This window comes from Natator depressus, chromosome 14, assembly GCF_965152275.1.
Source record: "Natator depressus isolate rNatDep1 chromosome 14, rNatDep2.hap1, whole genome shotgun sequence".
Taxonomy (NCBI): domain Eukaryota; kingdom Metazoa; phylum Chordata; order Testudines; family Cheloniidae; genus Natator; species Natator depressus.
In genome coordinates, this window is record NC_134247.1 from 36,707,936 (window position 1) to 36,779,816 (window position 71,881).

Sequence of the window (71,881 nt, forward strand, 5' to 3'; positions counted from 1 at the left end):
ATACCCAGTCTCGATTTAAAAATTTCCACTGATGGGAAATCCACCATGACCCTTGGTAAATTGTTCCAATGGTTAATTACCCTCACTGATAAAAACTGTGCCTTATTTCCAGTATTAATTGTCTAGCTTCAACTTCCAGCCATTGGATCTTGTTCTACCTTTCTCTGCTAGGTTGAAGAGTCCTCCATTATCACATTTCTGTTCCCCACATGGTTGCTTACAGACCGTGATTAGTCCACCCCTTAACCTGCTCCTTGTTCAGCTGAACAGATAGACTCAAGGAGTTCAATCACTAATAGGCAGGTTTTCGAGTCCTTTAATCATCCTCATGGCTCTTTGCTGAACCCTCTCCAGTTTTTCAACTTCCTTCATGAATTGTGGGCACCAGAACTGGACACAGAATTCCAGCAGTGATCACACCAGTGCCAAATACAGAGGTAAAATAGCCTCTTTACTCTGGATTACCCTGTTTATATATCCATTAACCCTTTGAGCCACAGGCTGTTTTTTTATCCACTTCAAAGTCCTTTAGTTCAGGGTTCCTGCCCTGGGGTTCAGACGCCCTTCTCAACTGGGGGTTGAGAAGGGCGTCTGAACCTGACTACACTGGTTCATGCAGTATAGTAGCTAAAAGCTTGTCTCTCTCACTAACAGAAGTTGGTTCAATAAAAGATATTTCCTCACCCATCTTGTCTCTCTAGTAAACTGGTTCATGCATTTCCCCCAAGGGACTTTTCCTAGGATTGTCCTTTTGAGCACCACACCATTGAGTTCTGTCTACATCTACCACGGGTAGGTTCCTGCAGAATATAACCCTTACCTACCTTTGAGGAAGCCTCCCAAAGTGGCTGTAAGTATCAGCAGGACTTGAACCTGTAGAGTTACCAGGTAACTAATAGCTCCAAGCAGCCACCTGCCAGCAGCTGCACCTAATTTATTCGCTGTGGCCCACAATCTGCAGTGGTTGTGTGCCACAGTTCGGACCTGGGTGGCCCTCCTGGAACATCAAGGAGCTGCAGTGCTTCCTTGGGTTCGCTAATTTTTATTGGCACTTCATGCCTGGGTTTTTGGACCAGATAGCCTCATTGACAGTGCTCCGCAAACAACCTCCTTCATCTGCTTTCCGGAGGCTCAACGGGTGTTCAACCAACTCAAGATGGCCTTCACCAGTGCTCCAGTCCTGATCCATCCTGACCAAACATGGGCCTTTGTCGGTGAGACCGATGCATGTAATGTTACAATTGGGACCATACTTCCCCAAGATCTGGCCCCCAACAGCACCTGCTCCCTTGTGCCTATTATTCTCAGAAACTCACACCAGCACAACAAAATTATGATATTTTAGATATGGAGCTTCTCGCAATCAAAGGCACTTTCGGGGAATGGTGCCACCACCCTGAAGGCGCCTGACACCTGATACAGGTATACACAGATCATAAAAATATGGAGTATCTCCATAGGGCAAAGGCACTGAACCAAAGACAGCTTCAAGAGGCCTCATTGTTCACACACTTTTATTTTACCATCACCCAGGAGCCCAGAACAAGGCAACCAATGCCCTGTCCCAAAAAGGGGACTACCTCCCTGACCATTACCACACTCAAACAGAGCTGGCATGCATCCTCAAGCCCCATAATTTACTAGGTGTCCTATTCCCCAAGGCCTTCTCTCCCTTATCCATTCAGTTAGGAAGGAGGAGCCCCTCAGCACCCTAACACCTTCAGAAACCCCATCTAGGCCCTGGGCGGCCATTATGTTGGATTTCATAGTCAAGCTTCCTTTATCTGCTAAGCACACAATCATCCTTACCGAGGAAACTGGCTGGGCAGCACTGCCAGCAGGGGTGATGTAAGGCCTGGGGGGACTTTCACCCTGGTCTATAGGGCTACCAGGCAACCAGCGTTGCTACCTGTCATTTGATTACTCCCCACAGCACGCAATCTGCAGTGGTAGAACACCATGGCACGTTCCGCCTCAAGTGATCTGACTGACAGTGGTTTTAGCAATCCCTGATTGGCTCCTTGACCCTATATAAGCCCATGGGGTGTGGCAGGAAGTGTTTAAGGTCTGAAGAGGGGCTGTCTCAGTGGTGATTGTGGGCTGTCAAGGCTGAATCCCAACTCTGTCACTCCAAGTGCAGAAGCGGGGCCCACAAGGATTTTGAAAATTAATACTGGCCACTCCAGGCTTGTATTGAACTCCCAAGGTGACAGCTTTTCTCTGATCTTGGCTTGGTAAATGCTGCCTCCACCCAAACGCAAAAAAAACCCCAACCCCTTGGAACCCAGGCAGGAGCACTTGGGAATTCCTCCCTGTGGGGTACCCTCAAGCCCTTTCAGCCCCTCTCTGGGGAAGAGCTGAGAAAGAAAACAAAGGAAATTAGCTGTGGCTACCAGCTAATCAAACAACAGGCACAAACCTCTTAGGACACCAAAAGTCCAATCCTGTTCTTAAAAAGGGTAAATTTTATTAAAAACAAAAAGAAAGAAAATACATTTGGAACTTGGGTTTTGGCTAGATTTTAAAAGAGCAATTCCAAAAATCAAGTACCCAAAATAGCTTTCTTGAGGGTTCAGCTTAAAGGTTACAAGCAAACAAAAGCATCTGGGGTTAGCACAGAGAAGTTCACAAGCCAATAAGAACGTAAAGAAATAACCCTAATCGCGTCTAGCTAAACATTCTGATCTACTTACACAGTTGGAGTTCAGGTAAGTAGTTCTAGGCATAATCTGGTCATTTGCATTCATACCTGGCTTAAGCTGCTTATAGCATGGCTGCTCTGTCCCTCCAGCCCAGAGAACAACAGACAAAGGGAAAGTTTCTTTCCGAATTTTAAAAAGCTCTTCCTTCCTATTGGCTCTTTTGGTCAGGTGCCCACTTTTTTTTTCTTTACCTAGGGGACTTTTTTAACCCTTTACAGGTAAAGCAAGTAAAGAACAGCTACCAAGAGAGATTTTACAGCAAACTGGCTGGCTGGGTGTCCATCAAATGAAGCTACTCCCTCCCACCCCTCCACCTTTATTTATCACATGGGCTGACAGAGGAGCTGCTGGCTGGCTGGCAGTGTGAGATGAAAGAGATAAATGAACTGAAACCAGGCTAGATCGTGAGGATAGGGGAAGCACTGAAGAAGAGTGGATGCAAACAAGGAAAAAGAAAAACGTAGAGTCTCTGGAACCAGAAGAAGAATAGGAGGGCAGGAAAAGGAAATGGGGGGAAATGACCTAATAGTAAAATCCCTAGATAAGGACACAAAGATAGGGGTCTCCACTCTGCCTGTTGCACAGTCTCCACTCTGCCTGTCGCGCAGTTAAAAACTCCGTGATGGGACCATGGTTATGGCCACTTCCCTCCCTGGTCCTTCCACTTAGATGGACCACACTGACCTGAGCTCCAGCTGGATTCTCCGTTGTGTCCTTAGGGGCATAAGAAACGATATGCAGCAAGAAACATGATGATGTCACCCATTGCGTTTTGTTTGTATGAGACTGTCTGAATTTGATTACAAGACTTAAGTATCTAGCATAGAGAAACAATGAACAGCGGATATACACAGGGATTTACTTTGATCGTTAGTGGATTTTGTGCCTTACACAATGTCAGCTCTGTGCAGTTTCAGACGCTGTACACGCTCCTCACAGAGGGTGAATGTTAAGACAAGACTATGGAGAAAAATACCATCATTCTGCGTGTGTCAGTGCTGAACATGAGAGCGTGACAGAGCTGTCCGCAATCTCACTTTCCTCTATGTTCTGTTACATGGAGACAGCACAGGACTGCAAACACTGTCTCAGTGACTCCATACAGATCATCTCCATTTTTTTCACATTAGTGGTGAGATTTTCAATGGGGGATTTCAAATGAATTTCAGTGGAGGCTGATAGCCTGAGGTTTTCAAAGCTGCATGGGTGATTTAGGCTAAGTTATAATCTAGGATTCTCTGCCTGTTTTTGTGAAAGCCACATATTTACTGACTGCTTTGCTCAAGGCTTCCTTGACATCTCTGTTTCTCAGGCTGTAGATGAGTGGGTTAACCAGGGGAGTCAGGACTGTGTAGCAAAGAGAGAGCACTTTGTTAAGGATGTTTAATGTGTCGCGATTCGGTAGCACGTAGACAATCATTAAGGTTCCATAGTAAATCGTCACCACGATGAGGTGAGAGGAGCAGGTGGAAAAGGCCTTTTGCCTCCCAGTGGTAGAAGTGATTCTCAGGATGGTTGTGAGGATACACACATAGGATGTCAGTGTTAGTAGGAATGGAGGCAGGGTGAATACACAGGCCAGTACAAAATCCAGCAATACGATCAGGTATGTGTCACTGCAGGAAAGTTTTATCAATGGGATGAAATCACAATAGAAATGGTCAATTTCATTCGGGCCACAGAATGTTAAATGAGACATGAATAATACAAAGATTGCAGTAGCCAAACAACCATTTAACCATGACCCAACAGTCAACTGGAGGCAAAACCTGGTATTCATAAGAGTTGAATAGTGCAGGGGTTTACATATCGCTAAATACCGATCATAAGACATCGCTGCTAGGAGATAGCATTCTGTAGCCACCAGAGCACAAAAGAAATACAGTTGTGTGATGCAGCCACTGAATGAGATGGTTCTGTCCCCAGTCAGCAGACTGGCCAGCATCCGGGGCAGGATGGTTGAGGTGTAGCAGGTCTCCAAGCAGGACAAGTTCCCCAGGAAGAAGTACATGGGGGTGTGAAGGTGCTGATCAGTCACAACTAGTGCAATGATGAGCATGTTCCCAGTTACGGTTGCGATGTAGATCACTAGGAACATGAGGAAGAGAAGAATTTTCAGATCAGGGAGATCCCCGAATCCCAGGAAGATGAATTCTGTGACAACTGTTTGATTTTTCCAGTCTCTGTCTGCCATGGGTTGAGTCAAGGAACAAGAAAACAAACTGTGCAATTGAATTGGAAGAACATAGAGTTAAAAGTTAATCAAGTTTCGTGAATTAATTGCATAAATATTCAGAAACGCACCTTCCACTCTTGGTTACAGGCTGAAAGTTTTAGACAAAATGTTGACTTCAGAGCTAAGTGCCAGGAGTTTCAGTCCAAGGACAGATCATTGGTATCAGTGTAGACCTCCTTCTGCCATATCAGAGCAATGACTAATATAACAGGCCATTTCTCTGGTAGCCGAGTACTGATAAGACAGATCAGACCACTTCTTTATCTACTGTCATATCCCATCTAGTAACATACTAGAGCTTAACAATGATCCTTAAATGCTGTATTTCGCTTCTGGCAATGACCAGAGTCAAAATCAATAAATACATCAACCAATACTTTGGAGTGAGATTTCCAGTGCAGTCTAGTACCCTTAGGCACAATCTTCTGTTAGAATTAATGGAAATTAGTCTAACCATATATTCTGGTCTATTCAGCATTTCAGTGCCCTGTCAGAGAAGGAATAATTTTCAGCCCCTCACAAGAGATCAGGTTATGCCATAAATTCTGAAGTGGCGTAAATTCTCCCTTAGTTCCTCTGGGTGTGATGGTGATGTTGTCAGAGACCGGCAATGCCTTTTCTGTTGCCTGATGTTGACTGGTGCAGTAATAAAATACAGCTCTTTGGAGGGTGGATCTTAGGAAGGGGCAAAACCAGGTTCATGTTCAACCCTAAGTGGGGAGTGACCCTCTGCACTCCATAATGATTGTGGGATGAAAATACAGGAACAAGAAAGGCACTGGGGGTGGGGGTGGGTGTCGGGGGGGGAAAGATGCTGTCTCTGAACTCGGAGTCTAGAAACAATCTGGCACATGTGATCCAGGCTAGTAAGATTCTAGCACCACTTGCCACCCAATTGGGCACACTGAGCCAGATCCCCAGCTGGTGTAAGTCAAGGTAGCTCCTTTTGTGTCAGTGGGGCAGATCCCCAACTGAGGACTTGTCACAAGACATGGATCTCAAGCTCCATCTCTGTGAAATGCTGCTGTGAATGCTGACTGGCACTGCTGTGGGAAGGTGAACCTAAAACTACATATATTAATCTGAAGAAGAGCTCTGTGTAGTTCAAAAGCTTCTCTCATTCACCAACAGAAGCTGGTCCAGTAAAAGATATTACCTCACCCACCTTGTCCCTCTAATATTCACAAAGCACATTCATGCCTCTATTTGGTGGTGGTATAGAAATGCAGTCAGGAAGATGGTGCTCACCTGTAACCACAGCACAGCCCAAGCTTGAAGCGATGAGCTCTTATTTCTTAGGGCTTGGCCACTTGGACTCGGGATCCTCAGCTGAGGTCCTTGTCTCTCCTCTTTCTGCAGAAACTGGATTTTCTCACTGAAGAGACCTGCAGGTACCTGAAGGACTGAGCACGTACAGTTGATCTATGTTTGGAAAATGAGCTTCCCCTTCGATCTACAAAGTGTAAATGCTCCCTCCTATTTGTATTCGGTCTTCACACTTTTTAATATGGTCCCACTTCAACCTTTCTCCCACATGGTTCGTTTTGTGTCTCCAAAGCTTTGTGGCTAACAATACCCAATGGGACTTGTACAGTGTGACTTGTACAATTGCATTTTTTTTTAATTCTAATGATCCTATATGGAAAATATTTTTATGATGAACAAACACGAGCTTATATTTTTGGAAGATGCCTTTCCAAGATGATGGACTGTTATAATGTACTCCCACCACACCTTTATTAATATTAAATATATGCTGCTATCTAGTGGGTACTTCTGAAAATAGCTGCTCATATCTCACCCTTACAACATGCTGCCACCTAGTGGCCATTTTACAGTATAACTTGTCCATTATTGTGTTGGCTACTCAAATCTATTGGTCATTAGTCAATATTTCTGCAACCCCCCTCCCCCCACCCCCATTTCCTCTACTCTGCTGCAATCTAGTGTTCATTTCCCAGTATGACGGCCTGTTATTCTGCTCTCTTCTAGTGGATTCTTCTTGCTATAGCTGCCTCTTTCCAGTTCTTGACTCTTGTCACATGCTGGCCATTATTTTGTGCAGGCAGTCCTCGACTTTATGACGTTTGAGTTAAGACAAAGGGCACTTATGACATTTATAAATTGAAATATAAAATCGACTTTACAATGCTGGTTTCGACTTTACAACTCTCGGTTCCAAGTTAGGAGGTTTTGACTTAAGATGTGATTTTCAGGAACCAATTGTGTCTTAAGTCCAAGGACTGCCTGTATAACAGCCCCTTTCTCATTCCTCAACATCTGCTACTGTCATTACAAACCTAGAGGCCCATTCCTCACCACTTATATGCCATTATACAGCTTCACCTCCCTTTCCACTTCCCTCTGATGGTCATTTGGCAACAAAACTTCTCCTTTCTTGCCCTTCTGTTTTGACTGCTATCCATTGGCCATTGGTCAGCATGGCTGCACATTTTCATTCCCCTGCCCTCTAGTGAACCTAAAGGGCATAATCACATCTTTCCTCATTTCTTACCTACTGCTAGGTGTGCGCTGTTCCAAATTAGAGCCACAGAGAACCAAATCGTAGAACAGTTTGAATGGAACATTAGTGGCTACAGCAGCACACCCAACAGTGGAAGCTCTCAAAGGTTTCGCAGGGGGTTCCCATCAGTCCAGTGCATTTCTGTTGCTGTGGTGTCTGTTTCCAATGGAAATGCATAGATTGAACCAACCATAACAGAATCTCACTGGTTCTCCAGGCTGAGATTCTCAGAGGCGTCTAAGGGAGTTAAACAATGAGGAGTCCGATGGCACCTTAAAGACTCAGTGTTTTTGTGGATACAGGCTAACACGGCTACTCCCTGATAAGGGAGTTAAGCATTCAACTGCCATTTCACAGGGATGTGGGTGCCTAACTCCATTCGGTTCCTTGGAAAATCCTTTCCGCAGTGCTGAAATTCTACCGTGCTCACCGGTGCCCAGCTCCCCTGCCTCTGGCCAAGCCCTGACGTGCTCCCACTGACTGAGCCAGCATTGCCATTTTGGCATGACAGGAGTTCTGTCCATTGGTAGGTGGTAGCCGCTTCCTCTCACCATAGGTTGCCTCATTCCCTGAGCAGAGGACCCTGCATGGAGCAGAGCTGTCTGTGGTATCTGAGGCTGGCTGGACATGGTGCCCGGAGAACTAGCCCTCTCGGGACGGGCACTTGTTGCAGTCAGTTTTGGGAACACTCATTGTAACAGGTCCCCTCCCTTTGAACTGCTCTGTGCAGTTGGTGGAGGCAGAGCAGCTGCTGCCCTGAGGGCCACAGGCCAAGTCCCTCCTTGCTGGCCGTTTGACAGACCCAACCCCAGAAATGTCCTGCGTTCTACGTGTGCCTTAGCAAACCCACAGCTGGGTCTGGACAGTCCCAGTGGCCCTGGTTTGTGAGTCTATTTCTTTGTCTGCCCAACCCCCCTGCCTCCAAGGGTCCTGTGAGCCCGAAGCTGGTGCTTTGCTGGAGCTGGTCACAGCTGGGCTTAGCCTAGATAAGAGCGATGAAGCTGTTCCTGGTGAAGTGTCAAGAGGTCATTGCTGGGGCCTGGCTGTTTGCATCCGGCATGTGTTAGTGCAATGGTGGTAGCTGGTTTGCAGGGGGATATGGTGAGGATGGCAATAAGCACAATTTCAGGGGTGGAATATTTCCCAGGCTTAAGTCCCCATCTATGCTGCACCAGGAGTTACTATTTTCATTGTCCAAACATTAATTCTGATCAAAAATGGCTTTTTTATTAAAATAAAAATTGATCAAAAATTGTCTCCACTCCACCTCTTAGAAACTCTTTGATGGGAACATGGTTATGGCAACTTCCCTCCCTGGTCCTTTCACTTAGATGGACAACACTGGCCTGAGCTCTTCCTGGATTCTCCACTGTGTCTTTAGGGGCATAAGAAATGATCTGTCGGGACCAACATGTCATCCATTGTGTTTTATTTGTATTAGACTGTCTAAATTTGATGACAAGACTTTATTATCTAACACAGAAACAATGAGCAGGGGTCAAGGGAAATGCCCCAGAGGTCGGTCCTGGGGCCGGTTTTGTTCAACCTCTTTATTAATGATGTGGATAGCGGGATGAATTGCACCCTCAGCAAGTTCACAGATGACACTAAGCTGTGGGGAGAGGTAGGTATGCTGGCGGGTAGGGACAGGGTCCAGTGTAACCTAGACAAATTGGAGGATTGGGCCAAAAGAAATCTGATGAGGTTCAACAAGGACAAGTGCAGAGTCCTGCACTCAGAAAGGAAGAATCCCATGCACTGCTACAGGCTGGGGACCAACTGGTTAAGTGGCAGTTCTGCAGAAAAGGACCTGAGGATTATAGTGGATGAGAAGCTGGATATGAGTCAGTACTGTGCCCTTGTTGCCAAGAAGGTCAACGGCATATTGGGCTGTATTAGTAGGATCACTGCCAGCAGATCAAGGGAAGTGATTATTCTCCTCTATTTGGCACTGGTGAGGCCACACCTGGAGTATTGCATCCAGCTTGGTTCCTCCCACTATAGAAGGGATGTGGACAAATTGGAGAGAGTCCAACCAAGGGCAACAAAAATGATTAGGGGGCTGGGGCACATGACTTAGGAGGAGAGGCTGAGGGGACTGGGGTTATTTAGTCTGCAGAAGAGAAGAGTGAGGGAGGATTTGATAGCAGCCTTCAACTACCTGAAGGGGAGGTTCCAAAGAGGATGGAGCTTGGCTGTTCTCAGTGGTGGCAGATGACAGAAAAAGAAGCAGTGGTCTCAAGTTGCAGTGGGGGAGATCTAGGTTGGATACTAGGAAATACTATTTCAGGAGGAGAGTGGTGAAGCACTGGAATAGGTTACCTAGGGAGGTGGTGGAATCGCCTTCCTTAGAAGTTTTTAAGGTCAGGCTTGACCAAGCCCTGGCTGGGATGATTGACTTGGTGTTGGTCCTGCTTTGAGCAGGGGGTTGGACTAGATGACCTGACATCTCTTCCACCCCCAATATTCTATGATTCTTTGATATACATAGGGATTTACTCTGATAGTGGATTTTGTGCCTTACCAATGTCAGCTCTGTGCATTTTCAAATGCCTTCTGCCTCCTGGTGGTGGAAGGGATTCTCAGGATGGTGGCAATGATACATGCATAGGATGTCAGGGTTAGTAGGAATGGAGGCAGGGTGAATACAAAGGATAGTATGAAATGGAACAATACTAACCAGTGTGTGTCACTTCATGAGAGTTCCATAAACGGGATGGCATCACAATAGAAATGGTCCATTTCATTCGGGCCACAGAATGTTAACTGTGATAGGAATAAGACAAAATTGGTAGTAGCCAAACAACCATTTAACCAGGACCCAGCAGCCAACTGGAGGCAAGACTTGGTATGCATAAGAGTTGAATAGTGCAGGGTTTACATATTGCTAAATACCAATCATAAGACATCACTGCTAGGAGACAGCATTCTGTAGCCACCAGAGAATGAGAGAAATACAGTTGAGTGATAACGCCACTGACTGAGATGGTTTTGTCCCCAGTCAGGGGACTGGCCAGCAACCTGGGCAGGATGGTCAAGGTGTAGCAGATCTCGAAGCAGGACAAGTTCCCCAGGAAGAAGTACATGGGGCTGTGAAGGTGCCAATCACTCACAATGAGCACCACAATGAGGGTGGTCCTGGCCAAGGTTGCCATGTAGATCACTAGGAACATGAGGAAGAGTAGAATTTGCAGGTCAGGAAGATCCCCGAATCCCAGAAGGATAAATTCTGTGACAGCCATTTGGTTTCTCCAGTTTCTGTCTGCCATGGGATGTGTCTTGGAATAATAAAATAAACTGTTCAATTGAATTGGAAGAACATAGAGTTAAAAGTTAATCAAGTCTCCTAAATTAATTGCATATATATTCAGAAACTCCCCTTCCTCTTCTGGTTAAAGGCTGATTTTAAGGCTAAATGTAGAATTCAGAGCAAGTGCCAGGAGTCTCACTTCGAGAACAGGATATTGGTACCCATGTAGAACTCCCTCTGCCATGATCAGAGCAATAACTACTTTAACCATAGCCCATTCCTCTGGTAGCTGAGTACTGACATGACAGATCAGACCATTTCTTTATCTACTATCATACCCCATCTAGTGACATACTGGAGCTTAACAGGGGTCGGTCCTGGGGCCGGTTTTGTTCAATATCTTCATAAATGATCTGGAGGATGGTGTGGATTGCACTCTCAGCAAATTTGCGGATGATACTAAACTGGGAGGAGTGGTAGATATGCTGAAGGGCAGAGATAGGATACAGAGGGACCTAGACAAATTGGAGGATTGGGCCAAAAGAAACCTGATGAGGTTCAATAAGGATAAGTGCAGGATAGGACGGAAGAACCCAATGCACAGCTACAGACTAGGGACCGAATGGCTAGGCAGCAGTTCTGCGGAAAAGGACCTAGGGGTTACAGTGGACGAGAAGCTGGATATGAGTCAGCAGTGTGCCCTTGTTGCCAAGAAGGCCAATGGCATTTTGGGATGTATAAGTAGGGGCATAGCGAGCAGATCGAGGGACGTGATCGTTCCCCTCTATTCGACATTGGTGAGGCCTCATCTGGAGTACTGTGTCCAGTTTTGGGCCCCACACTACAAGAAGGATGTGGATAAATTGGAGAGAGTCCAGCGAAGGGCAACAAAAATGATTAGGGGTCTGGAACACATGACTTATGAGGAGAGGCTGAGGGAACTGGGATTGTTTAGTCTGCGGAAGAGAAGAATGAGGGGGGTTTGATAGCTGCTTTCAACTACCTGAGAGGTGATTCCAGAGAGGATGGTTCTAGACTATTCTCAGTGGTAGAAGAGGACAGGACAAGGAGTAATGGTCTCAAGTTGCAGTGGGGGAGGTTTAGGTTGGATATTAGGAAAAACTGTTTCACTAGGAGGGTGGTGAAACACTAGAATGCGTTACCTAGGGAGGTGGTAGAATCTCCTTCCTTGGAAGTTTTTAAGGTCAGGCTTGACAAAGGCTTGGCTGGGATGATTTGATTGGGGATTGGTCCTGCTTTGAGCAGGGGGTTGGACTAGATGACCTCCTGAGGTCCCTTCCAACCCTGATATTCTATGATTCTATGATTCTATGATGCTTAAATGCTGTATTTCACTTCTGGCAATACCCACCTGGGGAAGTGAAGAAACAGATTGACAGAGTGAGACGGGTACCCAGAAGTCACCAACTACAAGACAGACCCAACAAGGGAAATAACAGAACACCAGTGGCCATCACGTACAGCCCCCAGGTAAAACCTCTCCAGCTCATCATCAATGATCTACAACGTCTCCTGGAAAACGATCCCTCACTCTCACAGAACTTGGGAGACAGGCCAGTCCTCGCTTACAGAATGCCCTCCAACCTGAAGCAAATACTCACCAGCAACTACACACCACACCACAGAAACACTAACCCAGGAACCAGTCCCTGTAACAAACCCTGTTGCCTACTCTGTCCCCATATCTACTCTAGCAACACCATCATAAGATCCAACCACATCAGCCACACCATCAGGGGCTCATTTACCTGAATATCTATTAATGTAATTTATGCCATCATGTGCCAGAAATGCCCCTCTGCCATGTACATTGGCCAAACCAGTCAGTCTCTACGTAAAAGAATAAATGGACACAAATCAGACATCAGGAATGGTAACATACAAAAGCCAGTAGGAGAACACCTCAATCTCGCTAGACATTCAATAACAGATTTAAAAGTAGCCATCCTGCAACAAAAAAACTCCAAAAACAGACTTCAAAGAGAAACTGCAGAGATACAATTCATTTCCAAATTTAACACCATTAATTTGGGCTTAAACAAGGACTGGGAGTGGCTGGCTCACTACAAAAGCAAATTTCCTCTCTGGGTATTGACACCTCCTCATCAATTATTGGGAGTGGACCACATCCACTCTGATTGAATTGGCCTTGTCATCACTGGTTCTCCACTTGTAAGATAACTCCCTTCTCTTCACGTGCCAGTATATTTATGCTTGGATCTGTAATTTTCACTCCATGCATCTGAAGAAGTGGTTTTTTACCCACAAAAGCTTATGCCCAAATAAATCTGTTAGCTTTTAAGGGGCCACCGGACTCCTCATTGTTTTTGTGGATACAGACTAACACGGCTACCCCTCTGACATTTAACAGTATAATTTTCCCATTATTGTGTTGGCTACTGAAATCTATTGGTCACTAGTCAATATTTCTGACATCCCCTCCCATTCCCACTACTCTGCTGCCATCTAGTGGTCATTTCCCAGCATGATAGACTGTTACTCTGCTCTCCTCTAATGGATTATTCTATAGCTGCCTCTTTCCAGTTCTTGACTCTTGTCACCTGCTGGCCATCATTTACAGAACTGCCCACTTCTCACTCCGCAACACCTGCTACTATCCACAGTTCATTACATGCATAGAGGCCCTTATCTCTTCAGGACCCTTTCCTCACCACTTATACAGTGTTATATAGCTTCACTTCCCTTTCCTCTTCCCTCGGGTAGTCATTTGGCATCATCATTTCTCCTTTCTTGCCCTTCCACTTTGGCTGCTATCCGTTGGCCATTGGTCATCAGGGCTGCAACTTTCCCATTCCTCTGACCTCTAGTCACCCTAGAGAACATTTCTTACCTATTGCTAGCTGTGCGCTGTTCCAAATTATAGCAACTGAGAACCAAATCGTACAACAGCATGTTTGCAACATTAGTGGCTACAGCAGCACCTTCAACAACAGCAGCGGCTCTCAGAGGTTTAGCAGGGGTACCGCATCAGTCCAGTGCATTTCTGTTTCCAAGGGAAATGCATAGATTGAACCTACCATAACAGAATCCCAGCGGCTTTCCATGCTGAGATTCTCAGGGGTGTCTAAGGGTCTTAAGTGCCCAACTCCCATTTCACAGGGATTTGGGTGTGTAACTCCATTAGGGCCCTTGGAAAATCCTTTGCGCAGTGGTGAAGTCCGTCTGTTCTCACCAGTCCCCTGACTCTGGCCAAGCCCTGACGTGCTCCCACTGGCTGAGCCAGCACTGCCATTGTGACCTCACAGGAGTTCTGCCCGTTGGTAGGTGGTAGCTGCTTCCTCTCGCCATAGCTTGACACATGCCCTGAGGAGAGGGCCCTGCATGCAGCAGAGCTGTCTAAGGCAATTAGGACTGACTGGACACCGTGCCCTGAGAACTAGGCCCCTCGGGACGGGCACTCGTTGCAGTCAGTTTTGGGGACACTCAGTGTAACACGTCCCCTCCCTTTGAACTGCTCTGTACCATTGGCAGCAGCAAAGCAGCTTCTGTCCTGCAGGGCCACAGGCCAAGTCCCTCCTCGGTGCCCGGTTGACAGACCCGCCCCCAGGAACGGCCTCAGTTCTACGGGTGCCCTGGCAAACCCCCAGCTGGGTCTGGGCAGTCCCAGTGCCCCTGGCTTGTGAGTCTACCTCTTTGTTTTCCTCACCTCCCTGCCTTCAAGGGCCCGGTGAGCCTGGTGCTGGTGCTTTGCCGGAGCTGGTCCCAGCTGAGCTTAGCCCAGATAAGAGCGATGAAGCTGTTCCTGGTGAAGTGTCCAGAGGTCACTGCTGGGGCCTGGCTGTTTGCATCTGGCCTGTGGGAGCGCAGTGAGGGGGTGGGTTAGCGGAGGGCTACGATGGCAATAAGCACCATTTCAGGGGTGGCCAGTTTCCCAGGCTTACGGGAATATTTTTATTGTCCAACCATTAATTTTCATCAAAAATGGCTTTTTTACAGAAATAAAAAAATGGTTAAAATTGTCTCCACTCTGCTTGGTGCCCAGTTCAAAACTCCATGATGGGAATGTGTTTATGGTCACTTCCCTCCCTGGTCCTTCCAGTTAGATGGACAATACTGGATCCTCCATTTTGTCTTTAGAGGCATAAAAAAAGATCTGCAGAAACAAACGTGATGTCACCCATTGTGCTTTGTTTGTATTTGACTGTCTGAATTTGATTACAAGACTTTATTATCTAACATAGACAAAGGCACTGACTCCGTGGGTGTTCCGGGGCTGAAGCACCCACTGGGAAAAATTAGTGGGTGCTCTGCACCCACTGGCAGCCAAGCTCCCCTCACCCTCCGCCCCACCTCCTCCTCCCCTGAGCACACAGCGTCCCCGCTCCTCCCCCTCCCTCCCAGCGCTTCCCTCCCAGCCACCGCCAAACAGCTGTTTGGCAGCATTAGCATACTCCAGGAGGGAGGGGGAACATGGCACGCTCAAGGGAGGAGGCGGGGAAGAGGTGGGGCCTGGGCAGGGATTTCAGGAAGGAGTTGGAACAGGGGCAGGGAGGGGGCAGAGTTGGGAAGGGACTTTGGGGAAGGGGTTAGAATGGGGGCGGGGAAGGGGTGGGGCCTCATGGAAGGGGTGGAGTGGGGGTGGGCCCAGGGTCGGGCGGGGGGGCGAGCACCCACGGTAAAGAGGGGAAGTCGGCGCCTATGAACATAGAGAAACAGTGAACAGGGGAAATACTCAGGGATTTACTTGCATAATTAACGGGTTTTGTGCCTTACACAATGTCAGCTCTGTGCATTTTCAGATGCTGTACGAGTTCATCCCAAAGGGTGAACATTTAGCCAAGGCCATGGAGAAAAATACCATTATACTGTGTGTCTCAGTGCTGAACATGAGAGAGTGACAGAGCTGTGCACATCCGCCCTTTCCTATATGTTGTGTAACATGGAGGCAGCACGGGACTGCAAACACTGTTTCAGTAACTCCATACAGATCATCTCCATTTTTTTTTAAATATTAGTGCTGAGATTTCCAATGGGAGTTTTCAACGTCATATGAATTGGGGCTCATAGTCTGAGATTTTCAAGCTGCCTGGGTGACTTAGGCAAAGTCACAGCACGTTTTTGTGAAAGCCACATATTTACTGACTGCTTTGCTCAAGGCTTCCTTGACCTCTCTGTTTCTCAGGCTGTAGATGAGGGGATTTACCAGGGGAGTCATGACTGTGTAGGAAAGAAAGAGCACTTTGTTTAGGAGGCTGTTTCGGTAGACAATCCTTAGAGTTCCATGGCAAATTGTCACCACGATGAGATGGGAGGAGCAGGTGGAAAAGGCCTTTTGTCTCCTAGTGGTGGCAGGGATTCTCAGGATGCTGGCAATGATGCACACGTAGGATGTCAGGGTTAGTCGGAATGGAGGCAGGGTGAATACACAGGATAGTATGAAATGGAACAATACTAACCAGTGTGTGTCACTGCAGGAGAGTTCCATAAATGGGATGACATCACAATAGAAATGGTCAATTTCACTTGGGCCACAGAACGTTAACTGTGATAGGAATAAGACAAAGATGGTAGTAGCCAAAAAAACATTTAACCAGGACCCAGCAGCCAACTGGAGGCAAAACCTGGTATTCATAAGAGTTGAATACTGCAGGGGTTTACATATTGCTAAATACCGATCATAAGACATCGCTGCTAGGAGACAGCATTCTGTAGCCGCCAGAGCACAAAAGAAATACAATTGAGTGATGCAGCCACTGAATGAGATGGTTCTGTCCCCAGTCAGGAGACTGGCCAGCATCCCGGGCAGGATGGTTGAGGTGTAGCAGGTCTCCAAGCAGGACAAGTTCCCCAGGAAGAAGTACATGGGGGTGTGAAGGTGCTGATCGGTCACAACTAGTGCAGTGATGAGCATGTTCCCAGTCACGGTTGCGATGTAGATCACTAGGAAGATGAGGAAGAGAAGAATTTTCAGTTCAGGGAGATCCCCGAATCCTAGGAGGATGAATACTGTGACAGCTGTTTAATTTCTCCCGTCTCTGTCTGACATGGATTTAGTCTCAGAACAATAAAACAAACTGTGCAATTGAATTGGAAGAACATAGTTAAAAGTTCATGATTTAATTCCATAAATATTCAGAAACTACCCTTCCTCTCCTGGTTGCAGGCTGACATTTTAAGGCTAAATGTAGATTTCAGAGCTAAGTGCCAGGAGTCTCATTCTGAGGACAGAACATTGGTGTCCAGGTAGACCTCTCTCAACCATGTCAGAACAATGACTAATATAACAGGCCATTTCTCTTTGGTAGCCAAGTACCGATAAGACAGATCAGACCATTTCTTTATCTACTGTCATATTCCTTCTAGTCACATACAGGAGATTAACAATGATGCTTAAATGCTGTATTTCACTTCTGGCAATGGCCAGAATCATGCTATGACTTAGGAGTCAAAAGTAATAAATACGTCAACTAAAATGTTGGGCTGAGATTTCCAACCCACTCTAGTGTCCTAAGGCACCAATCTCCAGTTAAAATTAATGGGAATTAATCTAAACATATATCCTGATATATTCAGCATTTTAGTGCCTTGTAGGAGAAGGAATCGTTTTCAGCCCCTCACGAGAGATCAGTTTATGCCATAAATTCTGAAGTGGAGTAAATTCTTCCTTACTTCCTGTGGTGGTGATGGTGATGTGGTCAGGGACTGGCAACCCCTTTTCTCTTTCCCGATGTTGACTGTTGCAGTAATAAAATACAGCTCTTTGTGGGGGTGGATCTTAGGAAGGGACAGAACCGGGCTGATGTGCAACCCTAACTGGGGAGTGACCCTCTGCACTTCAAAACGTTCGTGGGATGATAATTCACTTGGGGATGGGGGTGGAAGATGTTGTCCCTGAACTTGGAGTCTAGGAACAATCTAGCATGTGTGATCCAGGCTAGTAAGACTCCTTCACCACTCCCCACCCCATTGGGGGACACACTGAGCCCGATTCCCAGCTGATATAAATCAAGGCAGCTCCATTTGTGTTAGTGGGGCAGTTCCCCAATTGAGGACCTGTCACAGGACATGGATCTCAGCCTCTATCTCTGTGAAATGGTGCTATGAACGCTGACTGGCACTGCTGTGGGAAGGTGAGGCTAAAACTGCTAATATTCACCTGAGGAAGAGCTCTGTGTAGCTCAAAAGCTTCTCTTGTTCACCAACAGAAGCTGGTCCAATAAAAGATATTACCTCACCCACCTTGTCCCTCTAATATTCACAAAACACATTCATGCCTCTGTTTAGCAGTGGTATAGAAATGCAGCCAAGAAGACGGTGCTCACCTGAAACCACAGCACAGCCCAAGCTTGAAGCGATGAGCTCTTATTTCTCAGGGCTTGGCCGCCAGGATTCAGGTTAGTCAGCTGAGGTTCTTGTCTCTCCTCTTTCTGCAGAAACTGGGTTTTCTCAGTGAAGAGACCTGCAGTTACCTGAAGGGATGAGCAGGTGCATTTGATCTACCTTTGAACAATGAGCATTCCCGTGGATTTACAAAGTGTAAATGCTCTCTCATATTTGTTTTCGGTCTTCACGGTTTTTAGTATGGTCCCACTTCAACCTTTCTCCCACTTGGTTGATTTTTTGTCTCCAAAGCTTTGTAGCTAACAATTCCCAATGGGACTTGTACAGTGTGACTTGTATAATTGTATCTTTTATTAAGTCTAATGATTCCATGTGGAAAATATTTTAGATCATGAACAAACACCAGCTTCCATTCTTGGGAGGTGCCTGTCCAAGATGTTGGCCTGTTATAATGTACTTGCCCCTCCCGGTTATTAATATTCAAGATATGCTGCCACCTAATGGCCCTTTTTCTAGTATTATTGTATTGGCTACTAAAATCTATTGGTCACAAGTCAGTATTTCTAACACCTCCTCTCAGTTCCTCTCCTCTGCTGCCATCTAGTGTTGATTTCCCAGCATGACAGCCTGTTTCTTTGCTGTCCTCTAGTGGATTCTTCTTGCTATCCTAGCTGCCTCTTTCAGTCCTTGACTCGTGTCGCCTGCTGGCCATTATTTAGTATAACAACCCATTTCTCACTCCACAACATCTGCTTCTATCCACAGGTCATTACATATTGCAGAGGTCCTTTTCTCTTCAGGGCCCATTCCTCACCATTTATATACCGTTATTCAACTTCACCTCTCCTTCTATTTCTCTCAGGTGGTCATTTGGCAACATAACATCTCCTTTCTTGCCCTTCCACTTTGGCTGCTATCCACTGGGCAACACCACTACATCTTGTCCATTCCTCTGCCCTCTAGTGACCCTAGAGAGCAGAATCACACCTTTCCTCATTTCTTACCTACTGCTAGGTGTGCGCTATTCCAAAGTATAACCACTGAGAACCAAATCGTAGAACAGCCTGATTGCAACATTAGTGGCTGTGGTAGAAAGAGCCTGAGACATAAGGCCTAAGGTCTGAGCAGAAGTCAGGCCCTGCTGCTATAAAGCAAAGGCAGGCTGTGAGCAGAAGTCAGGCTGTTAGAAAACATGCCTGCTGGCAGGTTCACTCTCCGATATATGAACTTTCCCAATATTGCAAAAACAGAAGCACTCCAGTCACGTAAACACATTCCAGAGGGATAGTACCAGAACACCCCGATACCAAGAATGGTACAAGCACGCTCCCCAAAGATAAGAGAAACATGCTGACCCCTTAAAGATAAGGTCAGGATGACAGTAAGATGGATAGAGTTGTTTTGATAAGGTATTGGGTGGTAACAAGCTACGTCAGGGGGCAGTCACTAACTATGTCAGAGGGACAATACGAAACTTGTTTGCATCCGTGTATAAAAGAAGAGTCACAGAGGGGGTGTCTTTGCCAGCCTAGGAGGGAACGGAAAGGCCCACCGTTCACTCAGCCATGTCCATTGCCACGGGCATACATATTCTAGTGAAACTATAGACATTGATCCAGGCAACTAGGATCGTGCTTCGTCGGCAATAAACCTGGCCGAGTGCCTTCGCTGCTGAACTGGAGTCTGGTGGTTTTATTGGGCAGTTTGACCAAAGTCTGCTGTCCTGGCTACCTGGGCAGAGCCAGTGAAGCACACGGTGAGAACGCAAACGTGCAGCCAAAACATCTAACGACAGCACCTGCAACAACAGCAGCAGCTCACAAAGGTTCAGCAGGGGTTTCCTATCCATCTAGGGCATTTCTGTTGATCTGGGGTCTGTTTCCAATGGAAATGCATAGATGGAACCTACCATGACAGATTCCCAGTGGCTCTTCAGGCTGAGATTCTCACAGGTGTCTAAGGGAGTTAAGTATCAAACTCCCATTTCAAAGGGATTTGGGTACCTAACTCTGTTAGGTCCCTTGGAAAGTTATTTCTGCAGTGTTGAAGTCCTACTCTGCTCAACGGTGCCCGTCTCCCCTGTTTCTGGCCAAGCCCTGACGTGCTCCCACTGACTGAGCCAGCACTGCCATTTTGGTATCACAGGAGATCTGCCCATTGGTAGGTGGTAGCCGCTTCCTCTTGCCATAGGTTGCCTCACGCCCTGAGGGGAGCACCCTGTAAACCCCCATATTCATCAATGGTATATAATTGTGATACTTCATGTAAAGCATGTCATGTAAGGTATCATGGGAAAGGTTATGATCAGTTGAAAATCATCATTCTACTGAATTATGCGTAGCATGAGTGCATATGAAATTATAAGATTGTGCTGTATGATTATCATTGAAATATGCATACTGTACATTTGGGTGTAGCCCAGAAAGCAACTCACAGAGAGTGACAAAGGAAATGATTAGCGACCAGGCGGACATTGAAGATCATCGCAACCTATTGTCCGGCAAGGCAGGGACGAACCCGATGACTCACCTGGCAGAAGACCACACCAGGGAATTACTCAACCCTGTGACTCAGCAATGCCCTCCCACCCCCACCAGACATGCTTGCACTTGTCTTCCAGAGCACATGGCTAAGATATTAAATGGAACACAGGGGCACCAAAGTTTGTCCTTTCTCCTCCCCACACCTAGACTGAAGGCAATGGGAACGCTGGAGCTGGGGAGACTGATCCCAGGCTCAGAAGGAAGCCTGTGTAAGAAAAACTGTACCCAACCTTCAATATGCAGTAGGGTGAAAAAAACTGCTTAAACTAGATATTGTCCAGGTTTAGAGTCTTGACTGCGTGCTTATCTTTTATTTTCTTTTGGTAACTTATCACTTTTAACCTCTTCAAATCTATCTTTGGTAGTCAATAAACTTACTTTTATGTTTATTCTTACCAATAAGTTTGTCTGAAGTGTTTGGTAAATCTGCTCAGGTAACAAGGGCTGTGCATGTCCACTTTCCCTTGAAGTAAGTGGCGAATCAATTAATACATTTGCAATGTTCAAGAGAGGATCTTGAACAGTGCAGGACAGTATATTCCTGAGGCACAAGGCTGGGAGCTGGGGGGAGCTGGTTGGTGCCTTTCTCTGTGAGATTTCATGAGTGACTCTGGGAGCACTCAGACAAGCTTCACATGCTGCTGGACTGAGTGATAGCACCTGGAGGGGTTTGCTGCATGTCACCAGCACAGCATTGTGAGAGATACCCTAGGCTAGTGAGTTCAGGGAGCACAGCGGTCCCACAATTCCAGGTCATACCCCCCACCTGGTTAAATATTAAACACATAGGGGAAACGGAGGCACACACAATATTCACACAAAACATTATGAAAAATTCCCACTTTGTCACATCTCTTCCCCCTTCGAGACTGAACTGAGTGGGGTCACTTCAGCCAGTGACCTGGGGAAATTCAGGCACCCCTTTCCATGAGAAAGCATCTGCCGTAAGATTTGCACTCTCATTAACATGAGTCACTTCCATATCATAATCCTGGAGGATCAGACTCCATCTCAAAAACTTGGCATTAGCCCCTTTCATTTGATTCAGCCATGCCAGGGGAGAGTGGTCAGTATACACAGTAAAGCGACCCCCAACTATATATGGCTGCAACATTTTAAGAGCCCACACCATGGCCAGGCTTTCCTTCTCTATGGTGGCCTAGTTCTGCTCCTGGGGAAGCCATTTCTTGCTCAGGTATACAATCGGGTGTCTCTCCCCCTTTAGCACCAGCTTGCATCAGCACGGCACAGCCCTGTGTCTGAGGCATCTGGGAAGACCAGGAAGGAATTACCAAAACCGGGCCCTGGCACAGAGCCTCCTTCAGTGCAGGGACAGTGCTCTGTCCAGACCATCTTGTCCGGCTTGCCATTCCTATATCGTTCAGTGATGGGGGGCTGCCAAGGAGATAAAGTGGGGTGCAAACCTCCAGTAGTGCCTCACCATCCCAGTAAAGGCCTGGGCCTGTTTCTTGATCTGGGGAATGGGCCAATCCCTGATAGCCTCCACCTTGGCAGGCTCTGGCCTTATGCGGCCGCTCCCCACCTTGTAGCCCAGGTACCACACCTCAGCCATCCCCACTTTACACTTTCCTACCTTTACAGTCAGTCCTGCCTCCTTGAGGCAACCCTGCACCCTCTTCACCTGGGACACATGTTCCTCCGAGAACTGGCTAAAGACACAGATGTCATCAATGAACGACAGGGCAAAGTTCTCCATCCCCTCAATAATTGATCCACCAGGTGCTGGAAGGTGGGAGCCTTGAGGCTGAAAGGACCAGGAACTCAAAGAGCCCTACTGGGGTGGTGAGGCAGATTTCAGCCTGGTGTTTGTGTCCAAAGGCACCTGCCAATAGCCCTTGATGAGATCCACAGTAGTGAGGTAACATCCCCCTCCAACTTGTCTAGGATCTCATTGGGCCTAGGCGTGGGGTAGGCATCTGACACGGTGATGGCATTAAGATTCTCACAGTTCACATAGAATCTGAATGATCCATTCCTTCTTGGGCACCAGCACCATGGGTGAGGCCCATGGGCTGGTGGACGGATGGATCACCCCTGAGGCCAGCATGTCGCTGACTTCTCTCTCCCAGTTCCTGGACTGTTTTCCCAGTGACTCTGAATGGGGAACACCGGATGGGAAGGTTCTCTTCTGTCCCCACCCGGTGGACAGCCAGGTTAGCGAACCCAGGCTTGCTGGGGAACAGCAGCTGGTGAGAACGAAGCACCACTCTGATCTGTGCCTGCTGGCCAGGGGTTAGCTGGTCAGAGAGAGGAATTGACTCCCGTGGGAGCCCAGCTCCTGTCTCAGGGAAGAGATCCACCAGGGAATCTTCCCCCTTCTCCTCCCCCTGCCCATACATGGCCAGAACCAACCTCTCCCTATCAAAGTACGGATCCATCATGTTGCCATGGTACTCTCGGTGGCTGTGAGCCCCGTTGGGCAGCCCCACCACGCAGCTCACCTCATTCAGCTGCTTGATGACCTCAGAGGGCCCATCCCAGGAAGCCTGGAGCTTATTCTTCTGCACTGAGATGTGAACCATCCCCTGGTCCCCGGTGCCATAGGAGGAGGCACGCACTGAGCAGTCGCACCCGACCTCCTCTTTCCCTAGGGCCCGGGCTAGGTTCTCCCTGGCCAACCCATGAGTTCAGTGACCCTTTCCCAAAAAGACAGCACATTCTCCACCATCAAGTCCCATCAAGAGAGGTCTTCCCTTCCCATTCGTCCCTCAAGTCCCAGGGTCCCCTCACGCGCCTCCCATACAGCAACTCGAAAGGGGAGAACCCTGTGGGTTTCTGAGGCATTTCTCTGTATGTGAACAGCAGGTGGGGTAAATACTTGTCCCAGTCCTGCAGATGGTGGTCCATAAAAATCCTCAGCATCTTCTTCAGGGTCCCATTAAACCTCCCCACCAGCCTGTTGGACTGAGGGTGATATACAGTGTGCCTGACCCCACATTTCTCCCACAAGCACCCGAGCAGGGCTGACATGAAATTGGATCCCTGGTCTGTAAGGACCTCTCTGGGGAACCCCACCCTGCTGAAAATGGTCAGCAGCACATCTGCCACGGTGTCCACCTCGCTGGAGGACAGTTGCACAGCTCTGAGTAGCGGGTAGCAAAATCTACCACCACCAGTGTGTATTTCTTCCCTGACTGGGTCGCCTTTCTGAGGGGCCCCACTATGTCCACAGCCACCTTGTGAAAAGGTTGCTCTATGATGGACAAGGGCTGCAAGGCTGCTTTACACTTAAACTGGGGCAACAATTTGGAATCTAGGGGCATGTCTACACTACGAAATTAGGTCAATTTTATAGAAGTTGATCTTTAGTAATTTTATCCAGCCCATCGTGCATGTCCCCACTAAGCGCATGAGGTCGGTGGAGTGTGCCCTCAATACTGTGGCTAGCATCGACTCACAGAGTGGTGCACTGTGTGTAGCTCTCCCACAGTCCCTGCTGCCCTTTGGAATTCTGGGTTAAGCTCCCAGTGCCTGAGGGGGCAAAAACATTGTGGTGGGTGGTTTTAGGTACATGTCGTCAATCTCCCCTCCCTTCTTGAAAGCAATGGTAAACAATCATAGTGCACCTTTTTTCCTGGGTTATCCATCAAGACGCCATAGCACGGCAAGCATGGAGCCCGCTCAGACGCACATTGCTTTTGTGAGCATTGAAAACACATCGTGTATTATCCTGCAGTTTGTGCAGAACCTAGCTAGGAGCCTCCAGCAAGAGGAAGATTGTGAGGAGGACATGGACAAAGGCGTTCCTGAAAGCACGGGATGTGGCAATTGGGATGTCATGGCAGCATTGGGGCATGTTGATATAGTGGAACATCAATTCTGCACCCAGCAAACAAGCAGAGACTTGTGGGACTGCATAGTGTTGCAGGTGTGGGATGATTCCCAGTGGCTGCGAAACTTTTGCATGTGTAAGGCCGCTTTCATGGAACTTTGTGAGTTGCTTTCCCCCACCCTGAAGTGCAGGAATACTAAGATGAGACCTACCCTGACAGTTGAGAAGCTAGTGGCGATAGCCCTGTGGAAGCTTGCAATGCCTGACTGCTACCGGTCAGCTGGGAATCAATTCAGAGTGGGCAAATCTACCATGAGGGGCTGCTGTGATCCAAGTAGCCAGGTCATTCAATACCCTTCTGCTAAGAAGGGTAGTGACTCTGGGAAATGTGCAGGGCATAGTGGATGGCTTTGCTGCAATGGGGTTCCCTAACTGTGGTGGGGCGATAGACGGAATGCATATCCCTATCTTGGCACCGGACCACCTTGCCAAAGAGTACATAAACTGCAAGGGGTACTTCTCAATGGTGTTGCAAGCACTGGTGGATCACAAGGGCCATTTCACAGACATGAAGTCGGATGGTCGGGAAAGGTGCCCGATGCTCACATCTTCCGGAACTCCGGTCTGCTCGGAAAGCTTCAAGAAAGGACTTTCTTCCCAGACCAGAAAATTACTGTTGGAGATGTTGAAATGCCAATAGTTATCCTTGGGGACCCAGCCGACCCCTTGCTCCCATGGCTCATGAAGGTGTACATGCAGCCTGGACAGCAGTAAGGAGCAGTTCAACTATAGGCTGAGCAAGTGCAGAATGGTGGTAGAATATGCCTTTGGGCATTTAAAAGGGTGCTAGCACAGTTTGCTGAGTAGGTTAGACCTCAGCGAAAGCAATATTCCCATTGTTATTGCTTCTTGCTGTGTGCTCCATAATATCTGTGAGAGTAAGGGGGAGACGTTTATGGCAGTGTGGGAGGTTGAGGCAGATCACCTGGCAGCCAATTTTGAACAGCCAGACACCAGGGCAATTAGAAGAGCACACTGAGGCGCGCTGCACATCAGAGAGGCTTTGAAAAACAGTTTCATGACTGACCAGACTACGGTGTGACAGTTGTGTGTGTTTGTCCTTGATGGAAACCCACCCCATTTGGTAAATGTACTTCCCTGTAAACCAATCCCCCTCCCACCTTCGACCACAGCTGGCACAGGAAATAAAGACCCTATTGTTCTGAATCCATTCATTCTTCATTTCTTTAAAAAAAAAAGGAGATCACTGACAACGCTGACTAGTAAAAGGAAACCCGGGCGTACAAAGAGTTTGATAATGGGGTGGAGTGGGGGAGGAGGGAAGGACAAGGCCACATTGCTTATTATAGACACACTACAAATCAAAGCTGTTTGAATGACAGCTTTCTGTTGCTTGGGCCATCCCCTGGAGTCGAGTGGCAGGGTGCCCAGAGCCTCCCCCCACCCACCTTCTTGGGCCTCTGGGTGAGGAGGATATGAAATTTGGTGAGGAGGGCAGGCAGTTACACAATGTATGCAGCGGGGTCTGTACTCTAGTTGCCTTTCCTGCAGTTCCACCAGATGCCTCATCATGTCCGTTTGCTCCCCCATTAGCCTCAGTATCTCCTCCTGCGTGTTCCGATCATGCTCGCTATATGCTTTCCTGGCCTCTGCCACTGAATGTCTCCATGCATTCAGCTGTGCCCTATCAGTGCAGAAAGACTGCATGAGATCTGAAAACATGTAATTGCGAGTGCGTTTTTTTTGCCTTCTAATCTGCGATAACCTCAGGGACGGAGTTGATGCAGGGAGCATAGAAGCATTTGCAGCTGCAGGGGGTGGGAGAAAGGGAGAGTAGACTTTTAAAAAGATACATTTCTGAGAACAAAAGGGAAACTCTTTCACAGTGAATCAAGCAATTCACAGCAGAGAGCACATGTTTTTTAGGTACAAGGTCACATTTTGCTTTTTATATTGAGCGCCTGCCGGTATGGTGACACATCACGTATGGCTGGGCAACAGCACTCGTTTTGCAGGCAGCCATGGTAAGCCAAAGGGTACGTGGGGTTGGCTTCTTCCTCTTTCATAACATGTGGGAATGGTTTGAAACTGCAGCGCCCTCCTTTCCCATAGCAACCAATGCTGGTTGGGGTTGCCATTTAGAAGGAGGGGCTGCATTTTTGGGGTGGATGTGCAGCAGCACCCCCCCCCCCACCCCCCAGCGAGGCTATACTCCCTGATGATCCCTTTTAGCCAAGCGCAAACAGCCCAGCATGACCAGGGTCTAATGTGTTGGGGCTCACCACACAGAGGGGATTATTGGTCCCTTACAAAACTTCCCCTATTTCAACCATGAATGATATCACTCTCCTGAGGCTGACAAAGAAAGATAAAGACCAAATGTTGCATGAATGCAACCAAAACCGAGGACCATTTGCTGCCATATTTTGTGCTGCAATGATTCCAGACCACTTGCTACTGGCTTGGCATGGTAAAGTGTCCTACCGTGGAGGATGAAATAAGGCAGCCCTCCCCAGAAACCTTCTTCAAAGGCTTTCAGAGTTCCTCCAGGAGAGCTTCATGGAGATGTCCCTGGAGGATTCCCGCTCCATCCTCAGACACGTTAACAGACTTTTCCATTAGCTGTACTGGCCGCAAATGCATCCCAATTGTTCAAGGCAAATCAAACATGAAACACAATTACTTTTAACCCCTGTAGTGTCGTTACAAATGCGCACTCACCAGAGGTGCCTCCTCTGCCTTCAGGGTCCGGGAACAACAGGCCCTGGGAGTGTATTGGCTCCAGGCTGAGGAAAAGGTCCTAGCTGCCAGGAAGAACGCATTTTCCGCTTTGCATTCTCCTCCTCTTCCGCCTCTTCCTCATCCACAAAATCCTCCTCCGTGTTGGGGTACTGATAGGGTCCCCCCCTAGAATGGCACGCAGCTGATCATAGAAGTGGCATGTCTGGGGCTCTGACCCAGAGCGACCGTTTGCCTCCTTTGTCTTGCTTTTGGGAGGCTTGCCTGAGCTCCTTAATTTTCACAAAACACTGACGTGCATTCCTGGTATAGCCTCTCTCCACCATGCCCTGGGTGATTTTGGCATATATATCAGCATTTCTTCTGCTGGATCGGAGTTCTGCCTGCACAGATTCTTCTCCCCATACGGCAGTCAGATCCAGTGTCTCAAGTTCACTCCATGCTGGAGTTTGTTTGCAATTCTGGGACTGCATGGTCACCTGTTCTGTTGAGCTTGCCAAGCTGACCAAACAGGAAATGAAATTCAAAAGTTCCCGGTGCTTTTCCTGTGTACCTGGCTAGTGCAGCGGAGTTGAAAGTGCTGCCCAGAGTGGTCACATTGGAGCACTCTGGGATACCTCCTGGAGGCCAATACCATCAAAGTGCACAGTGCTGCATCTACACTACCCCAAATTTGACTCAGGAAGGTCGATTTTAGTGCTACTCCCCTCGTTGGGAAGGAGTACAGCAGTTGATTTTAAGAGCCCTTTAGGTCAGTGGAACGGGGTTGGTTGTGTAGACACCTTCATTATAAAATCGACCTAATGCAGCTAAATTCGACCTAACCTCATAGTTAACCTCGTAGCCTTGGTTCCCTGCAGAATGGGCACCTCGGGGCCTTTCCCCACTTACCCATCAGTGGGTCCTCTTGCCCCTCCACTTCTCCATCTCCAGCTCATGCTTTTGTTGCTTCTCCTGCTGTTCGGCCTCACGCTTTTGCTGCTTCTCCTGGTCCTCTACCTCCTGTGCTCTCAGCTACAACTCCAACCGCTTCAAATCTACTGATGGGGAACCAGGTCGTGAAGACCCCCTGCTGGATGTGAAACCAGGTCTGATAAATGACCTGGTTTGCTCTGGCTGCTGTCTTTGCTGCTCCCAGACTCTGTAGGGCCTGGAACCTGCTATTTAGACTGGTCGTCCTTCTCTAGCCGTGCAATCAGCCGTGCCTTGTTGAGCTTCCCAATGCTTAAGCCTCTCTCCCTACCCAGGTTTGCAATGTTCTTCTTAGAGAGATGCTTATAGGCCATTTCCTCGCTCTTTCCTTTACCTTCCCTTGTTTTACCGCTGCCAGTCACTTATTGCAAGGCCCTTCTGGTGCCTTCAGCAGCCAACCATCTACTGGGTGCATTCGCCAACCATACTCTGCTACCACCTGTCATGGATCCACAGGTCTGGTGCTCTTGAATGGCTCTGGAACAGTACCTGGGAGGGCCCCTGTAGTGTGTCAGCTCAGTTAGGGTCACACTCTCATTAGGGTATACCTCTTGGCTTCACCACCTCCGGGGACCCAACTTAGGAACCCCTGCTTCTCACTGTGAGCTCCCCTCAGGGAGTCCACCTGAATTGGATCCCTGGGGAAGACTTGCACACCGAAAAGGAGCAATGCACCCCCATCTTCCTGACTCTGGAGTGACTCTCAGCCAGACTTGTAAAAGCAGAAGGGTTTATGAGATGTCTGGAGCACAGCGTAGAAAGTCCCTCGTTGTCGTATAGAATGGAAAGTTACAGCATAGCCCATCTGGGTCAGTCCCAGAGCCCAGTGCTCTCTGACCCCTCTGTAGTCCCAGTCCAGAAGCTTCTCCCTGCCTCCAACAGCCCACATTTAAGAACCCCACCTGGCCCCTCCCCAGTCCGTTGTCCTCCAGCTGGTCACACCCAGCTGGCTTCCTGTGGAGGATAGGCCATCCATGGTCATTTGTTGCTAGGCACCAAATGTCTGGGCAATTGGAGTGGCCATTGTCTTCTGGGAGTCTCCCTGGGCATGGGGACCCAGGCAGCTAGGTGTCGGTCACACCTGTGTCCCTGAGACTCTGCAAAGAATAAACAGACCCTTCCCCCACCTAATTAAATATGCACCACATAGGGGAAACTGAGGCACACACAATATTCATATGAAACTGTCTGAATTTGATTACAAGACTTTATTACCTAACACAGAGAATCAAAGAACAGGGGATATACACAGGGATTTACTTTGATGGTTAGTGGATTTTGTTCCTTACAAAATGTCAGCTCTGTGCATTTTCAGACACTGTGCACCCTTCTCACGTGGGGTGAACTGCCAGCACCATGACGAAAAAGACCATCATACTGCGTGTGTATCAGTGCTGAACATTGGAGAGTGACAGAGCTGTCCACAATGGCACTTTCCTGCAAGCTGTGTTACATGGGCACAGCAGGGGACCACGAAAACTGTCTCAATATCTCTCTACAGATCATCTCCAATTCCTTTTCACTTTACTGCTGAGATTTTTCAATGGGACTTTTCAACTTAATTGTGCTTAAATCACCCAGGCAGCTTTGAAAACCTCAGGCTAAGTTATCTCGGAGTCTCCGCATGTTTTTGTGAAAGTCACATTTGCTGACTGCTTTGCACAAGGCTTCCTTGACCTCTCTGTTTCCCAGGCTGTAGATGAGGGGGTTGACCAGGGGAGTCAGGACCAGGTAGCAAAGAGAGAGCACTTTGTTCAGGTCTCCCAGGGTATCACATTTCGGTAGCATGTACACAATCATTATTGTTCCATCGAAAATTGTCACGATGATGAGGTGAGAGGAGCAGGAAAACGCCTTCTGCCTCCTGGTGGTGGAAGGGATTCTCAGGATGGTGGCGACGATACACGCGTAGGACGTCAGGGTTAGTAGGAATGGAGGCAGGGTGAATACGCAGGCAAGTGTGATATAAAACCAAGTCAGGAAAAGTCAGGCTGTGAGCAGGAGTCAGGCCTCGTCACAAAACATGCCTACTTGCAAGTTCACAGAGCCTGGCAAGAACAGGGCTGGCACTGCAAAAACAGAAAGATTCCTCAGAAGTGCTAAGCACAGGACACTCATGTAAACTCATTCCAGAAGGGTGGTACCAGAACACCCTGACACCAAGTATGGTGTAAATACACTCCCCGACGATAACAGGGACACACTGATGCCTCCTAAAGATAAGGTCAGGATAACAGGGTGAGGGATAGAGATAGTTTGATCGAACCAATAAGTACAAGGTAAAGTGGTAAGTAGCCACGTTAGAGGGGCAATAGGTAACTTGTTTGTATCACTGTATAAAAGAGGGGTCAGAGAGAGGGCGTATTGGTCCGGCTGAAGGGGGAGCGGAAGAGCCCACTGCTCACTGAGCCGAGACTATTGTAATGGGTGTACATGGGTTAGCATACCTGTAGCACGTACAGAACGCTAGGACTATGCTTCATTGACAATAAACCTGGCCGAGTGTCGTCGCCACTGAATCGAGCCTGTGGTCTTCTTGGGCAGTTCGACTGGAGGCTGCTGGACCAGCTCTCTGCACAGAGCTGGTGCAGCACACAGAGAGAACACAGACACAGCCAGGGGTGGCTCTACAGATTTTGCCACCCCAAGCAGTCGCCGCCGAATTGCTGCCGCGCCCAGAAGAGTGGCAGAGCTGCTGCCGAATTGCCGCCGAGGGACACGGACTGCCGCCTCATTCTGAATGCCGCCCCAAGCACCTGCTTGGAAAGCTGGTGCCTGGAGCCAGCCCTGCACACAGTCAACAAGTGACAACAGCCTTCAATGGAAGAATTGCGTGAGTAACAATGGCTAACATGACTCCGGCTTACCTGATTGGGTGCTGAAGCCATGCAGTTTAACAAACACACAGGAAACTGAATATAAAGTAAATTTAATCCATAATTTGCAAATGAAAGATTTGGAAAGAAAGATGCATCTCTCACACACTCACATCCCCAGTAGAAATATTTCTCCGAAGGAACTTTGATGTTATCAGTAATTACTAATGTTTGTTTATTTAACAATATTCTCAACCATCTGATGAGCAGGAGCAGAATTCAGGGTCTTGCAGATTAGTTTCCCATTGGAGGAGAATTCAGTGATGTGGAGTCTGGGTAATTGCTGAGGGTAACTTGTTTGTTTTTACACTATATACACCAGTCCTGGAGCAGAGGTGGCCACAGATAAAACGCAGGGACTCCCCTCTTTTAGGGATCTCAGCCCATACTCCAGGAGCAGGACTAGCATGCAAGGACCTTCCCCCACAGGATACTTTTATCCCAGGACACTAAGGGTGAAAGCTGGGTCACCACCAGCAAGTGGGAGCTGGGCAAGACAGGTTACTTCTCACTATGATCACTCTGACGAGTGTTGCATGCTTGTCTCTAATGCTTTTGCATCATGAACTAACTGTTCAGATATTTTTGATGCAACAGCCCTCTGGACTGTATCATAATAGCTATTGCAATAGCTTCTCTATAGTTCCAGTGTCGTTCCTGGGATGTGCCCGATGGGTTGCCTGACCATTCTGTGTGTTGGATTCTCATTTCTGAGAGGTTCCTGCCTCTCAAATAAATTGTTTACCATGGGAAAGAAAATGTCCAGCCGTCTCAGTCCTGAGGCCACTGGTGTTATACATAGTTCCCAGTTTTGGGGAAAACCCTGTTTTAAAGTAAACTTCTTCGGTTTTCCGATCTCTTTGATTTGGCCAATGTTCATCCCAAGTGGCACTGAGGAGTTCTCAAAACTGTACTTGCAAAAGTGTCAGAGAGATTGTAGAGATGACAGTTTTGAAAAAAGTTTTCCATAAATGTGTCCTTTGATAGTCTGCTCTTTTGGAGTCCCTGCCTGGTTACAGAATGGAACCTGGACATTTGGAGGCTGCCTAACTAGTCTCCACTATCCCTGGTCCAACTGACTCAAGAGATAGGGAGCGGGACAATGTATTCAAATTCACATCCTAATTGAAATATCAGAGGTGGTGAAAAGCAGCACTAAGTACAGATTTCAGAGAGGTAGCCGTGTTAGTCTGTGTCAGCAAAAAGAACAGGAGTACTTGTAGCACCTTAGAGACTAACAAATTTATTTGAGCATAAGATTTTGTGGGCTAAAACCCACTTCATCGGATGCATACAGTGGAAAATACAGTAGGAAGATAGATAGATAGGTAGATAGATAGATAGATAGATATACACAGAGAACATGACAAAGTGGGTGTTGCCATGCACACTATAACAAGTGATCAGTTAAGGTGAGCTATTAACAGCAGGAGAAAAAAAACTTTTTGTAGTGATAATCAAGATGGCCCATTTCCCACAGTTGACAAGGAGGTGTGAGGAACAGTGGGTGTGTGTGTGTGGAAATAAACATGGGGAAATAGTTTTACTTTGTGTAATGACCCATCCACTCCCAGTCTTTATTCGAGCCTAATTTAATGGTGTCCAGTTGGCAAATTAATTCCAATTCAACAGTCTCTCGTTGAAGTCTATTTTTGAAGTCTTTTTTGTTGCAATATTGTGACTTTTAGGTCTGTAATCGAGTGACCAGGGAGATTGAAGTGTTCTCCGACTGGTTTTTGAATGTTATAATTCTTGACATCTGATTTGTGTCCATTTATTCTTTTACGTAGAGACTATCCGGTTTGGCCAATGTACATGGCAGAGGGGCATTGCTGGCACATAATGGCATATATCACATTGGCAGATGTGCAGGTGAACGAGCCTCTGATAGTGTGGCTGATGTGATTAGGTCATATGACGGTGTCCCCTGAATAGATATGTGGGCACAGTTGGCAACGGGCTTTGTTGCAAGGATAGGTTCCTGGGTTAGTGGTTTGCTTTTGTGGTGTGTGGTTGCTGGTGAGTATTTGATTTAGGTTGGGGGGCTGTCTGTAAGCAAGTATTAGTGATTTCAATTCTGTTGGCTTGCAACAAGACTCTCAGTTGAGTCTTACTCAACTCTATTATTACACAGTACAGAAAAGAAGGGTCAACTAGTGTTTAGTACCCTTCAGCAAAGCCCACACCACAAACTACCTGTCCACACTCTCTCTCAATTCCACTGGACTTTGGCACCCACGTCCCCTGCTTAGCGAATGAAGTTTAGTTGAGGGTGAGTCCCTCTATCCGGAGATGCCAAGCACAGTTCTGTTGCCCTTGATCCCCACAACAAGGATACACAATCCTTTATTACCCCTGCCCCAATAACAAAGTGACTTGTTATCCAACACCACCAAAAGTCATTATCTGGGTAAGAGGCAAAGAGTCCTGTGGCATGTCTTGGAGCATAAGCTTTCGTGGGTGAATACCCACTTCGTCGGATGCATGCTGGGCAAAGCATTCCCATCATGCCTAGGCAGAGTGGGCGTGTCTATGCAAACAAGGTCAGTTCATGAAATCTTCTTCCCCAGCTCATCGCGAGAGGTCAGGGAAGAGTTCATGCAGACCTTGCTTACACTTATAAAAGGGGGGAAAATCCCACTGGGGAAAATTCTTCACATAATGGTGAAACACTATATCATTGGCTCCCAAACTGGGGGGCATGCCCCCCTGGGGGGGGCATGAAGAAATTCCAAGGGGGGCACGAGGCGGCCCGGCCCTTGAGCTCCCGGCTGGGGAGGTGAGCCCCTGCCCCCTCCCCTCCTGCCCACACTCCCCTACAGTTACGCCGCCGTGCGGGCAGCGCAGCTTGCACCCGCCCACCTCCCAGGCTTTCCAATAAGCCAGTTCTGCCACTCTGAGCAGCCTGATAAGGGGGCTGGGAGCAGGGGGAGGGAGGTTGGATAAGGGGCAGGAGGTCCCGGGGGGGCAGTCAGGGGACAGGGAGCAGTTGGATGGGGCGGAGGTTCTGGGGGGGACAGGGACGGTCAGGAGACAGGGAGCGGGGGGGTTGGATAGGGGGTGGGGTCCCGGGAGGGAGGTTAGGGGAGGGGGATCCTGGGAGGGAGTGGTCAGGGGACAAGGAACAGGGCGGGTTGGATGATGGTAAAGGAGAGGTGGGGGGCATGAGGGTGTCTCAAAAATTAAAAAGGGGGTGTGATGCCAAAAAGTTTGGGAACCACTGCACTAGGTGATGGCCTGTTAAAACCTACTGCCCCTATAATAATAAAAAGAACAGGAGGACTTGTGGCACCTTAGAGACTAACAAATTTATTAGAGCATAAGCTTTCGTGAGCTACAGTCCACTTCATCGGATGCATCCGATGAAGCTCAAGGAAGCTTATGCTCTCATAAATTTGTTAGTCTCTAAGGTGCCACAAGTACTCCTGTTCTTTTTAAGGATACAGACTAACACGGCTGCTGCTCTGAAACCTATAATAATAAATAATATGAAGCCTTTATCTGCTGCCATCTACTGGACATTTCAGAAAATAGCAGGCCAATTCTCCTGTTTAGAATATGCTGCCCTCTAGTGGACACCTTGCAGCATCAATGACCTTTCCTTTTCACATTGAGGACTTTATCCTGTTCTGAAATATATTGGCCAATATTCCTGAGCTTTCCTCATTTCTTTCAATCTGATGCCCCTAGGGTCGATTACACAGCATGACAGTCTATTGCTCAGTTCTTACCCTCTGCTCTCTTCTGGAGTTAATCACAGTGGATGCTGTATCTACCTCATTCCAACCTTGATGCTCTTGTGTCCCCGTTGGTCATTATTCAGTATAACAGCCCATTTCTTGTCCCTTAACACCTGCTACCATTTCACAATCCTTGGTCCACCATGGTACACTTTTCCCATCTTTAGGAAGTGTTGGTAAGCTAGAACTAGCTAGGCTGGCTGTCTCTGATTCCCTTATTAACACGACTTCAGAATTCCTCAATATCTTCATTTGTACATTGCTCACTCACATTCCTCACTTTGGTTTCTAAAGATATTTCCAGTTCCTTACATAGCATAGAGATCCATTGATCCACAAAATTCTTTCTTCACCATTTACAGTGATGCTATCTAATCTGTATTATACAGCTTTACCTCTGTCCACGTCCATTTGCTGGTCATTTGGCAACATAACTTCTCTTTTCTTGACTTCCACTTTGGCTGCTATCCACTGGGCAGCACCGCTGCACCTTTCCCATTCCTCTACCCTCTAGTGACCCTAGAGAGCATAATCACATCTTGCCTCATTTCTTACCTACTGCTAGGTGTGTGCTGTTCCAAATTAGAGCTGCTGGGAACAAAACCGTACAATAGCATGATTGCAAAATTAGTGGCTACAGAAGCACATACAACAATAGCAGTGGCTTTCAAAGGTTTATCAGGGGTTTCCCATCCATCCAGTGCATTTCTGTTGCTGTGGGGTCTGTTTCCAATGGAAATGCATAACTGAACCTGTGTGGAGCAGAGCTGTCTAAGGCACCTGGGGCTGGCTGGACACGGTGCCCTGAGAACTAGCCCTCTCGGGACGGGCACTCGTTGCAGTCAGTTTTGGGGACACTCAGTGTAACACGTCCCCTCCCTTTGAACTGCTCTGTACCATTGGCAGCAGCAAAGCAGCTTCTGTCCTGCAGGGCCACAGGCCAAGTCCCTCCTCGGTGCCCGGTTGACAGACCCGACCCCAGGAACGGCCTCAGTTCTACGGGTGCCCTGGCAAACCCCCAGCTGGGTCTGGGCAGTCCCAGTGCCCCTGGCTTGTGAGTCTACCTCTTTGTTTGCCCAGCCTCCCTGCCTCCAAGGGCCCGGTGAGCCTGGTGCACGTGCTTTGTTGAAGCTGGTCCCAGCCGGGCATAGCCCAGATAAGAGCTATGAAGCTGTTCCTGGTGAAGTGTCCAGAGGTCACTGCTGGGGCCTGGCTGTTTGCATCCAGCCTGTGGGAGTGCAGTGAAGGTGGGTTTGCAGAGGGGTATGATGGCAATAATCACAATTAATATAAACATAAAAATGATTTTGATCAAAAATGGGTTTTTTATGGAAATAAAAAATTCATTAAAATTGTCTCCATTCTCCCTCATGCCCAGTTAAACTCCATGAAAAAAAACATGGTTATGGCCACCTCCCTCCCTGGTCCTTCTACTTAGATGGACAACACTGACCCGAGTTCAGGCTGGATTTTCTATTGTGTCCTTAGGGACTTAAGAACTGCAGCAAAAAACAGGATGCCACACATTGTTTTTTATTTCCATTTGACTGTCTGAATTAGATTACAAAACTTTATTATCTAACATTGAGAAACAATGAACAGGGAACAGACACAGGGATTTACTTGGATCGTTAGTGGATTTTGTGCCTTATACAATGTCAGCTCTGTGCATTTTCAAATGCCGTACACACTCCTCACATAGGGTGAATGTTTAACCAAGACCGTGGACAAAAATACCATCATCCTGCATAAAAAGAACAGGAGTACTTGTGGCACCTTAGAGACTAACAAATTTATTTGAGCATAAGCTTTCATGGGCTACAGCCCACTTCATCAGATGCATGCAGTGGAAAATTCAGTAGGACGATTTCATATACACAGAGAACATGAAACCATGGGTGTTACCATACACAATATAACATGAGTGATCAGTTAAGATGAGCTATTACAAGCAGGAGAGGGAGAGGGGGAAAAAAAGCTTTTGTAGTGATAATCAAGATGGGCCATTTCCAGCAGTTGACAAAAACGTGTGAGGAACAGTAGGGGGGGGAAATAAACATGGGGAAATAGTTTTACTTTCTGTAATGACACATCCACTCCCAGTCTTTATTCAAGCCTAATTTAATGGTGTCCAGTTTCTAAATTAATTCCAATTCAGCAGTCTCTCGTTGGAATCTGTTTTTGAAATTTTGTTGTTCTAATATTGTGACTTTTAGGTCTGTAATCGAGTGGCCAGAGAGATTGAAGTGTTCTCTGATTAGTTTTTGAATGTTATCATTCTTGACATCGGATTTGTGTCCATTTATTCTCTTACGTAGAGACTGTCCGGTTTGGCCAATGTACATGGCAGAGGGGCATTGCTGGCACATGATGGCATATGTCACATTGGTAGATGTGCAGGTGAACGAGCTCTCTGATAGTGTGGCTGATGTGATTAGCCCCTGTGATTGTGCCCTCTGAATAGAGATGTCCACATATGAATCTGACTGCCTGTGAGATTATCTTCCATTCTAATCGTACAGAGTTCTTCTTTTATCTATATTTTGTTCTTCTAATAAAGCTCTTTTTTAAAAGAATCTGATTTTAGGACCCTAAAAACCCAAGCCTGGTCTGTGCTCATCTAGGTTATTCTCAGGCCTCCCCAGGAAGCGGGGTGTGAGGGCTTGGGGGGATATTTTGGGGGAATAGGAACTCCAAGTGGTCCTTTCCCTGAATCTTTGTTAAATCACTTGGTGGGGGCAATGTACCCTCCAAGGGTAAAGAATTTGTGCCTTGGGGAAGTTTTACCCTAAGATGGTAGAAATAAGCTTAGGGGGTCTTTCATGCGGGTCCCGACATCTGTACCCTAGAGTTCAAAGCGAGGCGGGAACCCTGACACATGGAAACAGCACGGAACTGTAAACACTGGCTCAGTAACTCCATACAGATCATCTCCATTTTTTTCACAATAGTGATGAGATTTTTAATGGGGGTTTTCAACTCATTTTCACTGGGGGTGATAGCCTGAGGTTTTCACAGCTGCCTGGGTGATTTAGGCAAAGTTGTTATCTAGGATTCTCTGCATGTTTTTTTGAAAGCCACATATTTACTGACTGCTTTGCTCAAGGCTTCCTTGACCTCTCTGTTTCTCAGGCTGTAGACGAGTGGGTTAACCAGGGGAGTCAGGACTGTGTAGCAAAGAGAGAGCACTTTGTTTAGGACGCTTAGTGTCTCATGTTTCGGTAGAATGTAGACAATCATTAGGGTTCCATAGAAAATTGTCACCACGATGAGGTGAGAGGAGCAGGTGGTAAATGCCTTCTGCCTCCCTGTGGTGGAAGGGATTCTCAGGATGGTGGCAATGATACACACATAGGACGTCAGGGTTAGTAGAAATGCAGGTAGAGTGAATACACAGGATAGTACAAAATCCAGCAATATGATCAGGTGTGAGTCCCCGCAGGAGAGTTTTATCAATGGGATGAGATCACAGTAGAAATGGTCAATTTCATTCGGGCCACAGAATATTAACTGTGACATGAATAATACAAAGATGTCAGTAACCAAACAACCATTTAACCATGACCCAGCAGCCAACTGGAGGCAAAACCTGGTATTCATAAGAGTTGAATACTGCAGGGGTTTACATATCGCTAAATACCGATCATAAGACATCACTGCTAAGAGACAGCATTCCGTAGCCGCCAGAGCACAAAAGAAATACAGTTGTGTGATGCAGCCACTGACTGAGATGCTTTTGTCCCCAGTCAGGAGACTGGCCAGCATCTGGGGCAGGATGGTCGAGGTGTAGCAGGTCTCCAGGCAGGACAAGTTCCCCAGGAAGAAGTACATGGGGGTGTGAAGGTGCTGATCAGCCACAACTAGTGCAGTGATGAGCATGTTCCCGAACATAGTTGCCATGTAGATCACTAAGAACATGAGGAAGAGAAGAATTTTCAGTTCAGGGAGATCCCCGAATCCCAGGAGGATAAATTCTGTGACAGCCGTTTGGTTTCTCTGGTTTCTGTCTGCCATGGGTTGAGTCTAGGAATAATAAAGCAAACTGTGCAATTGAATTGGAAGAACATAGAGCTGAAAGCTAATCAATTGTTAATTAATTCAGTAAATATTCAGAAACTCCCCTCCCTCTCCTGGTTACCAGCTGAAGTTTTAAGGCTAAGTGTTGACTTTAGTCAAAGTGCAAGGAATCACAGTTCAAGAACAGATCTTTTGTATCCGTGTAGACAACCCTATGCCATATCAGAGCAATGACTAATATAACAGGCCATTTCTCTTCGGTAGCCGAGTAATGATATGCAGATCAGACTCTTTATCTACTGTCGTATCCCATCTAGTGACATACTGAAGCTGAACAATGACGCTTAAATGCAGCATTTCACTTCTGGCAACTGCCAGAATCATGCCATGACTTAGGAGTCAGAAATCAATAAATACATCAACTAAAATGTTGAACTGAGATATCCGCTGCAGTCTATTTTCCTTAGGCATTGATCTTCTGTTAGAATAAATGCAAATTATTCTAACAATGATTCCTGGTATATTCCGCATTTCAGTGCCCTGTAGGAGAAGGAATAACTTCTCCGCCCTCCTCACAGGACATGGATCTCAGCTTCTATCTCTGTGAAATAGTGCTATGAATGCTGATTGGCACTGCTGTGGGAAAGAGAGGCTAAAACTGCTAATATTCACCTGAAGAAGAGCTCTGTGTAGCTCAAAAGCTTCTCTCCTCCACCAACAAGATTTAGTGCAATATCAGATATTAACTCACCACCTTGTCCCTCTAATATTCACAAAGCACATTCATGCCCCTGCTTGCTGGTGGTATAGAAATGCAGTCAGGAAGATGGTGCTCACCTGTAACCACAGGACATCCCAAGCTTGAAGCGATGAGCTCTTATTTCTCAGGGCTTGGCCACCAGGACGTAGGTTCCTCAGCTGAGGTTCTTGTCTCTCCTCTTTCTGCAGAAACTGGATTTTCTCAGTGAAGAGACCTGCAGTTACCTGAAGGGATGAGCAAGTGCATTTGATCTACCTTTGGAAAATGAGCTTCCCCTTGGATTTACAAAGTGTAAATGCTGCCTCATATTTGTATTCAGCATTCATGCTTTTTAATATGGTCCCACCTCAACCTTTCTCCCACTTGGTTCATTTTGTGTCTCCAATGCTTTGTAGCTAACAATGTCCAATGGGACTTGATCAGCGTGACTTGTAGAATTGCAACTTTTTTAAGTCTAATGATCCTATGTGGAAAATATTTGAGATCATGAACAAACACCAGCTTTCATTTTTGGAAGATGCCTGTCCAAGGTGATGGCCTGTTATAATGTACTTACACCCGCCCTTTGTTAATATTCAAGATATGCTGCCATCTAGTGGGCATTTCTGAAACTAGCTGCCCATATATCACCCTTACCACCTGCTTTCACTTAGGGAAGAAAAAACAAATGCACAAATACAGAATAGGGGATAACTGGCTTGGCAGCAGCACTGCTGAGAAAGATCTGGGAGTTGTGGTGGATCACAACCTCAACATGAGTCAGCAATGTGATGCTGTTTCAAAAAAAGCAAATGCAATTTTAGGTTTCATTAACAGAGGCATAGCATGCAAGTCTCGGGAGGTGACAGTAACGCTCTGCTGGGCTCTGGTTAGGCCTCAGCTGGAGACTGTGTCCAATTTTGGTCACCAGTGTATAGAAAGGATGTAGAGAAAGTGGACGCTGGACAGTCATCAGGCTTGGATGGCTGAGACTCAACAAATCCTGTATCTTGGCAGGGGGTCAGACTAGATGACCCTTGCAGTCCCTTCTAACCCAATGGTTCTATGCTGCCACCTAGTGGCCATTTTACAGTATTACTTTCCCATTATTTTATTGGCTACTGAAATCTATTGGTCACTAGTCAGTAGTTCTGATCCCCCCCTTTCATTTCCTCTACTCTGCTGCCATCTAATGTCCATGTCCCAGCATGACAGCCTGTTACTGTGCTCTCCTCTAGTGGATTCTTCTTGCTATAGCTGTCTCTTTCCCATTTTTGACTCTCATGTCACCTGGTGGACATTAGTTAGTAAAACAGCCCATTTCTCAATCCCTAACATCTACTGCTATCCAGCATTCATTACATAGCATAGAGGTCCTTTGCTCTTCAATGCTCTTTCCTTGCTATTTATACACTGTTCTATACCTTCACCTCCCTTTCTACTTCCCTCTGTTGGTCATTTGGCAACACAAGTTCTGCTTTCTTGCCCTTCCACTTTGGCTGCTGTCCATTGGCCATTGGGCTGCACCTTTCCTATACCGGGAGGAAACACAAGGAGGGTAAAAGACAGGAAGACTTCTGATTCATACTAAGAAAGTAGGGCAATCAGCTAGTTATCTTAGGTGCATATACACGAATGCAAGAAGCCTGGGAAACATGCAGGAAGAACTGGAAGTCCTGGCACAATCAAGGAACTATGACACGATTGGAACAATAGAAACGTGGTGGGGCAGTTCACATGACTGGAGCACTGTCATGGATGGGTATAAACTGTTCAGGAAGGACAGGCAGGGGAGAAAAGTTGGAGGAGTTGCATTGTATGTAAGAGAGCAGTATAATTGCCCAGAACTCCCTTTTGAAACTGGAGAAAAGCCTGTTGAGAGTCTTTGGGTTAAGTTTATCGGTGAGAGCAACAAGAGTGATGTTCTGGTGGGCATGTACTATAGACCACCAGATCAGAAGGATGAGGTAGATGAGGCTTTCTTCGGACAACTAACTGAAGTTTCCAGATCCTAGGCCCTGGTTCTAATGGGGGACTTCAATCACCCTGACATGTGCCGGGAGAGCAATACACAGACAATCCAGGAAGTTTTTGGAGAGTGTTGGGGACAACTTCCTGGTACAAGTGCTGGAGGAACCAACTGGGGGCCGTGCTTCTCTTGACCTGCTGCTTACAAACAGGAAAGAATTGGTAGGGGAAGTAGAAGCGGGTGGCCACCTAGGCAGCAGCGACCATGAGATGGTTGAGTTCAGGATCCTGACAAAAGGAAGAAAGAAAAGTAGCAAAATACAGACCTTGGACTTTAGAAAAGCAGACAGACTCCCTTAGGGAACCGATGGGCTGGATCCCCTCGGAGGCTAATATGAGGGGGAAAGGAGTCCAGGATAGCTGGCTGTATTTTAAAGAAGCCTTATTGAGGGTGCAGGAACAAACCATCCTGAAGTTCAGAAAGAATAGCAAATATTGCAGGCGACCAGCTTGGCTTAACAGTGAAATCTTCGGTGAGCTTAAACTCAAAAAGGAAGCTTAAAAGAAGTGGAAATTTGGACCGATGACTAGGGAAGAGTATAAAAATATTGCTAGAGCATGCAGGGGTGTAATCAGGAAGGCCAAGGCAAAATTGGAATTGCAGCTAACAAGGGATGTGAAGGGTAACAGGAAGAGTTTCTACAGGCATGTTAGCAACAAGAAGGTGGTCAGGGAAAGTGTGGGACCCTTACTGAATGGGGGAGGCAACATAGTGACAGATGATGTGGAAAAAGCTGAAGTACTCAATGCTTTTTTGCCTCGGTCTTCACAGACAAGGTCATCTCCCAGACGGCTGCACTGGGCAACACAGTATGGGGAGGAGATGAGCAGCCCTCAGTAGTGAAAGAACAAGTTAAGGACTACTTAGAAAAGCTGGATGTGCACAGGTCCATGGGTCCAGATCTAATGCATCCAAGGGTGCTGATGGAGTTGGCTGATGTGATTGCAGAGCCATTGGCCATTATCTTTGAAAACTCATGGTGATCGGGGGAGGTCCTGGAGAATTGGAAAAAGGCAAATATAGTGCCCATATTTACAAAAGGGAAGAAAGACAACCCGGGGAACTACAGACTGGTCAGCCTTACTTCAGTCCCCGTCAAAAATCATGGAACAGATCCTAAAGGAATCCATTTTGAAGCACTTGGAAGAGAGGGATCAGGAACAGTCAATATGGATTCACTATGGGTAAGTCATGTCTCACCAACCGGATTGCCTTCTATGATGAGATAAATGGCTCTGTGGATATGGGGAAAGCAGTGTATGTGATATATATTTTGACTTTAGCAAAACTTTTGAAATGGTCTCCACAGTATTCTTGCCAGCAGGTTAAAGAAGTATGGATTGGATGAATGGACTATAAGGTGGACCGAAAGCTGGCTAGATTGTCAGGCTCAACTGGAAGTGATCAATGGCTTGATGTCTAGTTGGCAGCGGGTATGAAGCGGAGTGCCCCAGGGGTCTGTCCTGGGGCCAGTTTCGTTCAACATCTTTATTAATGATGTGGATGATGGGATGAATTGCACCTTCAGCAAGTTTGCAGATGACACTAAGCTGGAGGCGGAGGTAGATAGGCTGGAGGGTAGGGATAGGGTCTAGAGTGACCTAGACGAATTGGAGGATTAGGTCAAAGGAAATCTGATGAGGTTCAACAAGGACAAGTGCAGAGTCCTACACTTAGGAAAGAAGAATCCCACACCACTACAGGCTGGGGAGCAATTGGCTAAGCAGCAGTTCTGCAGAAAAGGACCTGGGGATTACAGTGGACAAGAAGCTGAATAGGAGTCAGCAGTGTGCCCTCATTGCCAAGAAGGCCAGTGGCATATTGGGCTGTATTAGTAGGAGCATTGCCAGCAGATCGAAGAGAGTGATTATTCCCCTGTATTCGACACTGTTGAGGCCACACCTGGAGTATTGCGTCCAGAGTTAGTCCCCCCACTACATAAGGGATGCGGACAAATTGGAGAGACTCCAGCGGAAGGCAACAAAAATGAGTAGGGGGCTGGGACAGATGACTTATGAGGCGAGGCTGAGGGAACTGGGGTTACTTAGTCTGCAGAAGAGAAGAGTGAAGGGGGGATTTGATAGCAGTCTTCAACTACCTGAAGGGGGGTTCCAAAGAGGATGGAACTAGGTTGTTCTCAGTGGTGGCAGATGACAGAACAAGGAGTAATGGTCTCAAGTTGCAGTGACAGAGGTCTAGGTTGGATATTAGGGAACACTATTTCATGAGGAGGGTGGTGAAGCACAGGAATGGGTTACCTCGGGAGGTGGTGGAATCTCCATCCTTAGAGGTTTTTAAGGCCTGGCTTGACAAAGCCCTCTCTGGGATGATTTAGTTGGTGTTGGTCCTGCTTTGAGCAGGGGATTGGACTAGATGACCCCCTGAGTCTCTTCCAACCCTAATATTCTATGGAAAGCTAGGGGATCTCTACAATGTGGAGCACACCGAGTCCACAACGAGGTTGTCTTTCGAGAAAACACAGTCAAATTCCTGGAATATTTGGACTAGTCTGGACCTTTCCTCTGCTGTGAGGTCTCTAGCTTGTAACTGGATTTCTTCTTGGCATTCAAGATATGGTTCTTTTCTGTCCAAACGCAGACCCTGCAGCATCTATTAACACTGACTGTTTCCATGAGGACTTTTCAGGACTTCCAGTATTTCTTCAGGTGTCATTTTTCCTGGGAGGATATGGTGCATTTTTCAAATTTCCCAGTGCAGTGAGCATGCGTTTGGGTCTGACAGGAAGATGATCTCTGTGTAAGATCAAAAGCTAGTCTTTTGATAAGAGAAGCTGGTCCAACAAAAGATATTGCCTCACCCACCTTTTCTATCTAAGCCCTGGTCTACACTAGGACTTTAGGTCGAATTTAGCAGCGTTAAATCAATGTAAACCTGCACCCGTCCACACGATGAAGCCCTTTATTTCGACTTAAAGGGCTCTTAAAATTAATTTCCTTACTCCACCCCTGACAAGTGGATTAGCGCTTAAATTGGCCTTGCCGGGTCAAATTTGGGGTACTGTGGACACAATTCAACGGTATTGGCCTCCGGGAGCTATCCCAGAGTGCTCCATTGTGACCGCTCTGGACAGCACTCTCAACACAGATGCACTGGCCAAGTAGACAGGAAAAGAACCGCGAACTTTTGAATCTCATTTCCTGTTTGGCCAGCATGGCAAGCTGCAGGTGACCATGCAGAGCTCATCAGCAGAGGTGACCATGCAGAGCTCATCAGCAGAGATGACCATGATGGAGTCCCAGAATCGCAAAAGAGCTCCAGCATGGACTGAACGGGAGGTACAGGATCTGATCGCTGTATGGGGAGAGGAATCCGTGCTATCAGAACTCCGTTCCAGTTTTCGAAATGCCAAAACCTTTGTCAAAATCTCCCAGGGCATGAAGGACAGAGGCCGTAACAGGGAAACAAAGCAGTGCCGCGTGAAACTTAAGGCGCTGAGGCAAGCCTACCAGAAAACCAGAGAGGCGAACGGCCGCTCCGGGTCAGAGCCCCAAACATGCCGCTTCTATGATGAGCTGCATGCCATTTTAGGGGGTTCAGCCACCACTACCCCAGCCATGTTGTTTGACTCCTTCAATGGAGATGGAGGCAACACGGAAGCTGGTTTTGGGGACGAAGAAGATGATGATGATGATGTGGTTGTAGATAGCTCACAGCAAGCAAGCAGGGAAACCGGTTTTCCCGACAGCCAGGAACTGTTTCTCACCCTGGACCTGGAGCCAGTACCCTCCGAACCCAGCCAAGGCTGCCTCCTGGACCCAGCAGGCGGAGAAGGGACCTCCGGTGAGTGTACCTTTTAAAATATTATACATGGTTTAAAAGCAAGCATGTGAAAGGATTGATTTGCCCTGGCATTCGCGGCTCTCCTGGATGTACTCCCAAAGCCTTTGCAAAAGGTTTCTGGGGAGGGCAGCCTTATTGTGTCCTCCATGGTAGGACACTTTACCACTCCAGGCCAGTAACATGTACTCAGGAATCATTGTACAACAAAGCATTGCAGTGTATATTTGCTGGCGTTCAAACAACATCCGTTCTTTATCTCTCTGTGTTATCCTCAGGAGAGTGAGATATCATTCATGGTCACCTGGTTGAAATAGGGTGCTTTTCTTCAGGGGACACTCAGAGGTGCCCGTTCCTGCTGGGCTGTTTGCCTGTGGCTGAACAGAAATGTTCCCCGCTGTTAGCCACAGGGAGGGGGGAGGGTTGAGGGGGTAGCCATGCGGTGGGGGGAGGCAAAATGCGACCTTGTAATGAAAGCACATGTGCTATGCATGTAATGTTAACAGCAAGGTTTACATTGAAAGAGTGTAGCCACTATTTTATAAAATGTGTCTTTTTAAGTACCGCTGTCCCTTTTTTTTTCTCCACCAGCTGCATGTGTTTCAATGATCACAGGATCTTCTCCTTCCCAGAGGCTAGTGAAGATTAGAAAGAAAAAAAATGCACTCGTGATGAAATGTTCTCTGAGCTCATGCTGTCCTCCCACACTGACAGAGCACAGAGGAATGCGTGGAGGCAAATAATGTCAGAGTGCATGAAAGCACAAAATGACCGGGAGGAGAGGTGGCAGGCTGAAGAGAGTAAGTGGCGGGCTGAAGACAGGGCTGAAGCTCAAATGTGGCGGCAGCGTGATGAGAGGAGGCAGGATTCAATGCTGAGGCTGCTGGAGGATCAAACCAGTATGCTCCAGTGTATGGTTGAGCTGCAGCAAAGGCAGCTGGAGCACAGACTGCCACTACAGCCCCTGTGTAACCAACCGCCCTCTTCCCCAAGTTCCATAGCCTCCACACCCAGACACCCAAGAACGCGGTGGGGGGGCCTCCGGCCAACCAGCCACTCCACCACAGAGGATTACCCAAAAAACAGAAGGCTGGCATTCAATAAATTTTAAAGTTGTAAACTTTTAAAGTGCTATGTGGCATTTTCCTTCCCTCCTCCACCACCCCTCCTGGGCTACCTTGGTAGTCATCCCCCTATTTGTGTGATGAATGAATAAAGAATGCATGAATGTGAAGCAACAATGACTTTATTGCCTCTGCAAGCGGTGATCGAAGGGAGGAGGGGAGGGTGGTTAGCTTACAGGGAAGTAGAGTGAACCAAGGGGCGGGGGGTTTCATCAAGGAGAATCAAACAGAACTTTCACACCGTAGCCTGGCCAGTCATGAAACTGGTTTTCAAAGCTTCTCTGATGCGTACCACGCCCTCCTGTGCTCTTCTAACCGCCCTGGTGTCTGGCTGCGCATAACCAGCAGCCAGGCGATTTGCCTCAACCTCCCACCCCACCATAAACGTCTCCCCCTTACTCTCACAGATATTGTGGAGCGCACAGCAAGCAGTAATAACAGTGGGAATATTGGTTCTGCTGAGGTCTAAGCGAGTCAGTAAACTGCGCCAGCGCACCTTTAAACGTCCAAATGCACATTCTACCACCATTCTGCACTTGCTCAGCCTGTAGTTGAACAGCTCCTGACTACTGTCCAGGCTGCCTGTGTATGGCTTCATGAGCCATGGCATTAAGGAGTTGGCTGGGTCCCCAAGGTTAACTATAGGCATTTCAACATCCCCAACAGTTATTTTCTGGTCTGGGAATAAAGTTCCTTCCTGCAGCTTTTGAAACAGACCAGAGTTCCTGAAGATGCGAGCGTCATGTACCTTTCCCGGCCATCCCACCTTGATGTTGGTGAAACGTCCCTTGTGATCCACCAGAGCTTGCAGCACTATTGAAAAGTACCCCTTGCGGTTTATGTACTCACCGGCTTGGTGCTCCGGTGCCAAGATAGGGATATGGTTTCCGTCTATGGCCCCACCACAGTTAGGGAATCCCATTGCAGCAAAGCCATCCACTATGACCTGCACATCTCCCAGGGTCACTACCCTTGATATCAGCAGATCTTTGATTGCATGGGCTACTTGCATCACAGCAGCTCCCACAGTAGATTTGCCCACTCCAAATTGATTCCCAACTGACCGGTAGCTGTCTGGCGTTGCAAGCTTCCACAGGGCTATCGCCACTCGCTTCTCAACTGTGAGGGCTGCTCTCATCTTGGTATTCTGGCTCTTCAGGGCAGGGGAAAGCAAGTCACAAAGTTCCATGAAAGTGCCCTTACGCATGCGGAAGTTTCGCAGCCACTGGGAATCGTCCCAGACCTGCAACACTATGTGGTCCCACCAGTCTGTGCTTGTTTCCCGAGCCCAGAATCGGCGTTCCACAGCATGAACTTGCCCCATTAGCACCATGATGCATGCATTGGCAGGGCCCATGCTTTCAGAGAAATCTGTGTTCATGTCCTGATCACCCACGTGACCGCGCTGACGTCGCCTCCTCGCCCGGTATCTCTCTGCCAGGTTCTGGTGATGCATATACTGCTGGATAATGCGTGTGGTGTTTAATGTGCTCCTAATTGCCAAAGTGAGCTGAGCGGCCTCCAGGCTTGCCTTGGTATGGCATCTGCACAGAAAAAAGCGCGGAACGATTGTCTGCTGTTGCTCTGACGGAGGGAGGGGTGACTGATGACATGGCTTACAGGGTTGGCTTACAGGGAATTAAAATCAACAAAGGGGGTGGCTTTACATCAATGAGTATTTCAGGCAGGACTTCACGGAGGGTTCCAATAAGAAATGGTGCACCTAAGTAATTGTTCTTATTGGAACAAGCAGGTTGGTCTGGCCTCTGATTGATACATGGCTAGATTTACCTCGGTGCACCTTCTCTGTGAGTAAAAAGAAAAGGAGTACTTGTGGCACCTTAGAGATGAACCAATTGATTTGAGCATAAGCTTTCATGAGCTACAGCTCACTTCATCGGATGCATACTGTGGAAGTGAGCTGTAGCTTACGAAAGCTTATGCTCAAATAAATTGGTTAGTCTCTAAAGTGCCACAAGTACTCCTTTTCTTTTTGCGAATACAGACTAACATGGCTGTTACTCTGAAACTTCTCTGTGAGTGACTGCAGTGTGACCTAGAGGAATGAGTCCCCTAGATGGGGGAGGGGGGGAAGCAAATGAGTACAAAACAAATCTGGTCTATTGCTTGTTTTGATCCACTCCATCTATCTTTTACATCTTTGGCTGGCAGCAGACGGTGCAGAAGGACTGCAAGCCATCCACATCTCATGGCTGCTCGGCAGAAGATGGTGCAGTAGGACTGCTAGCCAACCTCATCTCTTGCCTGCCTGGCAGAAGATGGTACAGTAGGACTGCTAGCAATCCGTATCGCCTGCCTGCTCACCATAAGATGGTTCAATAGGACTGACTGCAGGACTAAAGAGAATGACCTGGTCAAGTCACTCCAAATTTAGTCCCTGCGCCCATGTCTGCCCAAGCGCTCCTGGCCGACGTGGCCAGGAGCACCTCGGACATGACGATGACGGCTATCAGTCCTACTGTACCGTCTGCTGCCACAAGGCAATGGGTTGATGCTGCTGTGTAGCAATGCAGTACCACGTCTGCCAGCACCCAGGAGACATACAGTGACGGTTACCTGAGCGGGCTCCATGCTTGCCGTGGTATGACGTCTGCACAGGTAACTCAAGAAAAAAGGCGCAAAACGATTGTCTGCTGCTGCTTTCACGGAGGGAGGGAACAGGGGCCTGACGATATGTACCCAGAACCACCTGCAACAATGTTTTAGCCCCATCAGGCATTGGGATCTCAACCCAGAATTCCAATGGGCAGCGGAGACTGCAGGAACTGTGGGATAGCTACCCACAGTGCAACACTCTGGAAGTCGACGCTTGCCTCGGTACTGTGGAAGCACTCCGCCGAGTTAATGCACTTAATGCACTTAGAGAATTTTCTGTGGGGACACACACACTCTAATATATAAAACCGATTTCTAAAAAACCGACTTCTATAAATTCAACCTAATTTCATAGTGTAGACATACCCTAAGAAGAGAGAAAGAGATAGAGCTTGTACGGAGTAACCTGGATGGCTCCAGGAATAACTAAACACTCAAGTCCAGATTTTTTTTTTAACAGGTCTTTAGGCACCGAGTAGGATTTTCAATAGCATCTAGGCACCTAATTCCCATTGATTTAAATAGATGCTTTTGAAAATCCCACTCGATACCTAAAGACCTTTAAAAATTGGCCCTAAGTCATTTCCATATGAAAGCAGTTCCATGGCCTTGATGTGAAATGAGCGAAGGAGATTCAGTTCTGATGGAAGCTCAGGGAGGTATTCTCATAGAAATAAAATTGATGGGCAATTAGCCATACTGGCTGGCCTTTACTGGTCCTTTTTGTAGAGTGTCAACAACACACAGTGCAGGACAGAATGCCCTGGAATAGAGTAAATTCCTCTTTCAGTGCTGGAAGTGATATATCCATGAAGGGGTCTCAGAGTCACTGGCAGGATCATCTGTTGGAGCTACCACAGACCATGTTATGTCTGATGTGTGGATACTGAGAGAATGTTCATCCTCCAGGGCCATCAAGCCAGCACCTTTCATCAAAACTGAAACTTTCCAAGGGAAAATACCAGTCTGTACCACCTCAGATCACTGGTACGCCCCATCTGGGTTACCATCTCCATCTGGGGCCAATATCGCATGTTTCAGAGGTGGTGAAAAAATCCCCCCAGAATTCATCTGACCAGTTGTGCATTGGGGAAAGAATACTTGCTGGCCCCCTGCAGACAACCAACTGGCGTCCTGAAGCATGAGCTTTGATTATATGTGTGTAGGCTTTTGGTGATTTGAAAACTAAATAAAGTCTTTTTTAAAATTGTCTGCTGGTCAATTTCATTGGCCCTGGAGGGAGGAAATGCAGGTGTCTGAAACCCAACTGGACCTGCAGGGTGATAAGAACACCACCCCATGTATCAACTGCATAGGTCCTGGTCTAAGAGTGGAGGAAGAGTGAAATTCCACCTTGTGGCAGATGAGGGTAAGAGACCCTCCCCCCTCACCCCCCACCCAAAAAAGCAGCCCTGAGGAACAATTTCAGTTCAAGAAAGATGAGAAATAGCCTAACCCCCCTTGACTTCAAAGGGAAGAGAAAGCGGGGGGAGTGATTGCTCTATGCAATGCTCAGCTAGTAAGTTTCTGAAAAGGAAAGACTTCCCCCCTCACTAGTGCTTGTAACACAGAGAGTGAAGCACTCAGAGAAGGAAAGGTCCTGAGCTCATCCAGGGAGTCTGCAGGAGAAGCAGGAATTGAACCTAGAACTCATGACACACATGCTGATGCTATCCTGTCTGCTGGTGAATAAGCCAAGTCCAAGCGATTGCAACTCACACAGGATCTTTCACTTGAGGGTTAGGGGCTCCACTCTGACCCAACAGACATTACCTTGGGAAGAAGCTGCATCCTAACTAATATGAACACAGGGATAATTTTTGAAAGTGATTTGGGGTGCCTCAAGTTGGGTGCCCCCCAAAAGTAAGACACCTTGAAATGAGTCTGGTTTTAAAGGACAGGTCCTGAGCACTTCCTGTGAATCAAGACCCTTTAAAAGGTCTCAACTTGGCTACCCAAAATCTCCAGTCACTTATGAAAGTTTAAGCCAATGTGCTAATAAGATCTCCTGGCTTAATCACAGAGTTCTGGGTGGTCTGTATGAAATTGCTTTTGGAATTTCTTAAGTTGTTTGTTGCTTGCAATCATTTACATCAAGATAGCGAGTCCTTGAACATGACTTGGAGAATGGATACCCTTATCTACAAACAAAAGGGCACCCTCTAGGGAATGGCTGAAACATACTGCAACACTGCAGACTGTGATGGGGTAGAGTGAAGGGGATAGTGGTGTTAGGGCAGATACAGAGATCCTGGTAAGAATCCCAGCGCCCTAAAAATACAGGTCAAGATTTGGAGTAGTTACACATCAGGGATATCATTTTACATTGGAGCAATATTAATCAGGTTTCTATTTTTACATTTGGCAGCACATTATGTCACTTGCCCAGGACATGGCAGAGTCAATTACATTTTTCTCCAGAGGCCCATAGGGGCTTTGATATTTTGGGATGCATTCCAGATGAGTGAGGGGCTGTGACATACCTGCCCTGCAACTGTGGGTGCCTTACAATGCCTTGCTGCTGTTGCTTCCACCTGGGCCACTCACAAAACAGCCACCAGTGTGCAGGTCACATCCTGCATGCCTGTGCACAGCTGCAGCCTGCCAGCACGCTCCCCTCACACTCTGGCTTCCACCAGCCTCGGTTACCACATAAAGGGTGACCCCAATACACACCCAGTCCTGGATTTCCCACTTCCCAGCCCCCTAAAGTGTGTACTCTGGTACTACACTGTCCAGCTCTCTCCTGGACAGTTCAGATAAAGGTCTGTTGTCCCAGTAAAGGAACAATATACAACAACTTGCCACTTTAAATGCAGTTACGCGCACAGTTCACAACACAGGCATTCATTTTGATTAGAGAACAAAACAAAGTTTAACTACAAAGGGATAGATTTTAAGTGAGTACAAATATTAAGGTATTAAAGTCAGAAAAGGTTACAAGAAAAATAAAGACAAAATGCTTCCTAGTACAAAAACCTTTAGAAACTAGGTTTGGTTCAAGGTAAAATTCTCACCACGTGCTTCCAACAGCATTACTGATGAATCTTCAGGTCAGGATCCCTTCTAGAGGGAAAGAGCTGGAGTCTTTTCTCTTCTTAGTTTCAAGAAGAAGAATGCGTAGGGAGAGATTTTTGCCCTCACTTTTATAGGTCAGTCACCCTCTGAAATGCATCTTCCTGAGAGTGACCCCTAGATAAAGTTCTTTCCAGCTGAGAGCAAGGAGATGGAGTCTGGTGGTGGGGGTGGGAGGTTTGCTAAGTTGTTTGCTAAGATGCAGCTCTGTTTGTTCTTGCCCCCTTCTCTTGCCAAAGAATGGTCACTTGACAGGTGATGGCCCATCAGCTTTGAGGACACCTGGCCAGGTGTCAACTTGTCCTTTGTCTTCGAGAAACAGGTTTACTCACTTCCCAGACTTGTCTGGAAAACACACTTCAGGGCATGATTTAATCTTATGTTCATAACTTCGCATGTAACTACATTATATTAATTTTACCATATTATTGACCAGCAAGTTCTTAGTTTTGAAATGATACATTGCAAGGCATATTTTGTACAAAGATTATTACAGTAGTGTGCCAATACAGGGGTGTATTCCATCTCAGGGGCCAAATTTGTTCCTTATGTAACTCCACAGAAGTAAATGGACTTGTACCAGGAATGAGTTATTTGTTATCTGTTGCGCTATTTCCTCCTGAATCCACACCAGTGCCCACTGGGATAATCAGAGCACTGTGCTCCCCATAAGTACCTCCTCAGGGAAATGCCACCTGGTCTGTTTGGTTTAGGAGCTATCGACACCCGCATTCCTGACATGACGGGATGATCCCTGTACACTGAGAAAAACTGAACACGGGGGCCCAGACTGTGCATTCACAGACACTTTACAGCATTCTACTTTGCTTAATGAACTCGCTATCTTGCCTTCTTAGCTCTAATAGGTCAAGGTCTTTATGAATAAAGGACGATGGAAAATCAAACCACAGTGACCGAGTTTATCCTTTTGGGACTTTCAAATGACTCGTGCCTCCAGATGCCACTCTTCCTGGTGTTTTTCGTTATTTACCTAATCACCCTGGTGGAATACATGGTGGTCGTGCTGGTAATAAAGGCTGATCCTCATCTCCACACACCCATGTACTTCCTGAGCAACTTGTCTTTTCTCGATATATATTACTCCTCAGTCACCGTTCCAAAGATGCTGGAGAACTTCCTGGCAGAGCGGAAGATGATTTCACTCAGTGGCTGCATTGCCCAGATATTCTTCCTTATTTTCATGTTTGGAACAGAGATTTTTCTCCTCTCAGCAATGGCATATGATCAATATGCTTCCATATGCAACAGCACCACTATGAGCCAGCATGTCGGTGTGCAGATGCTGTTGGGTGATTGGGTATCTGGTTTCCTGGATTCCTCGGACGCTGCTACTGCTCCAGCTGAAACCCCCAGAGCGGGGGTGAGGACTGCCGACCCACTCCCTGGAGGAGGGCAGTGGAAGCCCCCAGACCCAACCGTTTTGCTGTATGTTCATGGCCGAGAGGAATCTTCTTATCTCTCCGACATTCCTGGCCTGCTGAAAGCCTTGACAAAACCAGAAGGGAAGATAGCCGACAGAAAAAACTGCCCAGGGAAGCTACAAATCATCGTGGAGGGGGCCGTAAGACTGAGTAACTTTTGAACTGTACTCTCGTGTGGGGGGAGTTTGACTGTGTCTTAACTGCGTTTGTAGGGGCACAGGGGGTGTGGCATGGAGCTGCCCCATGATCCATCGGTGCCCCCTCCCCAACACTACTACAACCGTCACGGGACCCCCGCCATCCGTCCCTGCTGGCAACTTACCATCTGCCTCTGGATTCAGCTGCTTGCCCTGATTCCATTGTCCGGACCAGACACAACAGCCGACCAAATGAGACTCTTTGGACAAACGCGCGTGGGTCCACGTCCCATGCCCGGGCAGTGGCAGCCCCCCCGCCTGCTGCCTCATCATCTCGCCCACCCACCACCTCCTCTTCCCACCATGACCAGGAAGCACGGCGTTCGTTGCCTGCTGGTACCCGCCTCACCCCACGTGGAGACATACGTGCAGGCGTTGGCGAGGGTGGTATGACCCACGGCTATTGTGGCGGCCTCCAAAATGTACGGGAAGGTCATCTTTTTCTTAGCATTGGAGGCTGCCACCCAAGAGGCGGTGGAGAAGGGCCTGGCAGTGGTGGGGGGTGTTCGTTCCCCTGGAGCTGCTAGAGGACCTGGGCGTCCGCCTAGTCCTGACCTCCATCCTCCTTTTCTACCCAATGCCGCCCTGTTACCCGCTCTCTCCACCCTGGGGAAACCCGTCTCTGTCATCAGCCCTCTCCTGTTGGGCTGCAAGGACCCCACCCTCTGTCACGTCCTTTCGTTCCGCCAGCAAGTGCAGCTTCTACCGCCACCGGCGGCACGTGACGGAGAGGCGCTCGAGGGGTCCTTCCTAGTCCCCTACCAGGGAGCCTGCTATCGGGTCTACTATTCCACGGGAGAGGCCCGATGCTACCTCTGCCGATCAGTGGGGCATGTCCGAAGAGACTGCCCCTTGGCCCGGTGGGGAGGGGCACCCGAAACCCCCGAGACCCGGCAGGACGTCAGCTCCGTCGTTGCCGACGCCCCTGGCCACCCGGCACCTGAAACCACCTCTCCTCCTCCTCGATCCACCACTGCTCCCGCCCGGGCCCAAGGGACACCTCCCCTACTACGCCCAGACGAGCGAGGACGCCCCGCCCTTGCTGTTAACTATCCAGCAGAGTCTATGGAGGAGGGTGCAGCAAAGATATTACTGGGCATAGGAGAGGGCCCGCCCCAAGGAGAACCCCCCCCCCGCAATGCTGCCTCACCGTTACCCCCCCGACCCCTGAACTATCGCCTCTGCCCCCCGACACGACCCCTGCTAACCAGCCCCCAGACGATGCTATGGAGGGCTGGACCCTAGTCCAGGGGAAGTGAGGCAAGAGGAAGGCTCGAGCTCCGTTGCACCCATCCGATGCGGAGGCCTCCCGGAAGACCAGGAAGGGAGGCACTGATACTGAGCCTTCCGCTATGCCCACGAGTGAAATCCATCCACCGGTGTCGGGGGGGGGGAGACAAAATAGCACTGGAAGGTAGGATCTCCCCTCCACGGGAGACCCTCCCCTCCGAGACCCCTGAGGAAGCCACTTCTGCCCGAATATCACCCAAACCCCCCGCGAACCCCGAAGCGACTGTCGTAGCGGGCGCCAGAAGGGAGACCCCAAGGGTGGCAGAAGACAACCTCTCCTCCATGTATGAGGAGATCGAGGCCCTAGGTTTGACCCCGGTCACCCAGGGAGAGGATGACCTACTGCTGGCTGGCCTCGATCTGGACAACCTCACCCCAGTCCCCCTTTCCCCATGCTCCCTCCCCCTAACCGCCTTCCCGGGTGGGCACCCTACAGAAGGTGGTCCACCACCTGATGCCGTGGCTGCCAAATCCACCACAGAGGCTGCGCCTAGCATCACTGGGAGCCCCCTCCCCCCCCTTAACCCTCAAATCTGTTCGGGAGGCGCCACCTCTCAGCTGCTTGCCTCCCGAAGCCCAGAGCCTTGCTTCTGCCCCCGCCCCCACCCCTGTCCCTGCCCAATCCACCTCCTCCTGCAATGCAATGCCCTTTCTCCGACCACCATCTAGCCACCATAACAGCCTCCCTCCATGCAGAGAGGCCGGGGCTGGCCTATTGGCACTTTAACAACAGCCTGTTGGAGGATGAGGGCTTCGTGATGTCCTTCCAGGAGTTCTGGCTGGCCTGGCGAGAGCAGCGGTGTGCCTTTCCCTCAGCGCAGGGATGGTGGGATCTAGGGAAGGTGTGCGCCAAGCTCTTCTGCCGTGACTACACCTGGGGCACCAGCCGATGGAGAAATGCAGCGATAGAGCAGTTGGAACGGGAGATCTTAGAGATGGAGAGGCATCTGGCCGCCAGCCCCGAGGACCCGTTCCTCTGCGGAGCGTGCCGGGAGAAGCGGGAGGAGCTCCGGGCCCTCGAGGACCATCAGGCCCGAGGTGCCTTTGTTCGATCTCACATCCGCCTACTTCGGGAGATGGATCGCGGCTCCCGTTTCTTCTATACCGTGGAGAAAACGAGGGGGGCCAAGAAACACGTCACCTGCCTTCTAGCAGAAGACGGCACCCCCCTCACGGATCCGGTGGAGATGTGTGGGAGGGCCCGTGACTTCTACACAAGCCTTTTCTCCCCGGATCTGACCGATCCTGGTGCTTGCAGGGTTCTCTGGGAGGAACTCCCCACTGTCAGCGTGGGCGACCGAGACCGACTAGAGCTGCCTCTCACCCTGGCCGAGTTCTCGGAAGCCCTCCATCGCATGCCCACCAATAAACCTCCAGGCATGGACGGGCTGACCGTGGAGTTTTACCGCGCGTTCTGGGACATCCTCGGCCCAGACCTAGTCACTGTCTGGGCTGAGTCCTTGCAGAGCGGGGTCCTCCCTCTGTCATGTTGCCAAAGAAGGGGGACCTCCGTGATTTACGAAACTGGCGTCCCGTCTCACTCCTTAGCAAGGATTACAAAATCATAGCGAAAGCAATTTCACTGCGGCTAGGGTCCGTGATGGCAGACGTGATCCACCCAGACCAGACCTATACTGTCCTGGGTTGCAGCATTTTTGACAACCTATTTCTAGTCCGAGACCTTTTGGAACTCGGGCGGAGAGATGGTCTGTCGTTTGCCCTCCTGTCTCTTGATCAGGAGAAGGCGTTCGATAGAGTAGACCACGGGTACCTCCTGAGCACTCTGCAGGCGTTTGGATTCGGACCTCAGTTTGTGAGTTTTCTCCGGGTGCTGTATGCCTCCGCGGAGTGTCTGGTTAGGCTCAACTGGACCCTGACCGAACCGGTCAGCTTCGGGCGAGGGGTGCGGCAGGGGTGCTCCCTCTCGGGCCAGCTGTACGCTCTGGCGATCGAGCCTTTCCTCTGTCTCCTCCGCAGGAGGTTGACAGGGTTGGTGCTGCGGGAGCTGGAGCTGCGGCTGGTCCTGTCGGCGTACGCCGATGACGTACTCCTCGTGGTCCAGGACCCGGGCGACTTGGCGCGAGTGGAGGCATGCCAGGCCATCTATTCGGCAGCCTCCTCCACCCGAGTCAACTGGGTCAAGAGCTCTGGCTTGGCAGTGGGGGACTGGCGGCAGGTAAGCTCCCTCCCACCCGCGCTTCAGACCATCCGGTGGAGTGCAGGTCCACTGCTCTATCTCGGCGTTTAACTTTCCGCCACGCCTCCTTCCCCGCAGGAGAACTGGCAAAATTTAGAGGGCGGGGTGATAGAGCGGATCCGGAAATGGACAAGGCTCCTCCGATGTCTCTCCCTCCGAGGGAGAGCACTGGTGCTTAACCAACTAGTCCTGTCCATGCTCTGTTACCGGCTCAACACCCTGGCACTGGCCCCGGGTTTCCTGACCCACCTCCGGAGATTGATTCTAGAGTTCTTTTGGTCAGGAATGCACTGGGCCCCTGTCGGAGTTCTTCATTTACCCCTGAAGGAAGGAGGGCAGGGCCTGAACTGTCTGTGCACTCAGGTCTGCGTTTTCCGCCTCCAGGCCCTGCAGAGGCTCCTTTATAGTGCAGGTAGTTCGACGTGGAGCATATTGGCGCATGCCTTCCTGCGCCGCTTCCAAGGGCTCCGATACGACCGGCAGCTCTTTTATCTTTGTCCGAGAGGTTTTCCACGAGACCTCTCCGGGCTGCCGGTCTTCTACCAGGACCTCCTCCGGACCTGGAAACTGTTTCTAACGGCCAGGTCCGTGGCAGCCACCGTGGGAGCAGATCGCCTCACGGAGCCCCTGCTACACAATCCCCCACTCTGTGTGCAGGTGGCGGAGTCCCGCCCGGTGCGCCAGAGGTTGGTCCTGGCAGAAGTCACGAGAGTCGGAGACCTCCTGGACTACGACCGGAAAGACTGGCTGGATCCCCTGACGCTTGCTCGGCGCATGGGGCTCTCTAGCCTTCGTACCCCCCGGCGCGTACTTCAGGAGGTGAAGGCCTCCTTGACCCCTGCTGCTCGGGCTTATGTCAACCGAGCCTTGCGTGAGAGCACACCCAGCCCATCCTCTACCCCAGGCCTGCCGGACCTTTCCATTGGGCCCCTACCTTGCTGATCCCAACAAACCCCTCACCCTTTCACTCCAAGCTGGCTGCATGAACTGCAGCCGGTCAGTTTTCAAATTGCACCACGGAAATATTTATACACACTCACGCTTCACACTCTTCATGCCCACACCCTGGTGTCCCGCCCCGATACTAAGTGGCGGGACCTCCTGCCACCTTTGGGGGGTGAGCAACCTCGGTGGGCCAGCCTGTATTCTATCTTGGTCCCGAGGCCCTGTCGGGGACATCAGTTGGCGGCTCCTTCACGGAGCTGTGAGCACGGGCGTGTTTCTGACACGGTTTACCCCCATCCCAGATACTTGCCCTTTTTGTAATGTGAGGGAAACCCTGGCGCACGTATATCTAGAGTGTGCCAGATTGCAGCCCCTTTTCCGGCTCCTCACAAATATTCTATTGCGCTTTTGGCTTCATTTCTCCCCTCACCTTTTTATCTATACACTCCCCATCCGTGGCCCCACAAAATCGCGGGATCTCCTGGTTAACCTCCTCCTAGCCTTGGCTAAAACAGCCATTTATAAAACCAGAGAGGGGAGGTTGGCCCCTGAAGCGTCCTGCGATTGTAGGGCCTTTTTCTGATCCTCAGTACATTCAGGTATCCGGGCGGAGTTCCTCTGGGCAGCGTCCACCGACTTCCTTGACGCCTTCGAGGAGCGGTGGGCGCTGTCCGGGGTTCTCTGCTCGGTGACCCCGTCCGGTTCCCTCCGTCTGACCCTTTGATTGAGGGGAAGAGCGAGAGACGCCAGCCCCAGCCTTTGCCGCTGTGGATACCATCATTACTGTCATCTAGGAGGGGTCCTATAATACATGGGTGTCTACCCCACCCCCAAACTGCCCACCCCGCAGCCGTGCCCATCTTGCCGGGCACTCTCAGGAGAGGGATAATCGGTGACACTGGGCGTGGCACTAGGTAACTCAAGGGGGTGGAAGACCACGAGTGTCGAGGAAGCCCCCCCACTCTAGGCCACCAGGTAACTCAGGAGGGTGGAAGACCACGAGTGTCGAGGAAGCCCCCCCACTCTGGGCCCAGGCTAGCCTGAACACTTCTCCCTCCTGAAAGCTGCTGTATTATATCTTCTGTTTGCGTTGTTTTGTTGCATAGTTTCTTTTGTTTTCTTTGGTAATTCTTTGCAAGTGTTACACAATAAAATTCTTTTCTGTTTCAAAAAAAAAAAAAAAAAACTTTCCCTGTTACCTTACCCGGGGAAAGGGACCTACTTAGCCTGCTCTCCTGCTACTGCCCTCTGGCCTGGGCTTTCCTTGCTTTTGTCCCTGCTTTTGGCTTCCCCCCAACTGGGCCAGACTCTCTCCCCGCTTTCTTTTCTTTTTGTTGTTTTTTTTTCTTTCTCTGCTGTTGCTAGAGTGTTGGCCGGCTGCCGGCTGGCTGTTAGCCCCCCCCTCCACCCGCCCTCGGACGCTGCTGCTGCTCCAGCTGAAACCCCCACACCTGAGAGAGGGGGGAACTGCTGGCCCGCTTCCCCGGAGCTGGGGAGTGGAAGGACCCAGCCCCCAGACCCAGGCGCTTGCTGTTTGTCTGCGGACCCATCTCTGGCTGAGAGAATTTCTTATCATCTGCTCCGGCATCCCTGGAATGCAAAAAAGAAAGCCTGGAACAGACAGAGAAACACTATCTACCGGAGGAACACCAGCCGGGGAATCTACAAATCACCGTGGAGGGGGCCCAAGACTGAGTAACTTTCAGCTGTGCTCTCGTGTGGGGGGAGACCTTGACTGTGTCGTGACTGTTTGTAAGGACACAGGGGGTGTGGCATGGAGCTGCCCCCCGATTCATCTGTGTCCTCCCAACCTCCACACCACTATCCTCATCACTGCCCCCTCCATCGTCATTGCTGGCTGTTTAACATCTTCCTCTGGACTTAGCTGCTCGCCCTGATTCCACCGTGTGAGCCAGAAGCACCAGCCAACCAAATAGTACTCTCCGGACAAGCGTACGGTGGTTCATGTGCCCCCCCCCAAAATGCCCATCCCACAGCCTGTCCCTTTTTACCTGACCCCCAACTCCTGTTAACTACCTGCCACCGCCCCCACTGGGGCATCGGCAATGAGGGCACCGGGGTGACCTCTGCCGCTGCCATGCCCACCGCCTCCCCAGATTCTAGGGGAGCCCCCCCCCCAGCTGGTGGGAAAGGCCAGGGCAAGAAGAAGGGGAAGGGCCCCGCTAAAACCACCAGGCCCTCCATGGCAGGGGCCCCCACCCCCACTGCTGCGGCCCCGCCACCAAGCATGGCGTCCCTCCCTGCTGCCCCCCACCGGCTCTGCGTGTGTCCCTCCCTCACCCCCCAGGACATATGCCCGGGCGGTGGCAGCCCCCCCACCTGCTGCCTCGTCATCTCTCCCGCCCACCGCCTCTGCTACCATCAACAGCAGTCGGGGCCCCTTCCTCACCATGACAAGGAAGCACGGTGTCCGATGCCTCCTGGTGCCCGCCTCGCCCCACGTGGAGATCTACGTGCGGGCGTTGGTGAGGGTGGTGGGGCCTTCGGCCATTGTGGCAGCCTCCAAAATATTTGGGAAGGTCGTCTTCTTCTTAGCATCGGAGGCTGCCGCCCAGGAGGCGGTAGAGAGGGGCCTGGCGGTGGGGGCGGTGTTTGTCCCCCTAGAGCCGCTGGAGGACCTGGGTGTCCGCCTGGTCCTGACCTCTATCACTCCTTTTCTTCCCAATGCTGCCCTGTTACCCACCCTTTCCACCCCGGGGAAACCTGTTTCTGTCATCAGCCCTCTCCCATTGGGCTGCAAGGACCCCACCCTCCGTCACATCTTTTCCTTCCGCTGGCAAGTGCAGCTTCTACTGCCGTCAGCGGCGCGTGACGGAGAGGCGCTCGAGGGGTCCTTCCTAGTCCCCACCAGGGGACCCGTTACCGGGTGTATTTCTCCATGGGGGAAGCCTGGTGCTACCTCTGCTGGGCGTCAGGGCATGTCCGGAGGGACTGCCCCTTAGCCCGGCAAGGAGGGGCACCTGGGATCCTCAAGACCCAGCAGAACATCGGCCCCGTCATTGCTGACGCCCCTGGCCACCCGATACCCGAATCCGCCCCCCCTCCTCTTCAGACCGCCACTTCTCCCACTCAGGCCCAAGGGGCACCTCCCCTACAACGCCCAGACGAGCGGGAGAGCCCTTCCCTCGCTGCTGAAAATCTGGCGGGGCCTATGGAGGAGGGTGTGGCAGAGATACCACCAAGCACGGGAGAGAGTCTGCCCCTGGGAGAATCCTCCCTCCCTTATGCCGCCCCACCATCCCCCCCCAAGTCCCTGAGCCATCGCCTTTACCCCCTGATACGATCCCTGCTAACCAGCCCCCAGATGATGCCATGGAGGGCTGGGCCCTAGTCCAGGGGAAGCGAGGCAAGCTGAAGGCTCGAGCTCCGCCTCATCTACCTGAGGCGGAGGCCCTCTGGAAGACCAGGAAGGGGGCACAGATGCCGAACCTTCTGCTTTACCCATGAGTGCGTCCCATCCACCGGTGTCAGCCGGGAAAGATGTGGTAGCACCGGAAGGTAGTGTCTCCCCTCCACTGGAGACCCTCCCCTCCGAGATCCTCGAGGAAGCCCCTTCTGTCCTGACACTACCCGAAGCCCCCGTGAACCCCGAGGCAACCGTCGTGGCGGGTGCCAGTGGGGAGAACCCCGGGGCGATGGAAAGTGTCCTCTCCTCCATGTTCGAGGAGATTGAGGCCCTAGATCTGACCCTGGTCTCCCAGGGGGAGGACGACCTTTTGCCAGCAAACCTCGATTTGGGCGACCTCACTCCACCCCTCTTTCCCCCATGCTCCCTCCCCCTAACTGCTGCTTCTGCTCCCTCCATCGACCCAGCCACTGATGGCACCCCGCCCAAGCCTGCTCAGGTGACAGCCGGCGCCACGTGGCCGGGAGACAAGCCACCAGGGGCACCCCCCCCTTGGTGCGGAGCAATCGATTTCCTTCCTGGGCGGCGGCCCAACAGAAGATAATCCACCTCCTGATGCTGTCGCCGCTAGATCCACCATAGAGCCCACATCTGGTATCACTGAGAGCTCCCTCCTCACCCCCTTAACCCTCGAGCCTGATCAGGAGGCGCTACCATCCAGCTGCTTGCCTCCCAAAACCCAGAACCTCGCCTCTGCCCCTGGCCCTGCTCCTACCCCTATCCAGTCTACCTCCTGTGATGTTATCGCCGCTCCCGGGGCTGTCTCCTTCCCTTTTCCAACCGATGACCCCCAGGGAGCCACCTTTGCGTTCTCCTGCCCCGACCCATTAGGGGCTGTTATTTTCTCTCTACCGCCCCCTATCACCCCAGGGCTTGAGGCGGGCCTAGAAGCTCCAGCCCATCAGGCACCCTGTCGAGTGTCCGCACCCTGCTTGCCTGTTTTAGTGGGCCACGGGGCTGCACCAAGGACCCCACCGGGGAACAACCGGGAAACCGTAACCCCACCCCGCCATGAGCTGCGAGGAGAGCTGCGGAAGTTTTTAGAGGATGTCCGTGGCTCCCGCAACAAGGTACAGCTTGCTCTCCAGCGATGGGGGGATTTTTTTCAAATCCTCCAGGCCACAAGGGCCCTCATGGGGGAAGGTAAAGGGACGGGGAAGCAGGATGCCGCAGCCTACTGGCGGGTCCGCGTCTTCCGTGACCAATTACTCACCTACAGGATGGTTCAAAGACTGTTGCATGGCCCGCTGGAGGATGCGAGCATCCCTGCCAGTGAGGATCCCCCCCGGCCCTCTCCATGACACCTCTCACCATCGCAACATTGAACACAAGGGGCTGTAGGATGGCTCTCCGCAGGTCCCAGGTGCTCTCCTTCCTTCGGGAGGGAGGGTACTCTGTGATTTTCCTGCAGGAGACCCATACGAATCCGACCGCCAAAGATAGTTGCAGGCTGGAGTGGGGGGACAGGGTCTACTTTAGCCATTCCATGATTCGGCAGGCTGGAGTGGTGACCCTGTTCTCCCCCGACCTATGGCCCGAGGTGCTAGGGGTTGCTGAGGCCGTGCAGGGTCGCCTGCTGCATCTCTGGGTCCATATAGAAGGGCTCGTGGTTAACCTCATTAACGTCTATGCCCCAACATCGGGCCCGGAGTGCTGAAATTCTATCAGCAGGCATCCGCCTTCCTTGGCACCTTAGATTCTCACGAGTGCCTGGTCCTGGGAGGGGATTTTAATACCACCCTCGACAAGCGAGACTGCTAGGGGACCGAGCAGTGCCCGGCCACCGCGGACACCCTCTGGGAGATAGTTGAACATCACTCCCTAGTGGACATCTGGAGTGACCAACACCCGGATGACACTTCCACGCTCATCTTTGTCCAGGTGGAAGCCCATCGGTCGAGCCACTCCCGGTTGGACCGTATTTATTTATCACACTTCCATCTCTCACGAGCCCACTCCTCCAGCGTTCAGCTGGCCCCATTTTCTGACCATCACCTAGCCACTGTGACAGCCTCCCTCTGTGCGGAGAGGCTGGGGCTGGCGTATTGGCATTTTAACAACAGCCTGTTGGAGGATGAGGGCTTTGTGACGTCCTTCCGGGAATTCTGGCTGGCCTGGCGAGGGCAGCGGTGTGCCTTTCCCTCGCCACGGCGACGGTGGGACCTGGGGAAGGTGCGCGCCCGGCTTTTCTGCCGTGACTACACCCGGGGCACCAGCCGATGGAGAAATGCAGCAATAGAGCAGTTGGAACAGGAGGCCTTAGAGCTGGAGAGGCATCTGGCCGCCAGCCCCGAAGACCCGCTCCTCCGCGGAGCGTGCCGGGAGAAGCGGGAGGAGCTCCGGGCCCTCAAGGACCATCGGGCCTGGGGCGCCTTTGTTAGATCCCGCATCCACCTCCTTCGGGAGATGGATTGCGGCTCCCGCTTCTTCTATGCGCTGGAGGAAATGAGGGAGGCCAAGAAACATGTCACCTGCCTCCTGGCAGAAGACGGCACCCCCCTCATGAAACCGGCGGAGATGTGCGGGAGGGCCTGAGCCTTCTACGCAAGTCTTTTCTCCCCGGATCCAACCGACCCTAGTGCTTGCAGAGTGCTTTGGGAGGAGCTCCCTACGGCCAGCGTGAGCGACCGAGACCAGCTAGAGTTGCCTCTCACTCTGGCCGAGTTCTCGGAAGCCCTCCGTCGTATGCCCACTAATAAGTCTCCAGGCATGGACGGGCTGACCGTGGAGTTCTACTGCGTGTTTTGGGATGTCCTCGGCCCAGACCTAGTCACCGTCTGGGCCGAGTCTCTGTAGTGCGGAGTCCCCCCTTTTTCCTGCAGGCGAGCTCTGCTCGCCTTATTGCCGAAGAAGGGGGACCTCCGCGATTTACGAAATTGGTGTCCCGTCTCGCTCCTCAGCACGGACTACAAAATCGTAGCAAAAGCAATCTTGCTGCGGCTAGGGTCTGTGCTGGCGAACGTGATCCACCCAGACCAGACCTACACCATCCCGGACTGTAGTATCTTTGATAACCTATTTATGGTTCGGGACCTTTTGGAACTCGGGTGTAGAGACGGTCTGTCATTCGCCCTTCTGTCCCAAATCAGGAGAAGGCGTTCGATAGGGTGGACTATGGGTACCTCCTGAGCACTCTGCAGGCATTTGGCTTCGGACCCCAGTTTGTGGGTTTTCTCCGGGTGCTGTACACTTCCGCAGAGTGTCTGGTTAAGCTCAACTGGACCCTGACCGAACCGGTCAGCTTTGGGCGAGGAGTATGGCAGGGGTGCCCCCTCTCGGGCCAGCTGTACACTCTGGCGATCGAGCCCTTCTTCTGTCTCCTCTGCAGAAGGTTGACAGGGTTGGTGCTGTGCGAGCCGGAGCTGCGGCTGGTCCTGTCGGCGTACGCTGATGACATGCCCCTTGTGATCCAGGACCCCGGTGACTTGGCGCAGGTGGAGGCTTGCCAGGCCATCTATTCGGCAGCCTCCTCCGCCCGGGTCAACTGGGTCAAGAGCTCTGGCTTGGCGGTAGGAGACTGGCGGCAGGCGAGCTACCGCTCACCCGCGCTTCAGACCATCCAGTGGAGCGCAGATCCGCTGCTCTACCTCGGCGTTTACCTTTCTGCCACGCATCCCTCTCTGCCGGAAAACTGGGAAAATTTAGAGGGCGGGGTGATAGAGCGGCTCAGGAAATGGATGGGACTACTCCGATGTCTCTCCCTCCGAGGGAGAGCACTGGTGCTTAATCAACTAGTACTGTCCATGCTCTGGTACTGGCTCAACACCCTGGTCCCGGCCCCAGGTTTCCTGACCAACCTCCGGACATCAATTCTGGGGTTCTTTTGGTCAGGAACGCACTGGGCCCCTGTAGGGTTTCTTCATCTACCCCGGAAGGAAGGAGGACAGGGCCTGAAGTGTCTACACACTCAGGTGCATGTCTTCCACCTCCAGGCCCTACAGAGGCTCCTTTATGGTGCAGGCAGTTCGGCGTGGAGCACACTGGCGCACACCATCCTGCGCCGCATCCGAGGGCTCCGATATGACCGGCAGCTCTTTTATCTCCGTCCGGGAGGTCTTCCGCGAGACCTCTCGGGGCTGCCGGTCTTCTACCAGGACCTCCTCCGGACTTAGAAACTGTTTTTAACGACCAGGTCCATGGCAGCCACCGAGGGGGTAGATCTCCTCGCGGAGCCCCTGCTACACAACCCCCAGATCTGTGTGGAGGTGGCGGAGTCCCGCTCGGTGCGCCAGAACTTGATTCTGGCAGAAGTCACAAGAGTCGGAGACCTCCTGGACTACGACCAGGGAGACTGGCTGGATCTCCTGACGCTCGCCCGGCGCATGGGGCTCTCCAGACCTCGCACCCCCCGGCGCGTACTTCAGGAGGCGAAGGCAGCTTTGCCGCCGACTGCTCGAGCTTACCTTGACCGGGTCCTGCTTGAGGGCACGCCCTCCGCACCCTCTACCCCAGGCCTGCCGGACCTTTTAATTGGACCTCTGCCCCACAGACCCAATCGACCCCCTCACCCCTTCACTGCGAGCCGGCTGCATGAACTGCAGCCAGTATGCTTCCAAACCGCGCCAAGGAAACATCTATACACGCTCGTGCTCCACACCCTTCACACCCTCACCCTAGTGTCCTGCCCAGACACAAAGTGGCGAGACCTTCTGCCACCTTTGGAGGGTGAGCAGCCCCGGTGGGCCAGCCTGTATTCCACCTTGATTCCGAGGCCCGTCGGGGACATCAGTTGGCAGCTCCTTCGTGGAGCTGTGAGCATGGGCACGTACTTGGCGCGGTTCACCCCCATCCCAGATACTTGTCCCTTTTGTGTTGTGAGGGAAACCCTGGCGCATGTATATTTGGAGTGTGCCAGGCTGCAGCCCCTGTTCCAGCTCCTCACAAATCTCCTATTACATTTTTGGTTGCATTTTTCCCCTCACCTTTTTATTTATGCACTCCCCATCCGTGGCCTCACAAAGTTGCGGGATCTCCTGGTTAACCTCCTCCTGGCCCTGGCTAAAATGGCCAGAGAGAGGAGGTTGGCCAATAGAGTTTCCTGTGACTGTGGGGCCGTTTTCTGATCCTCGGTCCGTTCACGTATCCGGGCGGAGTTCCTCTGGGCAGCGTCCACCGACTCCCTTGATGCTTTTGAGGAGCGGTGGGCGCTGTCCGAGGTTCTCTGCTCGGTGTCCCTATCTGGGTCCCTTTGTCTGACCCTTTGATTGGGGGAGAGAGTAAGGGACCCCAGCCCCAGCCATTGCTGCTGCAGACACCACCACCTTAGAGGGGTCCTTTCACACGTGGGTGCACGTGCCCCCCCACCCAGATTGTCCACTCCACAGTCTGCCCCTTTTGTTGGGTGCTTTCAGAGGAGAGAATTGTTGGTGACACTCGGGCGTGGCACCAGGTAACTCGAGGGGGTGGAAGACCACGAGAGTCGATGAAGCCCCCTCGCTCTGGGCCACCAGGTAACTCGGAAGGGTGGAAGACCACAAGAGTCAAGGAAGCCCCCCGCTCTGGGCCCAGGCAAGCTTGAACACTTCCCTCCCCTGAAGCTAATGAGAAAACAATTGTGATTGGTTGCTGTGTTACACATTGCATATGCTGCTGGTTTTATTTTGTAAGTGTGTTATGCAAATAAAAACATCTTTTGCTTCCAAAAAAAAAATTACTCTCCTATAGCCATCTGGCCTGACCCTGTCACAATATAGATAGATAGATAGATAGATAGATAGATAGATAGATAGATAGATAGATAGATAGATAGATATGCATTAAGCACCAATAACATGAAGCACAAATATTATAACAGTGATATAGCCTAAACTGGCCTATACCATAATCCTGTTCACTTATAGTAAGTACCCCATAACATCTTGCATTTGCTGAAGTAAGCATTTGGCACAAGCTGATAGGAAACTTGTCAAACTCAAGATACATTTGTTTTATGTCTTCGTACAAGCTATGGAAGTACCTTCACAGATCAGTACCTGGAATGCTACTATCTGAAACAAAGATAAGGAAGGAACAGAACAACAAGTTAGGGAACTGGAATGAACTGAGGGTTGGATTTTAGTAACGGGTAAAGAAAAGTAGCCATACTTGAAGAAAAAAACTTCAGAAACAGACTTCAAAGAAAAACTGCAGAGCTAAAATTCATTGGCAAATTTAACACCATTAATTTGGGCTTGAATAGAGACTGGGAGTGGCTGGCTCACTACAAAAGCAGCTTTGCCTCTCCTGGAATTAACACCTCCTCATCAATTATTAGGAGTGAACTACATCCACCCTGATCGAATTGGCCCTGTCAACACTGGTTCTCCACTTGTGAGGTAACTCCCTTCTCTTCATGTGTCAGTATTGAATGCCTGCATCTGTAATTTTCACTCCATGCATCTGAAGAAGTGGTTTTTTACCCATAAAAGCTTATGCCCAAATAAATGTTAGTCTTTAAGGTGCCACCAGACTCCTTGTTGTATAAAGAAATGTGAAGCTTGTGAAATCATGAAATAATACCAGCTGAAATGTGTAATCTTGGGAGCACACCTTCTGCGTAAGGTGAATATAACATCACTGCATGGGACTGCTCTTCTGAGACTGGTATTCTATAGAAACTTTTTCCTGTACCCTACTGACAAACAAGACTGACATTAGTTATTTGGTCTCTTGAATATATTTCATAACAATCCAAAGTGTAGTCAAACAATTGACTACAATATCTATTTATCTTTCTATCTTATAGCACCATACCCATAATGGTGGCATCCAAGTGTTTGTTTACTTGATAGTATTGGCTGACATTTTCAAAGGAGCAAAAACCCCAACAGTGTTTGTCTTCCATTGACAACTATTTTTCTGAGATCTGTCACTTGACCAGTTCTTAATCCATGTAATGTGTGCTTTATTGATATTGTATAGTGATAATCTTTTAATCAGAATGTCATGCAGTACTAAGTAGAATGCCTTATAAATGTCTAAGTATATTACATGCAGTTATCATTATCAACCAAACTTTTAATCTTACAGAAAATGAGGTGTGTTTAACAGGATGTCTTTTTCATAGAAAAATGTTCCCTGGCATTAATAGTATCCATGTCCTTTAATTCATTATTAATTAAATCCTGTATCAGCTTTTCTATTATTTTGCCCAGGATTGATGTCAGGATAACCGGTCTCTAATTACCCGGAGCAGCCTTTGTGCCCCTTTTTGACGGTTGCCACACCATTAGCACTCTTTTGGAATTGTGTGGTGTTATGAGATTAAATATTGCTGGCAGATGTTCAGCTCCTACCAATATAGGATCCATATACACTGACAGGAAAAACTGAAGCCCTGACTTTACACGCCCATGGCATCAATAACTGTACTTTCTAACCAAATGAACCAAGGTAAGGAATACAATTCCACATGCCTGATGCTTGCAAATAATTTTTGATGTTCACAGTTGTCTCTGGCATTCTGAGAGCTTTTTCCATATGTCTCTATATGTTTGATGAAGAATGGGGAATGTTGGGTAAGTCATGCAATCTAGAAAATATAGATGTGAGGACCTAGAGACTTAATTAGAAGGGATCTATATTTAGAAAATCTTCTGATACCTAAGAGATTAATTATATTTATTTGTACAGTTAATTTATCAGGGAATATTCTGTTACAGTTGGGACACAGCACGTGAACTTTCTCATACTCCATAACCAGAAACTGCCTTTTTTTCCCTCACAAAGCATGGCCTCTTTGTTATTGCTGTTAAATATAAATGAACAGCATAGACCTAGGTTGTTACTTATTTCCCTGTTCATGTTATATTAATGGACATGGCAGCCATATTCTCTCCTTCAGATCTTCATAACTTTCCTTAAAACTACTCTCCCTATGGATTCTTTCGTGTCTTCTACTCATCTCTAGTATTTCCCTGCAACTTTACTTTCCTGAACATTTGTCTTGTGTTTCTTGTAATACAGTGGTATAGGGTTTGGTCTATCTCCTACTGAAGTCAATGGACCTGTGGGGGAATTGGATTGAGCCCTTGTGTCAGGTGAGGCTGTGCAGGAGCACCCTATGGGACCACGCGTGGTACTGCAGCCACTCCCTGCCTTCATCCACAAGTTTTGGCCGCTTGCTTGGAGAAGGGTGGGCCGCGCCATTAGCTCATTGTTCATCTCTAAACAGTTAAATAAAAAATAACATAATTTGTATCTCTGTGATTTTAAGTAAAGAAACAAAAACTCAAATACAAGCACTTAGTTGTTGCACTTGGGGACAAGATCCTGACCTGGTTGCCTGCTGGATTCCAATTGGTCGGTGTCTCCTCCTAGCACTTTTAGGTATCTATGGGTATGCCTACATACCCCGTGACCACAAGTGTCCCAGCCCGGGTTGATAGACTTGGGTTAGCAGGGCTTGTGCTAACACTCTAAAAATGGCTGTATAGACAGCACTGTTGCCCTGGGTTAGGAGGCTCACTTCTGCGGACTGTGTAGACACAACTTGGAGGACTAAGTCTTGCTGGTAGCCCAGAGTGGGTTTTCTTTAAGCCAAGTGTATCAGGATGCTAATATCTCCAGCAGGGGACAAAGAATGCCTGATAGACCCTGTTACAACCCTCAGTGTGTCAGAGCAAGTTTCCATCAATAGGCTGGACCACATCAGCAAACTGGTACCCCTCCACATGGCATGAATTTCAGAAAAAAGGCTTATTCACCACGTATGTCCTAAAACCATGTGGCCCAGGGACCATATCTTAGCCATTATTCCACAATGTCTACCAGACAAGACATGTAGAGCTAGTATGCTCTCCCACTGGGTGTTTGAGTTCTGTATAATTCCACTTAACTCAGCTGAGTTACTTTTGACTTCCCATGATGTAATTTAGATAGAACCTAGTTCTCCATCTACCTATGTTTACAAAATAGCGGTAATATACCAACCTGTGTGAAACAAATCTCAGTTGCCATGTTGAAACATAAAGTAGAGTGGATTATTCATGTATCTAGCCACTGGTAAAACTTGGTGAGACTCCTCTACCATTGGGAAGACAAATACAATATGCAGCGAAAAAGTCCATTACCTTGTTCCAAGATCATTCGCAGCGCTGCCCCTCAAAGCTCCCGAGCTGAAACGGGAGGCGCTGTGTTAGTCTAGGGTATTTTAATATTTCCTATTTCCAAGCAATGTAGGGAGGGTTGGATTTATCCCACCAGAATTATTTGGCCCAGTACGTTATTTGAAAGAACCTCAGGCCTGCTAAATGGCCATAAGCACCTCCTCAATGGCTGCATATTGAATTCTTCTGAGATATATATCTGTCCTGCTCAGACTACGCTGGAGGCATCAGGCCACAAAAGAAGAGGCTTTGAAAAGTCACTGAAATTCAGTGGGAGAATTGCAGATTTGGGCTCCTTTGTATATAAGCTCAACTCATGGACTGTTTGTTTAATGGCTGTTCACAACTATCCCTGTGTTCTCCTTGGACTTTAACCATGACAAGCTAAAACAAAAAATAAAATCTACACCTCTCCTTGCCCTGCTTACAATTTCTTTTGATCTGACTTTATGCATTCAGGCAGATGGTTTTCTGTGGTTTCAGATGGAGTATTCCAGGTATATTTTCAGAAGATGTTGTACCTGCTTGGCTTCTCCCTCCGTCCGGAGAGGGAACAACAGCAAAAGAGACCAACAAACAAATCCCTCCCCCTCGCAGATTTGAAAGTATCTTCTTTCCCCATTGATCCTTCTGGTAAAGTGCCAACTTGGTTATTTGAACTGTTTAACCCCTTACAGGTAAGGCAATTCAGTACAGCACCAAGGAGGGAGTTTATGCTACTCTTCCCTCTATATTTATGACAGGAGCTACTCCTGATTTCCACCAGGGTAAGTGAGAGGAGAATCACCCCACTGATTCCAATGTAGTTACTCCTGATTTAAGCCTGTGTGAGTGAGAGGGTAATCAGGCCCATTGACTCCAGTGGAGTTACTCCTCATTTACATCTGGGTAAATGAGATGAGAATCAGGCCATCTGCATTCCTTATTTACTGGCAACAATGTACACCTGTGGGAAGTGAGGGCAAAATGCTCATAATGGAGATAGCTTTTTAAGCACCGAAGGAGCCTGATCCTTAGCTGTGGGCAATAAATTTACACCAGGTGAGGAGGTAGGGTTTTCTATTTGCGAAGGTTTTGATGACTATGCAAGGCACAAGTCAGAGAAGAATCAGCCTCATCTTTAGCCTTTCCACTCTACATATGTTGGCCACAGAGTCTGGTGTAACAAACCTCAGCTGCT

The 71,881-nt window shown here is 49.3% G+C and overlaps 1 protein-coding gene and 2 pseudogenes across 1 annotated transcript; all 3 read right to left on the reverse strand.

The window, feature by feature from the left end:
* Nucleotides 1-3,930: 3,930 nt before the first annotated feature.
* LOC141998175 (olfactory receptor 6N1-like) lies at nucleotides 3,931-4,949 on the reverse strand (annotated as a pseudogene).
* A 10,850-nt stretch (nucleotides 4,950-15,799) lies between these two features.
* On the reverse strand, nucleotides 15,800-18,085 carry LOC141998882 (olfactory receptor 6C75-like; annotated as a pseudogene).
* An 11,614-nt stretch (nucleotides 18,086-29,699) lies between these two features.
* LOC141998883 (olfactory receptor 6N1-like) lies at nucleotides 29,700-39,642 on the reverse strand. The gene is made up of 3 exons (XM_074971852.1): nucleotides 39,574-39,642; nucleotides 37,837-38,742; nucleotides 29,700-29,780 (listed from the first exon to the last, which is right to left on the reverse strand). The coding sequence occupies exons 2-3, from the start codon at nucleotides 38,731-38,733 to the stop codon at nucleotides 29,700-29,702; spliced, it is 978 nt and encodes a 325-aa protein (XP_074827953.1). The 5' UTR covers nucleotides 38,734-38,742; nucleotides 39,574-39,642.
* Between the last annotated feature and the right edge of the window lie 32,239 nt (nucleotides 39,643-71,881).

Excerpts from the sequence above, each read along its gene's own strand:
- LOC141998883 (XM_074971852.1), bottom strand. The coding sequence starts at position 38,733 with ATGGCAGACAGAAACCAGAGAAACCAAACGGCTGTCACAGAATTTATC. Across the intron at positions 29,781-37,836 it reads ACAGCCTGAGAAACAGAGAG|GTCAAGGAAGCCTTGTGCAA; the intron begins GTCAAGGAAGCC and ends GGAAACAGAGAG.